The following is a 72,089-nucleotide window of genomic DNA, read 5'->3' as shown; positions in this document are numbered from 1 at the left end:
AACTATTACTTTTTTTTTTTATCAAAAAGTTGACTCACGAGCCTCCTAACGAATATTTTCAAGAGATAACTATTCTTATTAAACGAACTCAAATGGGCTTTTATCGAATCGAATTTCGAAGAGCTCACGAGCGACTTGATTCAATTACGTAGTGTTGGGATTTTGGTTGCGGAAATGCTTAAGGGAATGTTGTATAAGTTGGGAAACATGTATGTGAAATATAAATATGAGAAAGCTTATAAAAGAGACTTAATGAAGTTCTCCAGAACTAAATTCATTCATTCAATTACAAGAGTTATACAAGTGATCCCTCAGCTGTTTATCTTATTCCCTTACTCAACTCTCTATGAATCTTCTGTTACGTACAAACTACAAAACAAAATATTTTATAGAACAACAAGAGATAAACTACCTAAAAATTAAATAACTTCCTAGTCCAATTATCCACTAACCCATTACTTGAGAAACTAATTAACTCCCAAGTTGACTAATCCAAACTAGAAAGCTGGAATGATCTACAAATCTCCTCCTTCATTCTGAATTCAAGAGTCTTCAATCCCTGTGCTTTGCATAGAGTCCTTGAATTTTCTAGTGGGTATAAACTTGGTGATTGTTCATCTTTCAGATTGTCTTCAGTTCCAATCTTTGATATGCACAATTCTCCTCTTTCAATGTTCTCCTTGATGAAATGTAGCTTCACATCCACATGCTTAGTCCTATCGTGAATCACTTGCTTTCTGGCCAAATGAATTGCACTTTGACTATCATAGTAGATTACCCGTTTGTTTTGTTCTATCTCGAGCTCCCTTAAGAATACCTTGATCCATAAGGCTTCTTTTTTTGCTTCGGTTAATGATATGAACTCAGTTTAAGTTATGGAGAGTGCTACCACTGTTTGCAGGCTTGATCTCCAGCTTATTGCAATCCCAAACATGGTGAATACATAATCAGAAAGTGATTTCCTATTGTTTTTGCACCCAGCAAAATCTGAATCACTGTATCCTCTTACTATTCCAGCTCATCCTTCATCTCCGGAGTCCAATTCCCTGTCTTTGGAGTCTGATCCCCCAAATCTCAGGCCATAATTCATTGTTTTCTTCAAGTATCTCAATGTCCACTTGACAGCCTCCCAATGAATCTTCCCAGGTTTTTGCCATAAACCTGCCGATCACGCTCATTGCATATGCCAAGTCAGGTATTGTGCATACCATGGCGTACGTAATAGATCCGAAAACATTTGTATATGGCACTTTATCCATATGATCCTCCTCATCCCTTGTTTTTGGTGATTGATCCTTGGACAACTTGAAATGAGACTCCAATATTGGTAACTGGACTCCCTTAGTGTAGTAACCCAGATACCATTTTAAGATAATAATATGTTAAACATGATTAAGGGTTGGTATTTAACCAATTTCGGAGTGTTATTGGACTTCAGAAGTAAAATTTGGGCTTTTTTATTTTGGGCCGGATAGTAAGCTCCGATCCCGGATAGTAAGCTCCGATCGGAACGGAAGCTCCGATCCTGGAACGGAAGTTCCGATCCCCAGCTGTCAGAAATGATCGATGACTCAGTCGCGAGTTTTGACAAGTGTCGGTCATAGAGCAGATCGGAAGCTCCGATCGTAGATCGGAAGTTCCGATCCTGGCGTGGCAGACATGCACGCAATGAGCTGGATCGGAAGCTCCGATCCCGAAATCGGAAGTTCCGATCCTGGCCGAGAAATTTGGCTATAAATAGGGCCGTTCAGAGTTCATTTTCAATTACGAATTCCCGAGTTTCCTTCTTCAGTTATATAGTGTGAGTTATATACTTGAGGGCCCTATCGGTTATAATAGAGGTTCTGGAATAACCAAGGGGTGGTTATAGTCATCCGGGACTAGCGACTCCAAAGGGCTAACTACGAACGAAGGTATGGTCCGGGAATCTATTTAAGTTTTGGGAGTACTTATTAGCTTAGTTAAGACTTATAGAATTTATGTAGTGATACAGTGAACTTTTGAATATAGGCTTGGAACCTAGGATCTACTTTACTTGACTAGCCTAGAGGTACGTACACATTGACTGAGATTGCCAGCGAGTATACATGTTTATATGTTGCATTTATTTGGCATTATTATATGGCATGATGTATGATTTACCGTTTTCTATACTCATATGTCATGTGCATATACACGTTGAGCCTATTCCTTGTTATACTTGATTATAGAGCCGCTCAGCTCTATACTCGATAGTCTGTCACTGAGGGTACCGCGACGGCGGGGGCATTTATGTCTGTCTACTCTGGTGTACTAGACGAGTGTGGTTGCACCCAGAGGTTGATCCGTGCGGTGGCAGCACTCATATGGCGCCGGTTCTGAGCATGATTTTTCAGATGATCTTTTACCAGTCATCATGTAGCATGCATTATATACATATGTTTACTCATGTCTATGTACTGGGCGTAGCGCTCACGTCCTAGTTGTTATCTTGGACATCCTATTCCATGGGGCAGGTCGCAGGATGGACGGAGCTGGTAGTTCAAGGCAGGACTAGGGAGCAGGAGCTTTGAAAGTTTTTATACAACACGATTTATTAGCTGTATAATGTTTACTTTTAAGAATTTCGATATGGTTGTATCACTACAGATTTAAGCCTGGATTATATTACTAAGCTGATATGTAAATTATGGATTATGTTTCCGCACGTTTTTACTCTGTTAAGTATTTTGCTGTATTAAGTTTAATGCATGATATTAGTTTCCAGTTAGTAGGTGATTCCATGCAGGGTCACTACATTTTTGGTATCAGAGCATGCTTAGATTTTGGGATTAGTACTTGGGATTTAGAATTAGTTAGAGTAATTCTTGCGCATTTGGGATTTTAATGTGCAATTCTTTTCAGGATATGGCTGACGAGAGTCACGGTAGTGTTGGCCAGGGAAGTGGTCATCATCATCGTCGCCATCATCATCAGGATGATCAACATCGTCCTCATGAGGGTCGACGTCGCTATACTATTAATAAGTTCATGCAGGTAGGACCGAAACCCTTAGTGGGAGGCGAGAATCCTGAACAAGCTAGAAGCTAGATGTCTAAACTTGAGAGCACGTTCCGAGCTTTCGAGTGTACTGAGAAGCAAAAAATGGAAGTTCTAGAATTCGTTCAGAGGATAGAGCACGTTTTTGGTGGGATGCCAAGGTTGCTCAGGCACGTACTGAGAGAGGACAGGTGACTTGGGAGGATTTCTGTCGGGAGTTCCAGAAATTATATTTTCCTCCAGCTGTTCGTCAAGCACGATCTATGGAGTTGCTTACTTTGAGGCAAGGATCAATGACTATTGATCAATATCAGCAACGATTTCTTGATCTGCTACCTTTCAGTCCTCATATTAATGAGAGTGATGCATCGAAGTATGATATCTTTTTACAAGGTTTGAACCAAGATATCTACTCTCAGGTTGTCGTCTGTGATGACCCGGTATCTTTTGAGACTTTGGTGAACCGTTGCCGTCTTGTGGAGACTAGCAACAGGCGTGCACAGTTGATGATGCCAGCACAGCCTAGTGGATCTTTTGAGCCTCGAGCTCAATCTGTTGTGCAATCTGGACCTACGTCTTCTTCTACTCCTACTACTTTGTCTGGTTCTCGTGGTTCACGAGGTATATTCCGTTTTGGGAAGAAGAAGAAGAAGGAGGAGTTTTGTAGCCATTGTGGAGGGAAGCATCCTGCAGCTTCATATCGGAGAGCTACTGGTGCTTGTTATATTTGCGGTCAGCAAGGACATCTGCGGAGAGATTGTCCTCAGCGCATGGGTTCTGCTAGTGGATCGGGATCACAAGTTGGATCTCAGGCTTCTATTGTTCCACGTCAGCAGCCAACACCACAAAGTTCTTCTGGTTATCGTCCCCAGACTCAAGGGCAGGTGTTTGCTCTGTCTCAGGAGCAGGCTACTGAGGGAAGCGATCGCATGTTGGCAGGTAACTTCTTGTTATGTGGTATTCCTGCACTTGTATTAATTGATACTGGAGCATCGCATTCCTTTATTTCTAGTCGCTTCGTTAAGAGACATAGATTACCTTATGTATCATTAGATATGGATTTAGTTGTATCTACTCCGTTGGAGCAAGAGATAGTAACTAAGCGTCTAGTGATGGGTTGCCTTCTGGAATTTGAGGGTAATGGTAATGTGTTATCGGCTAATTTGATGATATTAGCGATGACGAATTTTGATTGTATTTTGAGAATAGATATGCTGACTTTGTATCACGCTACTGTGGATTGTTATCAGCGTCTGGTACAGTTTCATCCCGTTGAAGGTGATAGCTGGTACTTTTATGGTGAGGGTGCGCGACCTCCGATGCCACTTGTTTCGGCTCTGAAGGCATGTCATGTCTTGGAGTCAGGTGGGGAGGGCTACCTCATCTATGCAGTTGATATGTCCATGAGTAGTACGGGTATTGATCAGCTACCGGTTGTCAGCGAGTTTCCTGAAGTATTCCCGGATGAGATTCCTGGTTTTCCTCCGGTTCGAGAGGTTGAATTTGGTATTGATCTAGTACCAGGAACTACGCCTATATCCCGAGCACCTTATCGTCTGGCACCGTCAGAGATGAGGGAATTGAAACAGCAGTTGCAAGATCTTCTGGATAAGGGATATATTCGTCCGAGTGTTTCTCCATGGGGAGCACCTGTTTTGTTTGTCAAGAAGAAGGATGGATCGATGCGATTATGTATTGATTACAGGCAGTTGAATCGTGTCACCATCAAGAATAAGTATCCTTTGCCGCGGATTGATGATCTGTTCGATCAACTACAGGGTAATTCTGTTTATTCGAAGATAGATCTGAGATCTAGATACCATCAGATGCGGGTACGAGACTCAGATATATCTACGACTGCTTTCAGGACCAGATACGGGCATTATGAGTTTCTGGTGATGCCATTCGGTTTGACGAATGCACCGGCAGTCTTTATGAATCTGATGAATCAGGTATTTTGAGATTATCTGGATAGATTTGTCATCGTCTTCATAGATGATATTCTTGTCTATTCTCATGACAAGGATGAGCATGCACAGCATTTGAGGATTGTTCTACAGACGTTACGAGATAAGCAGCTATATGCGAAATTGAGCAAGTGTGAATTCTGGCTTGATCGGGTAGTATTTCTCGGTCATGTGATTTCTAATGAAGGGATATCTGTTGATCCTAGTAAGATAGAGGCAGTGCTGAACTGGTCTCGACCGACGACGGTTGCTGAGATTCGTAGTTTCTTGGGTCTAGCTGGATATTACCGTCGGTTCATCGAGAATTTTGCACAGTTGGCAAGGCCTTTGACTCAGCTTACACGGAAAGATGTTGCCTTCATTTGGTCCTCGGATTGTGAGGAGTCATTTCACGAGCTGCGTAGACGTCTTACTACTGCACCTGTGTTAGCTCTACCTTCTGGATCAGGAGGTTATGTTGTCTATACTGATGCCTCTGGTCAGGGGTTAGGATGTGTTTTGACACAACATGGACATGTTATTGCCTATGCTTCTCGACAGTTGAAGTCACATGAGAGTAATTATCCAGTGCATGATCTCGAGTTAGCCGCCATTGTATTTGCGCTCAAGATTTGGAGACATTATCTTTATGGCGAGAAATTTGAGATATTTACGGATCACAAGAGTTTGAAGTATTTATTCACTCAGGAAGAGTTGAATATGCGACAGAGACGCTGGATGGATCTCCTGAAGGATTATGATTGTGAAATCAAATATCATCCAGGTTCTGCTAATCTTACTGCTGATGCCTTGAGTCGGCAGGTGAGACTGTCTGCACTTCAGACTAATGAAATATCTCATATGATTCAAGAGTGCTGTTCATTGAGTCTTACGCTCAAGCACAAGAAAGGGAGGAATGGGATTCGTTTGTAAACTATTCTATCTGAGCCAGCATTGTATTCTCGGATCAGAGATGCTCAGATATCTGATGTTAAGACTCAGCGATTGGCACGTCTAGCCAATGGAATTAATACATCTGGATTCCATTTTCAGGCAGATGGTTTATTGTGCCTATCCAATAGAGTGGTTGTACCTAATGTTGCGGAGCTCAGGAATGATATTCTATCTCAAGCTCACAGGAGTCGATTATCAGTTCATCCTGGAAGTATGAAAATGTATAAGGACTTGCGAACTAGATTCTGGTGGAAGGGAATGAAGCGAAGTGTTTATCAGTTTGTTTTGAGATGTTTGGTTTGTCAACAGGTCAAGGCTGAACATCGACGACCAGGTGTATTACTGCAGAATCTCTAGATTCCCGAATGGAAGTGGGAGCACGTGACTATGGATTTTGTTACCCACTTGCCTATGACTTCACGTCAGTGTGATGCTATCTGGGTTGTCGTTGACCGTTTGACAAAATCAGCACATTTCATTCCTTATAACCGGGAGTATTCTTATGATCGCATGGCACGCTTATATATCCAGGAGATTGTGCGATTACATGGGATTCCAGTGAGTATTGTCAGTGATAGAGATCCGCGATTTACTTCACGTTTTTGGGGTAGTTTTCAGCAAGCGTTGGGTACCACTCTGAGTTTGAGCACGGCGTATCATCCGGAGACTGACGGTCAGTCAGAGCGCACTATTCGTACGCTGGAGGATATGCTACGTTCTTCTGTCATGGATTTTGGCTTATCTTGGCAGGATCAGTTACCTTTGATTGAATTTGCCTACAATAACAGTTATCATCGTAGTATTGATATGTCACCATTCGAGGCATTGTATGGTCGACGGTGTCGTACTCCGTTATTCTGGGATGAAGTCGGGGAACGGCAAGTCGAGGGTCCTGAATTGGTACAGCAGATTGTAGACAAGGTAGATTTGATCAAGCATAGGATCAAAGTTTCTCAAGATAGACAAGCCAGTTATGCGAATATTCGCCGCAGGCCACTTCAGTTTGAGCCTGGTGAATATGTTTTTCTGCGAGTATCACCTTTCAGGAAGGTGATGAGATTCGGTGTGAAAGACAAGTTGTCTCCTCGTTACATTGGGCCTTTCCAGATATTGGAGAAGATCGGAGATGTTGCTTATCGTTTGGCTTTACCGCCATCTCTTTCCAGTATACACAATATTTTTCATGTGTCGTTGCTTCGACAGTACATAGCTGATGAATCTCATGTGATTCAGTCTACTGATATTCAGCTAGAGCCAGATCTGTCTTTTGTTGAACGACCAATCTGTATCCTAGACAGGAAGGAGAAAGTTATTCGGAACAAGACTATACCACTTGTGATGGTACAGTGGCAGCGCCGAGGCGTTGAAGAAGCAACTTGGGAAACTGAGAGTCGTATGCGAGCAGAATATCCTGAGTTGTTTGCTTTGTATTTTTGATTACCATATAAGATGTAATTACCGTTGTTGTAATAAGACATGGTTTAATGTTTCATATTGTTATCTTGATTTATCTTTAGATGTTATTTCGCGGACGAAATATCTAAAGGTGGGGAGAATGTAGTAACCCAGATACCATTTTAAGATAATAATATGTTAAACATGATTAAGGGTTGGTATTTAACCAATTTCGGAGTGTTATTGAACTTCAGAAGTAAAATTTGGGCTTTTTTTTATTTTGGGCCGGATAGTAAGCTCCGATCCCGGATAGTAAGCTCCGATCGAAACGGAAGCTCCGATCCTGGAACGGAAGTTCCGATCCCCAGCTGTCAGAAATGATCGATGACTCAGTCGCGAGTTTTGACAAATGTCGGTCATAGAGCAGATCGGAAGCTCCGATCGTAGATCGGAAGTTCCGATCCTGGCGTGGCAGACATGCACGCAATGAGCTGGATCGGAAGCTCCGATCCTGAAATAGGAAGTTCCGATCCTGGCCGAGAAATTTGGCTATAAATAGGGCCGTTCAGAGTTCATTTTCAATTACGAATTCCCGAGTTTCCTTCTTCAGTTATATAGTGTGAGTTATACACTTGATGGCCCTATCGGTTATAATAGAGGTTCTGGAATAACCAAGGGGTGGTTATAGTCATCCGGAACTAGCGACTCCAAAGGGCTAACTACGGACGAAGGTATGGTCCGGGAATCTATTTAAGTTTTGGGAGTACTTATTAGCTTAGTTAAGGCTTATAGAATTTATGTAGTGATACAGTGAACTTTTGAATATAGGCTTGGAACCTAGGATCTACTTTACTTGAACTAGCCTAGAGGTACGTACACATTGACTGAGATTGCCAGCGAGTATACATTTTTATATGTTGCATTTATTTGGCATTATTATATGGCATGATGTATGATTTACCATTTTCTATACTCATATGTCATGTGCATATACACGTTGAGCCTATTCCTTGTTATACCTGATTATAGAGCCGCTCAGCTCTATACTCGATAGTCTGTCACTGAGGGTACCGCGACGGCGGGGGCATTTATGTCTGTCTACTCTAGTGTACTAGACGAGTGTGGTTGCACCCAGAGGTTGATCCGTGCGGTGTTAGCACTCATATGGCGCCGGTTCTGAGCATGATTTTTCAGATGATCTTTTACCAGTCATCATGTAGCATGCATTATATACATATGTTTACTCATGTCTATGTACTGGGCGTAGCGCTCACGTCCTAGTTGTTATCTTGGACACCCTATTCCATGGGGCAGGTCGCAGGATGGACGGAGCTGGTAGTTCAAGGCAGGACTAGGGAGCAGGAGCTTTGAAAGTTTTTATACAGCACAATTTATTAGCTGTATAATGTTTACTTTTAAGAATTTCGATATGGTTGTATCACTACAGATTTAAGTCTGGATTATATTACTAAGCTGATATGTAAATTATGGATTATGTTTCCGCACGTTTTTACTCTGTTAAGTATTTTGCTGTATTAATTTTAATGCATGCTATTAGTTGCCAGTTAGTAGGTGATTCCATGCAGGGTCACTACACTTAGCCTCAAAAATACTGAATCGTTTCAATACCTTCTCCAAATATCTTTTATGAGTGAGATATATAAGTCCATTTCTCATGTCACTCGCAATTTCCATGCCTAGGATTTTTACAGCTTCACCAATGTCCATCTCAAATTCTTGCTTCAATCCAGCCTTCAATCTCTGTATGTGTGCTTTGTACCGGCTTACAATCAAGATGTCATCTACGTATATTAAAAATTAGATGGGATCTTGATTGTGTTCCCTTTTAAAGTATACACAAAGATCTGAATTGCATCTCTTGAACTTTTGACTTTCCATAAATGCGTTGAACTTCTTATTCCATTGCTTCGGGCATTGCCTCAACCCATACAATGATTTCTTCAGCAAACATACTTTGTCTTCCGACCCCTTACTCACAAATCCTTCAGGCTGAGCCTCCATGAACTCCATAGAGGAATGTCGTTTTTACGTCAAGTTGATGAAATTCCAAGTTCTGTTGTGCCACCAATGCCAATAGGATTCTAATTGACCTGTGTTGTACAATTGGTGAGTAAATTTCACCAAAATTCTCTCTTTCTTGTTGAAGGAATCCTCTTGCAACCATTCTTGCCTTATACCTAGGAGGATTACCGTGATTTATACGATCTTTCTTCTTGTAAATCCATCTACAAGATATCAGCTTGTATCCTTTAGGTCTATCCACCAACTCCCATGTTTTATTGACCTTTAAGGACGTCATCTCTTCCTCCAAAGCTTGTATCCATCTCAAGACATTCCCTTGTATAGCCTCCACGTAAGTTGTTGGCTCCCATTGCTCCTGTATGTTATCCGTTTACAGCTAAAGCATAAGAGATTATGCCAGCTTAGCCATACCTTTCAGGGGGCATAATTTGTCTCCTGGTCCTCTCCCTAACCAGATTATATTGTGTTGGCTCTTTCAAGTTTCTAGTAAGGGGAGAGGATTCCACTTGCTCCTCAATATTTTGAGACAAGTTTTGTTCAGGCATCTCAGTGGCTTCTGATATTTCCCACTAAGCAGTCTCCTCTTTCTCTGAAGTACATGAAGTTTTTTCCAGCTACTTCCCTTTCTCCTTCCTCATTGCCATTTCATCTTCCTTGAACACCATAACATCCAATCAAATTTTAAATTTGGAACCAAAAATTGGTATTGTTAGGATCGATGAGGTGTTTAGAGGGGGAAAAAGGTGGGGTGGGGTGGGGGGGGTTTGAATGAACACTCTAAACTTTTCTTCGAGCTATGCAAGGAGCTGGAGTTAGCAGCAAACCAAGTGTATCCTGTCTATCAAAATAGAAGCAGTAGCTTACTAAATTAGTGCGGAAACATACTACTGACCATATACTGAAGCTTAAATATGGCAAGAAGTATGACACCAAATTTGTTTATAGAAGTTCGAAGGATAAAACCTTCTATGTCTCCTCTTCTTCTATTTCTAGAAGATATCCACTAGAGCTAGCTTTGAGTGATATACTCTTTAGTACAAACCCATTTCAGCAGGACTTATCTACTACTCATTGAAACTCTTAGTATCTCACATATTCTATCTTTTGAATCGACTTCGTTCAAAAGTTTACAATTCTCAGAACTTGATACTCATAAGTGTTTACAAAGATTGACGCACACTATTCATCCTAAAGATCTGATATATCGATGAGTGTGTGTAAGAGTATCTTTTCGAATGGAAGACTTATGTAGTTTTCTGTTGAAAGCAGTAGGATGCTTCTTGTAAGATTTTTCTTTTTGTGTCTCTGATTGTTCCTTCTTGAAGTGTCCAATATACTTTATATAGTTGTTGGTTCCAACGTCCATAAACGGTTTTATTTGTTTTTTTAATGATTTTCCCTGCAACACGAAATATATGTATCAGATTTATGTGTTCTAAAAGGGATGTTCAATAAATTCTCATTTAATGCTTAGAACGATGCATTAAATGAGCTCTCTCATCATATCAGAACGACTAATTTAATATGTCGTATTGTACTGAACATTGCTTACCGATTCTATATTATCGTAAGTCTACTGGTTCTATTCTCGTGGTTCTAATATGTTCACATTCTACTAATTTTTTTTCTATGGATTCTATTCTAGTCTATTGTTTTTAGACTGAGCGTATTTTCTAAAGTTCTGTTATTGTCTCTACTGCTAAGTTTTTACTGGTTTGTTTTGATCTACTGCTACTGGTGCAGCATACATCACCAAAACTAAAATCCTTACAGGTATATTATCAAATGTATAATTTATGAAATTTTCACACATATATATAATCATAAAAATTAATTAAAATTAAAGAGTAATGATAACACCCGACCAAATTTATAATTTTTGAATCGAAAATCGATACATTATCATATATATCATTTATGAAAATTTTTACATATTTGTGGATACAAAAAATTGAAAATAAAAAGTAATGATAACATCCTATCAATTTTCAAATTTTAAACCAAAAATTGCTACATTATCATATATCATTCACATATATGGACAACAAAAAATTAACTGAAATAAAATATTAGTGATAACATCTCACAAAATTTCAAAATAATTTGAACCAAAAATTAGTATATTATCATATGTATCATTTATAAAATTTTCACATATATGCATAAAATTTAATTGATAATAAAAATTAGTGATAATATACAAAAAAAAAATTAAAATTTGAACTGAAAATTGATACATTATCATATATAACATTTATGGAATGCTCACACATATATGGACACAAAAATATTAGCTGTAAGTAAAAATTAGTGATAACATCCGATCAAATTTCAAAATTTGGACAAAAAATTAGTTCATTGTCATATATATCATTTATGTAAATTTTTAATAGAAAAAATAACCGATCAAATTTCAAATTTTGAACAAAAAATTAGTATATTATCATATATAGCATATTTGTGGACATGTTCGCACATATATGGACACAAAAATATTAACTGATTAAAACAAAAATTAATGATAACATCCGATCAAATTTTGAATTTTGAACCAAAAATTAATTCATAATCTTTTATGAACATTTTCATATACATGCAAATCAAAAAAATATTGACAACATATGATCAAATTTCAATTTTTGAACTGAAAATGGATATATTATTATATATAGAATGTTTTTTTTCATATTCATGAAAATTTTCACACGTGTGTACACAAAAAATAATTCAAATGAAAAATTAATGATACATCCAATCAAATTTCAAATTTTGAACCGAATTTTGTGACATTATTATACGTATCATTTATGAATATTTTCACATATATATGATAAAAATAATTGAAATTAAAAATAGTGATAACACCCAATTAAATTTTAAATTTTGAACTAAAAATAAGTACGTTATAATATAAATAATTTATTTATAATGTCTATGAAAATTTTCACATATGTATGAACAAAAAATATTTGAAATTAAAAATTAGTGATGTATACAATATTATATATAGAGTATTATGAATATTTTTCACGTATATATGAAAATACAAAAATTAACTGAAATTAAAAATTAATGATAAAATCTGATCAAATTTCAAATTTTTAACCAAAATTTTGTATGATTATCATATATAGCATATATGGATATTTTTTTATACACAAAATTATTTGAAGTATAAAAATAGTGATAGTACCAATCAAATTTCAAATTTTGAATAAAAAAAATCATCATCATCATTTTATATAACATTAATCATCATTATATTTTTTTTTAAATTACGTTTTGACGGAAAACTATTGTTTTTAGTAAAACTCTGTTTTTATATTTACTATTTATTTATTTATTTATTATTATAAATATGTAGGTTTCATTGTGAATTCTCTTTTTTGTCCCTCATTATTTCATATTATTTTCTCCATTTTCCTGTCCTCTTATGTATCCCTTCATGTTTGGGTGCACGGACCCTCTACATACACTGTTTAAATGACATTAAATTTTTATGTATTGACCCTCCGTATACCTCAAGAAATGGCTTTGCATGGTTCTGCTTCCAAGCATCACATTAATGATAGGCTGTGAGGAGTCGATTCTTCAATACCACATTTATTTTCCTCTTCATCATGTTTAACTGCGAGTATAATAATTGATACATTATTTATTAGTTGTCATTGCTAATTAGTGGTTGGTCCGTTGGATTTTCTTGTATGCATATCTCCTTTTGTTGCATCCTATCTTAGTGTCCATTTTGCTAATGTGTCAATATTAAAAAATAAAAATTATTATTATTAATCTAATATAATCTAATATCTAATCTAATCTAATATATGTTCTAATATATATTAAAAAGGGGGAGTTGAATTGTATATTGTTCATTTTGCTCTTGTGTCAATATTAAATAATTATTATTAATCTAATATAATATAATATAATATCTAATCAAATATATATTCTAATATATATTAAAAAAGGGAGCTGAATTGTATAGTGTACATTTTTCTCTTGTGTTAATATTAAATATTATTAATTATTAAAGGGAGTAAGTTAAATTGTCTTCCTCTTAATTTATTGTTGTGTACTTGTGTTAGATAATTTTGTGTTGAATTGTGTAGTGCTCATTTTACTCTTGTGTCAATATTAAATATTATTAATTATTAAAAATTGAAGAGAGTGAGTAAAATTGTCTTCTTTTTAATTTATTGTTGTATTAGATAATTTTTTTACATAAATTTTAGTGGTTACATAATTTTTTTGTTCATCCAATTTTTTATGGCTTGTCATTGTTCAATTAAAATTAAAATTAAAAATCTGATATATTTGTCCTCATCTTAATTTATTGTTGTGTTAGATAATTTTGTTACATAAATTTTTGTGGTTACATAATTTTTTTGTTCATCCGATTTTTTATGGCTTGTCACTGTTCAATTAAAATTAAAACTAAATTAAAATTATAATATCTGTTAAAAAAGAGAGTTGAATTGTGTAGCGTCCATTTTGCCTTTGTATCAATATTGAAGATTATTAATTATTATTATTAATTATTAAAGATTAAAGAGAGTGAGCTGAATTGTGTTCCTTTTATTTTATTGTTGTGTTCAGGGACGGATCTAGGAATTAGAATAGGGTGAGCTTGAACTTAATTTAATAAATTATATATTATTATAAGAAAACATAATATATTTTATATATAATATATTTTGAAGCTCATTTGAAAATTTCATGAATTTAGAGTAATGCAACAATAAATAAGACTCAAAAATTTCAGTTTTTTCAACCACTACAATTTATTTTAATGCAACAACAAATAATTTTATTATTCAAGTAATATATTTTTCTCTCAAATCATAAAAAAAATCACTTTTTAATACATTCATATCACACAACTATTATAATTTTAAAAATTAATCTGAAACAAAAAAAGATATTTCATTTGTATCTGTATTTAATACTTGAGAAGCCGAAGTCATAAGCTAAATTTTATAAAAAAAAATTTAAACAATAAGCATACAGGATTTAAAATTTACTATACTATTAATTATTTTTGAAATTATATTGTTCAATTTTAAATTATTAAAATTTAAATTAAATAAAGCTATGCGAGTCTTAATTCATTGATGTGTTGGATAATTTGTATTCTTGCATAACCTTTTGTGGTTACATAATTTTATTATTTCATGTGAACAAGGATGATGATTTTTTTGTTTTTTCAAATAAATCTATATAAATATAAAATTTTCACGGAACTAAAAAAAAAAAAAAAAAAACTAAATGTCACCAAACAGTATACCACATGCAACACACGTTTCATTTACTGGTATATATATACATAGATTTATGTAGTTTTTATGAACAACAATTTAAGTGATAATTCCTGATCCATGTCCTCAGGCTGATCATCCGGCTTTTTCGAGTTGTCATCTTGTTCGACCAGCCTCGACATGTGGTGCCTCTGTCACAATTAACGATGGTTGTGTTCTTCAGCCAATGTTCAAGCCTGGTAAGTAGAGATGAACGCCTGATTCGAATTGTTAAACAACAAAGCGATTATTGAATCAGGGACGTTGGAGAATGGTACCTTCAAGGTTTCCATTTCGGCGAATGTAGAAACGAGAGCATGGTAGGTACACCTTCAAGCTTGGAGCCTCAGTCATGGTCGACTCCGCCACATTAGCGGGCTCCTCTCAACAGCTATATTGTTCTGGAAATTCTGGAGAAAAAATAATAATAGATGCAAAGTTCTGATAAAATGGATTGGCTTGAAATAATCCAACAATTTTGTGCGTACAACTAGCCGGGGGAAATAGAGAGAGCCCGAAAAGAGACCAGAAGAAAGAATATATATATACGTGATGGTCTCCATCATGTGATGTGAAATCTTATAAACATTCTCAAACTATATTATATTTTCACAACTCATAAGTCAATTAATGTGGAACTTGAATATTTGAACTGGAAACTGCCAATGAATGTGCTTAAGCTATATTCAAAATGCATCTGATTTTTATTAAAAGCAGTAACGTTTTGATATAGCGCAAAATTTCACATAAATTAAAATAGAAATAAATGAAATATACCTTATCTTTTGCCTCCTATTCAACAAATTTCTGTCTCGCTCTGCCAGGCGAAGACTCGCTAGCTGTATGGATGTAATGATGATTGCTGGATGAAGTATATATCGATATATAAATAGGAAGTGGATTAGAAAAGAATTAGACAAGATAAAAGTATACCCGTTCACAAACGGCATGAACATGCATGATCAGATTTGAGATCTTTCTTAACTTTCATCTTTATCGGCGCGTCATCTTCATCCTTGTATATACAATTCATTTTATATGAACATCACATCTCGTCGTGAATACAACATAAATAAGATCGATCAGGTATTCTTCTTGAAAGTTATTTTGGTAGGGGAGTAATGAAATACAAGATACCGACTAAAAAAAATACAGATTATGCTAATATGTGAGTAAGTTCTACAAGAAGTCAAGTGTTTCGGAAATGATGCTTATAACTAGACAGTTTCAAAAACCCATCTCTGGAAGGTTAGGTGTCTGGTGGCCTTTCCCTGGACTGTACGCTCGGTGCATGTTGAAGTTTTGAGAGATTATCTTGCATCCAACAAATCCTGAGTACTTTTGTTTTCCATGTTACTAGGAGAAACATATATATATATATATATATATATATATATATATATATATATATATATACTAGAAAACGTGCACGTGCGTTACACGTGTGAAACATACAATAGATTAATTAAAATTAAAAAAAAACTAAAACAAAACTCGAGCATGACAATTTTAGTTCAAGACCACAGTTAGTGTGTGTAACACTCATTGGATTTTCGAAGCAACATGCTCATATTGGAGATGCCTTTACTCTAAACACAGGTTCCAATGTTTAATCCTTGCTTACCAGAGTAGTCATACTTCATGTATTGCATGTAAACATATGTATTAATAGATTATATATGTACGTACGTGACAATTTCACTCACGTCCCTGTTTCTATTACGAATATCACATTCGATGAGATAAATTGCAGGTTATCTATCTAGGGTAAAACAATAAAAGAAATTAATATAAAAAAATTGACCAATACCGATAAATTAAAAAATTTAAACAACAAAAAGTATATCACATTAATTTTTTGACCATATTTTATTTAAGTAGTTTTTTTAATACAAACCAAAAAAATTTAGATAGGAATACAAAATTTAGATATAAAAAATCAAACCACATGATGTAGTTGATATTTTTATTTAGATATATAATTTAAACATATAATTTCTGGTTAATAACCATAAGTAGAATAAGACTAATAGGAAATTAGAAGCTCTGAAAAAAATGAATATAACTTTTATGAATCATATAATTTGTGGTTAATTTTCGAAAGTAGAATAAAGAAATTTTTTAATTATAAGATCTAAATTGCATATTTAGAGGTTCCTGGGTCATATTTAAGTGTTTTTATTCATATTATCGAGAACCCGCAAGGACCAAGGTGTTATTGGGGTCATCGAAAAACTGTTCTCAGGTTACGACATTTTTTACTTGTGCAGACTAACGACGGATAAAGTTATAATCCCGAATCCTTTTTTTTAATTGAGACTTTGGGAGTAGATGTTGGATAAGCATACATTTATCTTTAGGCTAGGACTTTAGGCCGTGTTCCTAAACCAGTTGTTTAAATGTGCATAAGTAATGACTGAGATATCAAGTTGAGTGTGCATATTATTTTTTTTGCATTGTTATTTTTTGCATTAATATTAATAGTCATATGATGTATATTTTTTCTGTCATGTTATATATGAACATTTGAGTTTCATGGTGTACCTGAACCCTTGAGATATTCAGTTGATGAGTAAGGTCGCTCAACTCATAATTCTTGTAACCATGTGACACCCACTGAGTACATAAAGCAGCGTATGCAAACTTACCATGACAGTTTTAATCCAAGATCATAGTTAGTATGTGTATTGGATTTTCGAAGCAGCAAGCTCATACTGGAGATGCCTATAATTTAAGCATGAGTTTCAATGTTTGATCCCTGCTTACCAGAGTAGTCATGCTTCATCTATTGCATGTAAATTAAACATGTATAGTAATAGATTACGTGCATGAAGATTTCACTCACATCCCCTGTTTCTATCACAAACATCACATTAGACGATACAATTTGCAAATTGTTCAAAAAATGGATCAATGTTCATTCGATTGCCAAGGCCTAGGAGCAGATGTTATTCATAATTCTAGTTTAAATCTAATTCTGTTATTTTGTTGTAATTCGATTGAGTTATATAATTCATTCTTAAGTTTTCAGTTATCTTTCGTTATTTATATGTTAATATTTTAATTAAGTTAGTTAAATGCTTATCAAGTGATTGGTTGTTGATCCAGGTAGGGTGACAAGTAAATTGAGAAATTTAAAAATTAAAAAATTATATACAACAAAAAGTATATTACATTAATTTTTTTGACCATATGTTTTAAATGATGTAATAGATATTTTAATTTAGATACATAATTTAAACATATAATTTTTGGTTAATGATCATAAGTAGAATAATGCTAATAGAAAATTAGAGGCTCTGGAAAAAGAAATATAAATTTTTTAAAAATATAATTTTTGCTTAATTTTCAAAATTAGAATAAAGAAATTAGCAAATTATAAGATCTAAAACACACATTCAGAGGTTCCCGAGTCATTCATTCTATATTTAAATGTTTTTATTCATATTATCAAGAGCCAGGAAGGACCAAGGTCCTACCGAGGTCATAGAGAACTTGTAGTGACCCTTACCCGGATCACCTACTAACAGAACTTAGGCATGCAATTAACTTAATAAAATAGATATCAGAATAAACTGCGGAAACCATAAACATTATACAATCTCAAGTAAAGGAATCTGTAATTATCCGAATAATATACAACCAAATCGAATAGCTGTATCAACCTCAAAACAACAGAAATAAAACCTAGACGAAACTCCAGCTGGTCAATCACTGACTAGCCCCTCTTGGATCCACCCGCCTCGTCCAATCGCAAACCTGCCCCATGGAATAGGGTGTCCAGAAACACAGAGTACGAGACGTGAGCATAAAACGCTCAGTACGAGAGTATGAGTATACATGCATGCAAAGTGACTCTCTATAAACTCGAGGTCAAGGATCAGATAACAGAGACAGACCGGGCCCTGGTATGTAGCACGCTGTGCCGTCGCTTCAGGAGGTGGCTCCCATATCGTAATACAAGTGTATATGCTGGACCCAAATCGATGGAAGTCCAACCACTAACAGGATAGAGAAAAACCTTACTAACAGACATCTCGAAGGAGATAGCTCAGTATGCAAATGAATGCAGCATAAATCAATGACATATAAACCATGCAGTCACATAATACATGCATACTCAGTCAGCATATCTCGAACAGTACTTTCGTACCTCAAAACAGTGCAATCTCTACCAACTCTAGGTCCACGCCTATAGTCTGCTCTACACTGCCAAATGATACTACTATCATTAAAGTGCTCTAAAAGCCTTAACTAAGCTATTACATACTCCTAAATATTTATAGGAAGCAAAAGATATACCTTCGTCCGTCGTTAGCCCTTTGATGTCGATGCCTCCAGAACTTGGGCACAACTCTGCTACGACTTTCGAATGCCTCGTCGACCACCGGGTCAAGCCTAGGAAGGCTAGAACAACTCGAATAGACTAGAAAATAAAGGGAAACACTCGGAATTGGAAATTGGAAATGAAGCCTCGGCCCTCTATTTATAGACAACGATCGGAACTTCTGATCCTCGATCGGAACGTCCGATCCTGCCATCGGAGCTTCCGAAGATCCTGATCTGCCATGTGTCAAAATATCACTTGTTGACTCCGGATAGGGGTGATCGGAGCTTCCGATCCAACCACACGTCATGCCTGACGTAATAATATCGGTGCCTCCGATCGCTCATCGGAGCTTCCGATCCTGTTCGGAGCTTCCGATCGTGCCTTCGGAGCTTCCGATCCGTCCGATATCCAATTTATTTAATTAGCATTAATTATTTAATTACTCAATTAGGGTACGAGCTACTATATTCTCCCCCACTTAAGATATTTCGTCCTCGAAATCAGATTTTAAGTACCGAATGCAATACAGAAATCAAAAACATTCTTTATTCAAATCAAACGTTTACAGAGTTTGCAACTGAATACAACTTAAGAATGAAATCAAAACAACTCAGGATGGTCTTCACGCATCCTGTCCTCAAGCTCCCAAGTAGCTTCCTCAGTGCCTCGGCGCTGGCACTGAACTAAAATCAAAGGAATGACTTTGTTCCGTAAAACCTTATCCTTATAATCCAGGATACGAATAAGTTTCTCAACATAAATCAAATCCTTGTCTACCTGAACCTCAGACCGCTGCAGAATATGAGATTCATCCGCCACATACCGTCGCAACAGAGATACGTGGAACACGTCATGAATACTGGATAGATGCGGTGGCAAAGCTAGTCGATAAGCCAAATCGCCAATGCTCTCCAAGATCTCGAACGGACCGATAAACCTGGGAGACAACTTGCCCTTAAGGCCAAATCTGAGAATCTTGCGGAAATGTGACACTCTCAGAAACACTTTCTCCCCGACATTGAACTGCAAAGGCCTACGCTTTATATTAGCATAGCTGGCCTGACGATCCTGTGCAGTCTTAATCCGTTTCTTGATCTGATCAACAATGTCTATCGCCTGCTGGATAAACTCCGGTCCCTCAGCCTGTCTCTCCCCCACTTCTTCCCAGAAGAGTGGAGTACGACAACGTCGCCCATACAACGCCTCAAAAGGTGCCATCCCAATATTAGTATGATAGCTGTTGTTGTACGCGAACTCGATCAACGGCAAATGATCCTGCCAGGCTGAACCAAAATCCAAAACGCACGCTCTAAGCATATCCTCCAAAGTACGGATAGTGCGCTCTGACTGACCATCGGTCTCCGGATGATAGGCAGTACTCAAACTGAGAGTAGTACCCATCGCACGTTGAACACTCCCCCAGAATCTAGAAGTGAACCTGGGGTCCCGATCGCTGACAATGCTCACAGGCACTCCATGAAGTCGAACGATCTCCTGAATGCACATCCGTGCCATGCGATCCACAGAGTACTCTCGGCTATAGTCAATGAAATGCGCTGACTTGGTGAGTCGGTCCACCACAACCCAGATAGCATCACAGTTCCTCGGGGATACCGGCAAATGGGTCACAAAGTCCATTGTGATAAACTCCTATTTCCATTCAGGAATAGGTAGACTGTGAAGCAATCCTCCAGGTCGTCGGTGCTCTGCCTTGACCTGTTGACACACCAAACATCTCGAAACAAACTGATAAACACTGCGTTTCATACCCTTCCACCAGAAATGAGTACGTAGATCCTTGTACATCTTGTTGCTCCCAGGATGAATACTCAACTTAGTGCGATGTGCCTGAGACAAAATCTCCTCTCGCAACTCTTCATCCTGCGGAATCACAAGCCTACCAGACAAACACAGAAAGCCATCTGACTGATAATGAAATCCAGACGAGCTACCCTCGTTACCTAGACGAGCTAAACGCTGGGTCTTTGAATCAGACATCTGAGCATCTCGAATCCGTGAATACAAAGCTGGCTCAGATAATATTGCAAACATCTGGATATTCTGCATACCTTTCTTATGCTTGAAGGTATATCCCGACGTACAGCAGTCACTGATCGCACTAGACATCGAACAAGTCTGAAGTGCGGATAGTCGCACCTTGCGACTCAAAGCATCAACAGTGAGATTAGCAGCTCCCGGATGATAATTAATTTCGCAATCATAGTCCTTAAGCAAATCCATCCAACGTCTCTGCCTCATGTTCAACTCCGCCTGAGTGAACAAATACTTGAGACTCTTATGGTCGGTGAAGATCTCAAATTTCTCGCCATACAGATAATGACGCCAGATCTTCAAAGCGAACACAATGGCTGCTAACTCCAAATCATGGACTGGATAGTTGTCCTCGTGAAGCTTCAGCTGTCTAGAGGCGTATGCGATCACATGCCCATTCTGAGTCAGAACACAACCTAACCCCTGAAGAGAAGCATCAGTGTATACCACATACCCTCCAGATCCTGACGATAATGCCAACACCGGCGCAGAAGTCAACCGCCGTCGAAGCTCACAGAAATTCTCCTCACACTCGGAGGACCACTCGAAATCCACACCCTTGCGGGTAAGCTGCGTCAACGGTCGAGCTAACTGAGAGAAGTTCAGAATGAAGCGACGATAATACCCTGCTAGACCCAGAAAACTACGGATCTCAGCAACTGTCGTCGGACGCGACCAATTAAGTACCGCTTTAATCTTGCTTGGGTCAACAGAAATCCCTTCCCTGGATATGATATGGCCAAAAAAGACCACTCTATCCATCCAGAACTCACACTTGCTCAGCTTGGCGTACAACTGCTCATCTCGAAGAGTCTGCAGTACCAACCGCAAGTGAGAAACATGCTCTTCCGTATTACGCGAATACACCAAGATGTCGTCAATGAATACCACGACAAACTTGTCCAAATACTCCCTGAAGACACGGTTCATCAGATCCATGAATATAGCCGGCGCATTAGTCAAACCAAATGGCATCACTAGGAACTCGTAATGCCTATAGCGAGTACGGAATGCAGTCTTGGCTACGTCCTGATCACGGACTCTCAACTGATGATACCCAGATCTCAAGTCAATCTTGGAGTAAACTGATGTGCCCTGCAGCTGGTCAAACAAGTCATCAATACGAGGCAACGGATACTTGTTCTTCACAATGACTCGATTCAGCTGCCAATAGTCAATGCACAGCCACATCGACCCATCCTTCTTCTTCACAAAGAGAACAGGAGCTCCCCAAGGAGATACACTAGGACGAATGTACCCCTTTTCCAAAAACTCCTGTAGCTGATTCTTCAACTCACGCATCTCTGACGGAGCCAGACGATACGGTGCTCTAGAAATAGGCGAAGTACCCGGCATCAACTCTATGCCAAACTCGACTTCCCTAACAGGAGGAAAACCCGGAATCTCATCAGGAAATACATCTGAAAATTCATCCACAACGGGAATGCTCTCTATCCCAATGCTCTTAGCGGACAAATCAACTGCATAGATAAGGTATCCTTCCCCGCCAGACTCTAGAGCTCGACAGGCTCTCAAAGCTGATACCAAAGGCATCGGGGGTCGCACTCCCTCTCCATAGAAAAACCAGCTCTCACTCCCCTCCGGATGAAAGCGTACTAATCTCTGATAGCAGTCCACTAAAGCTCGATAGGTAGTCAACATATCTATTCCCATAATGCAATCAAAGTCGTCCATCGCCAGGACCATGAGATTTGCTAACAGAATGTTCCCTTCGAACTCTAAAGGGCAACCCATCACTAGACTCTTAGCCAAAGCAGATTGGCCCGTCGGAGTAGAAACAGACATCACTACGTCTAGTGCAATGCATGGTAACTTATGCCTCTTAACAAAACGTGCAGAAATGAAGGAATGAGATGCACCAGTGTCAATAAGTACAAGAGCAGGTATACCATAAAGCAGAAATGTACCTGCGATGACTTTCTCATTCTCCTCCACTGCCTGATCATGTCTCAGGGCAAACACCTGGCCAGAAGCTTGTGGCCTCAAATGAGAACTCCCAGCAGACAGTCCCTGCGACCTCTGCTGTACGGTGGCCTGAGAATCAGATCCTGAACCAGAACCAAAACCGCCTCCCCCAGATAGTGGACAATCTCTCCGGATATGACCAGTCTCTCCACAACAGAAACAGGCTCCAGAAGCTCTACAGCACTTGTCGGATGGATGGTTCTTCCCACAGTGATCACACTTGTCCTTCTTACCGAAACGGACAACACCTCCAGAACCAGAGGAAGAAGTAGATCCAGACTTCTTGAAAGTTTGGGCTCGGGGACCCAAAGAACTAGCAGGCCTCGACTGAGGAAAAGACCTGTTCCGCCGAATGCTGTCCTCCGCCTGGTGACAACGGCTCACCAAACCCTCATAGGACATGTCGTCGCCAACCACCACACGGTCATGGATCTCGGGGTTAAGGCCTTGAAGGAACAGATTATACTTCATCTCTGAGCTATCAGCAATCTCGGGGCAGTAGGATAGCAGATCAAAGAACCTCTGCTGATACTCATCGATAGACATGGCTCCCTGTCGCAGACTCAGTAGCTCGCCTGCCTTCGACTGACGGAGTGCAGGAGGAAAATACCGCTTTTGGAAAGCTGTGCGGAATTCGGCCCAGGTGGCCACTCCTCTCGTCGCAACAAAAGGTGCAGAAGTAAACCTCCACCACCTGCGCGCACGTCCATCCAGAAGATAACCCAGGGTCTCCATCTTCTGCTCCTCGGTGCATTGGAAAGTCTGAAAAGTCGTCTCCATGCGGTCTAAACAGTTCTCCGCATCCTCCGGAGACTCACCTCCAACTAAGGGCTTAGGACCCATAGCTAAGAATCGACGCACAGTGAAACGCTCGCCGTCATGATGACGATGACGCCATTCTCGACGAGGCTCCTGGTCGGCATCACCCCAACGCCCACCAATACTGCCATGAGTACTCCGGTCGTCACGATCTGCCACCTACAAAAATACCTCACGGTTACCTTATGCAGAGTCTAAATCCCAAGAATACAATGCATGCTCTGATACCATAAATGTAGTGACCCTTAACCGGATCACCTACTAACAGAACTTAGGCATGCAATTAACTTAATAAAATAGATATCAGAATAAACTGCGGAAACCATAAACATTATACAATCCCAAGTAAAGGAATCTGTAATTATCCAAATAATATACAACAAAATCGAATAGCTGTATCAACCTCAAAACAACAGAAATAAAACCTAGACGAAGCTCCAGCTGGTCAATCACTGACTAGCCCCTCTTGGATCCACCCGCCTCGTCCAATCGCAAACCTGCCCCATGGAATAGGGTGTCCAGAAACACAGAGTACGAGACGTGAGCATAAAACGCTCAGTACGAGAGTATGAGTATACATGCATGCAAAATGAACTCCCTATAAACTCGAGGTCAAGGATCAGATAACAGAGACAGACCGGGCCCTGGTATGTAGCACGCTGTGCCGTCGCTTCAGGAGGTGGCTCCCATACCGTAATACAAGTGGATATGCCGGACTCAAATCGATGGAAGTCCAACCACTAACAGGATAGGGAAAAACCTTACTAACAGACATCTCGAAGGAGATAGCTCAGTATGCAAATGAATGCAGCATAAATCAATGACATATAAACCATGCAGTCACATAATACATGCATACTCAGTCAGGATATCTCGAACAGTACTTTCGTACCTCAAAACAGTGCAAGCTCTACCAACTCTAGGTCCACGCCTATAGTCTGCTCTACACTGCCAAATGATACTACTATCATTAAAGTGCTCTAAAAGCCTTAACTAAGCTATTGCATACTCCTAAATATTTATAGGAAGCAAAAGCTATACCTTCGTCCGTCGTTAGCCCTTTGATGTCGATGCCTCCAGAACTTGGGCACAACTCTGCTACGACTTCCGAACGCCTCGTCGACTACCGGGTCAAGCCTAGGAAGGCTAGAACAACTCGAATAGACTAGAAAGGAGAGGGAAACACTCGGAATTGGCAATTGGAAATGAAGCCTCGGCCCTCTATTTATAGACAACGATCGGAACTTCCGATCCTCGATCGGAACGTCCGAACCTCGATCGGAACGTCCGATCCTGCCATCGGAGCTTCCAAAGATCCTGATCTGCCACGTGTCAAAATATCACTTATTGACTCCGGATAGGGGTGATCGGAGCTTCCGATCCAACCACACGTCATGCCTGACGTAATAATATCGGTGCCTCCGATCGCTCATCGGAGCTTCCGATCCTGTTCAGAGCTTCCGATCGTGCCTTCGGAGCTTCCGATCCGTCCGATACCCAATTTATTTAATTAGCATTAATCCTTTAATTACTCAATTAGGGTACGGGCTACTACAGAACTTGTTCTTAAGTTGCGACGTTTTCGAGTTATGCGAACTAACGACATATGAAGTTATAGTCCCGAATCCCTTTCTTAATTGGGACTTTGATAGTGGCTATTGGATAAGCACACACTTATCTTTAGGCTAGATCTTTAGACCCTATGTTCATAAATCAGTTGTAGATGTACATAAGTACTGAATGAGATATCAAGCTTAGTATGCATATTTTTTTTGTTGCATTATTAATAGTCATATGATGCATGTTTATTATGTCGTGTTATATATAAATGTGTGTATCATACATGTTGAGCCCCTGATAACATTTAAGATATTCAGTTGAGTAGGGTCGCTCAACCCTTGTTTTTGATAACCATACGACAACCATTGGGTACATAGAGCAGCATGTGTAATCTTACCCATGACAGTTTTAGTCCAAAATCATAGTTAGTATGTGTAGTACCAATTGGATTTTGGGAGCAGCGTGCTCATATTGGGGATGCATATAATCTAAACATGAGCTCCAATGTTTAATTCTTGCTTACCAGAGTAGTAATGCTTCATGCATTGCATGTAAACATGTGTACTAATAGATTACGTACATGAGAATTTCACTCACGACCATGTTTCTATCACGAACATCACATTCGACGAGACAACTTGCAAGTTGTACATGAGGTGGATCAATGTTCATTCGATTATCAAGGCGTAGGAGCAGAGGTTAACCGATAGTTTTAGTTTAAATCTATTTTTGTAATTTTTTTTTTGTAATTTGATTGAGTTATATAACTGATTCTTACATTTCAGTTATTTTCCGCTATTTATATATTAATATTTTAATTAAATTAATTACATGCTTATGAAGTAATTAGTTGTGGATCCGGGTCAGTAACAAGTAAATTAAGAAATTTAAAAATTTTAAACAACAAAAAGTATATCACATTATTTTTTTGACCATATTTTATTTCATTTACTTAGTTTTATATACAAACCGTAAAAATTTTGATAGAAATAAAAAATTAGATATAGAAAACCAACTCACATGATGTAGTTGATATTTTTATTTAAATATATAACTTAAACATATAATTTCTTTTTATTTTTTTGAAATTAAAACATATAATTTTTATCAATGACAATAAGTATAGGGATGACAACGGGACGAGTTTTGGGGGGTTTGGCTAAATTCGGGACCCGCCCCACCACTCTTTGGACCCACCCCCGCTCCGCGAACCCGATGGGTTCAAGCCGGGTTAGAAATAGCAAGTGATGCAGATATATATATTAGAAATTTTATATATGATCGAGAAGTCCCCCTCATCAAGTACTGTAATATTAATAACAGAAACTGAGTGGGTGTACCTCATGAGTTTTGTGGAGTTGTAAAATTGCTAGAACAATATCATTCACTTAGCATAATCCAGAAGTAAGCGAAGCAAAAGGAATGCAAAGGAAACTCTCAGACGTTTCAAATGAATTAAAAACATGACGTAAAGTAAGCGAAGCAAAAGGAACGAGTCAATCTTGGCGTCTCAATACCATATATAAGTTGCAAAAATCTGTCAAAAAATGCGATCGATATCAACAATAATTTGTCTAGAAATGGAACTGGTTTTTGCATAAGATTCTATCATTAATGAACATTCTGTTTCAAGCTATAAATTTTAACTAAAGCTTTCAAGATTCATTACTGTATTTATTAATTGCATGTGCTTCCTCAGATGAAATATGACAGACACTGTCAATCGAATACATTAATTTACAAATCCAACAAGGGAAAATATATTTATGATTCCAATCAAGCTTGTGTTTTCCAAAAAATTCCTCCACATGTTGACTGATCGTTAGAGTGTTCTATTTTTGCCTCATTTGGAAAAGAGCTTCCGAAAGACAAATAATCTATATTTCTTTTCCACAAAGTATTTTTCCAACATTATACCATTTGCTGAAAATAAATAAATGGTCTTCCGTCTAATCTATCATCTTGCTAATTTTAATTTCAAGGAAAAACATAAGGCATAATTTCACTGAACCCATAAATATGTGTTGTTTTGCTCGGATTTAGCAAGTGAAAACACACAAAAACCGATAAAAGAAACAATTGACCGAAAATTACAACAAAAAAAAAAGTGATCCAATATCTCAATCACCAAAACAAAAAGAACTCTGAAACAAACTCAGAGAGAGGATTCAATCACAAAAGTACACAAAATAATTAATCGAAAAAGTTCAAAGCAAGATTAAAAAAAAAACCTCCTCATGACAGAGTATATATAAAGCAAAGAGCGATTATCAAAAGTACTCATGATCGATAGATAGATACCGCCAACTAAAACACGAAATCAAAGCACTCATGCCACTTGCATGCGAATGCACTCGAATCCTCCGATCGAATTCAGCAAAAAGCTTCAAAATTTTCCTACTTTCCTTTGATGGGCTGATCAATTTTTTCACCAATGCAGCATTGGTCATCTCTAACCCAAATTCACAATAATAAGATTCTTCCTTTCCAATGAAGGAAACCAAAGAAAAGGGGTATGATTATGAAGTGTGAACCCATTTCTGCAGCACTCGGAGGAAGTGAAATCAAACAAAAAAAATCTGTAATTCACGCGATCATGAAATCGAAAGAGAAGATGAAACAGAGTGTATCTGATGAAGAAAGGTCAAAGGTGCAGCCACCTCAGATTTCTGTGCAAATGGTTTTTTTTTTACATCACATCAATGAATACCACCCATAAAAAAATAAGTATAATAAATTAATTTATTGGCATTCGTACCAACAAACTTTTTTGTTCTTTTTGTTTTCCATTCATTATTAACTATTCTTAAATGCACCGAGTGTACAATGGTTTGGAAATTCAAATTCATTTTTCATGTAGACTTCCCTTTTAATGGGGAAAAGAAAGAAAATTTTTTTATTCTCTTTGGTTGAAATTATATATATATATATATATATATATATATATATATATAATTTTAGTGGTGAAAAAAAAAATCATTATACTCCACTGGTGGGTTTTAGTGTTGGCTCACAAATTTTCTGTAGTCTAGGGTGTACGTGATTTAAGCAATTCAAAAATACTAAATCAAACTCTTAAATTTCTACCTTGGCAAACTTTATATTAACTTGGGAACACAAATTAGTTCATATTAGTAATATTTGGTTGGCCGGGTTTATTGTTTGTTGAAAATTAAAAGTGTGCATGGTGAAAACATGTATGTGGCCGTGTTAAAAAAAGGGGGAATTTGTGATAAATTCCTAATAGCAAACTTGAATTTCTGCTCAGTTCTCGTTTCAGACATTATTTGTTCCCAATCCCTGACAAAAGTCTGCTCTTTGTTTGAACTCCCTATTGTGGCCAATTTACCAAAATGTTCCTAAATAAAATGATTTACAAAAAAAAAAAAATGATAATTCCATTGTAATCGTTATTTTCCCTCTGTTCTTCTTCTTGATTCTCTTCTCCCGAACCTTTCTCTCTCAATCTTAAACGTTTACTCGGTTAATGTTGAAAATCTATGTTTACTCGGTTAATGTTAAAGATCTACATTGACGTGGGTTGAGGGATTTTCCCAGCTTTGTGCTCAAATGAAAATTTTCACATATTTGCAGGTTAGTTTTTAGATTAGAAATCTTTTAAATTTTGAGCGAATAAATTATTGTCACAGCTTGATGTATGTCTTACAAATTTAAAATGTTGAATTGATGGAATTGTTTGAGCTTTTTTATGATTATAGAGGTGGTGTTGAATTTTCGGGCATCGCGTTAGTTTTACAGATTAGCTTACTAATATCAATTTTCACGTCTGTTGCTGGGAATGCAGTTCATTTCATGAGCATTTGTGATAGATTAGCTTATATTTCGTATTGTTCTCGATTATAATATTTTAATTCTTAATTTTGGGGGTTTAGTTCTATAATCTTACATTTATACTGTGATTTAAATTATTAGAATTAAAATCTAGTATTCTGAATTGAATGCGTTATTTTGTACTGTTTATGTGTAATATATGATGAAAGAATATATTATTGCTTTGATTTACTTTATTGAAGAGCATTCCCCTTTTGTAGTTTGAGAATGGAGTTTTACAGATTAGCTTACCAATATCAATTTTTACGTCTGTTGCTGGGAATGAAGTTCATTTCATGAGCATTTGTGATATACTAGCTTATATTTTGTATTAATCTCGATTATAATGTTTTAATTCTTAATTTTGGGGTTTTAGTTTCGTGCTATTACATTTATACTGTGATTTAAATTATTTGAATTAAAATCTAGTATTCTGAATTTGTTATTTTGTACTGTTTGTGTGTAATATATGATGAAAAAATATATTATTGCTTCGATTTATTGTTTTGAAGAGCATCCCCCTTTTGTAGTTTGAGGATGAAATCTGGAAGTGGTCCTTGCAATCTTTCGTTTTTGGGTTGCTGTAAATTCAAGAAGCAGCTGTTTGTCATCTCAATCTTCAGTGGTTGTAGCTTGATGGATGTTTTTGCTAGTCTGAGCAAAAAATGTGCAGAAATATCTCCGGAATCCACTATGCTTCAATACGTAGCTCCACTGCATAAGATGCTTGTGTCTTTGAATGATGATGATGATGTCCTTAATATGATTCATCTTCATATGTGTGTAATGCTTATGACGATTGAATTGAGGGCAGAGAAAAAAAATGAACACTTTAACAATTTGAATGATGGGAGGTAAAATACATTTACTTATTATTAGACGTATTTTCATTCCCCTATTTTGATATGTTTAGTAACATGTTTAATAAAAAAATTTTAAGGTTAAATATTGTAGATTGCTTTGTATAAATTATCAATTAGCTATTTGAAACCAAGATTAATTTTTTAAAATTTAAAATTTGTTTTTGTGGTTATTGTTCTTTTTTATATTATTAATTGTATATTAAACTGGTAAGGGTTGATGAGGAAGACACGCAGTCGAAGAGTGACAACGAGGTTGAACAGCCCCCTTGCGCCAATACTATAGATGCCTGGATTAATTGTATTCATGGTGTAGGAAAAACATTCAAGGGTGCTGGTGAATTTAGGAATTATTTGAAAAACTTTTCTGTTGCCACAAGACGTTCATTTATGTATGTAAAAAATGACAGCAAGAAGGTTATTGTGATTTGTAGTGAAAAGAGCTGCAGTTGGAGAATTTATGCTTCGAAACATAAAAAGAGACAATCTTTTTGCCATCAGAAAATGTAAACTGCAACATAATTGTGGTGAGAATAATCTACGTAGCAGAGGGCATCCTAGAGCCGATGCCTATTGGATAGCGAATGTTGTGAAAGAAAAATTGAGATGAGAGCCCTCTTATCGTCCGTGTACAATGCAGATGGACTTGCAAAGAGATTTTGGGGTAGAGTTAGAATACCGCAAAGTGTGGAAGGGTAAAGAGTTGGCGATGCATGATATTCATGGTATAGATGAAGGATGCTATGATAGATTAAGATGGTATTGTGATGCTGTTAAAAAGACTAATCCTGGTAGTGTTGTAGAGTGTGAGATTGAACTTTTGACTAAAAAATTCAGACGGTTGTTCATTTGTTTTCATGCATGTGTCGTCGGTTTTGTTAGTGGTTGTAGGCCATTGATATTTTTGGATGGTACTCATATAAAGAATAAGTATAAAGGATGCATCTTAGTTGCTGTGTCGAAAGATGCGAACGATGATCTTTTCACAATTGCTTATGTCGTAGTAGATGCGGAGAATGATGCGAACACTGGGATTGGTTTTGTTATCATTTGAGTCGTGTGCTCCTTTACTATCAATGCATTCCATTCGACGAGTTCACATTTTTCTCGGACAGACATCCCAGTATCATCAAGGCAGTGAATCAAGTATTTGTTGGGAGTCATCATGTTTATTGTTTGAGACATTCAGTGGATAATTTCGTTAAGCAGGTAAATTCCAAATTACGAATCCCTGAGCAATTTTACTTTAATTTTTTCATATTATCTGATCATTTTAAGCTCGATCTAAATTTTTATTTTCATACCTCCCTTTTTCGGCACAACCTGTACTGGTGACACCCAAGAACTGTCAGAAATAGCATAAATAATACCCGCATTCAATAATTTCAACACCTCAGCTTTTACCACTTCTTTCATCGCAGGATTTAACCTCCTTTTATGATCAACATAGGGATTATATGACTCCTCCATTAAAATCTTATGCATGCAAATATTGGGACTAATTCCCTTGATATCAGAAATTGACCAACCCAACGCAGATTTAAATTTTCTCAAAACTCTTAATAATTTATCTTTTTCATCATGAGTAAGAGAAGATGAAATAATTACCGGGTTAGTCGAATTTTCTCCCAAAAATGCATAACATAAATGACCAGGCAGTTCTTTCAATTCAGGAGTAGAAACTGATACCTCTTTTTCGACTTCCGAAGACAATGATTCAATTTTTTCTTGGCCATCTTTTTCCTTTGGCAAACTTTCAAGAGCGAGAAATTGCTCTCTAAGTTCCCAATCATCCCCATCAAATTGGGTTATGGAATTAATTAAGCACCTCGCCAAAACGTCCTCCAATTCCAATCCTGCACAAAAATTATTCTCATAAGAATTAGATAAATCAATGCGATTACAAGAATGTACCTCCTCTTGGTATTTCATGGTTTTATAGATATTGAAAGTGACAGCATCACCACCAACTCGTAGAGTTAGTTCACCCTCCTGCACATCAATTAACGCTCTGCCAGTCGCCAAGAATGGTCTCCCCAAAATTAGAGGGACATCTTGATCTTCTTCCATATCAAGCACTACAAAGTCAGCAGGAAAAATAAACTTATCTACTTTTACCAGTACATCTTCCACAACTCCTCTAGGATAAGTAAGAGAACGATCAGCCAATTGCAGAGTAATCGTGGTTGGTTTCACCTCGCCAAGCTCCAAAGACCTGAAAAGACAAAGACATTAAATTAATACTTGCACCTAAATCACATAATGCCCTATTAACAGTCGCACCACCAATAATACAAGGAATAGTGAAACTCCCTGGGTCTTTCAGTTTCTGTGGCAATTTCTTTTGTAGGATGGCGCTGCACTCCTCTGTCAACTTCACTATTTCAAACTCTTCAAGCTTTCTCTTCCTCGCCATCACATCTTTCATGAATTTAGCATAGTGTGGCATCTGCTCCAAAGCATCAGCGAATGGAATATTAATATGAATTTTCTTGAAAATGTCAAGAAACTTAGAAAACCTCTCGTCTAACGCTTTCTTCTTGAACCGCTGAGGATATGGTAGAACAGCTTTTGACACAAGCGGTTTCTCAGGAACAACTGCAGACTTGCTGGAAGTTTTGCTATCAGAATTTTCGGACTCCACCACAATCTCATCAACTTCCTCATCATCCACTGCCTTTGGATTATCAGTCCCAATTTCTTTACCACTTCTAAGAGTAACAACCTTACATTGCTCCCTAGGATTAACCTCAGTATTGCTAGGAAACACACCTCTCTGCTGATTATTCAATGCATTAGCCAGGTGACCAATTTGTGTTTCAAGATTTTTCATAGAAGCGCTCACATTGGTCAAGTGTGTCTCCATACTGTCAAGCCTATTTTCATTCCTCTTAAATCTTGTGGATGATTCTGCAATAAAACTACCCACCAAATCTTCCAACGATGCCTTACCCTCACCATTCTGAGTATTGAACCCCGGTGGAGGATTCAACACATTCTTATTGTTTGCATAAGAAAAATTCTCGTGATTACGCAAACTAGGATGATACTGATTGGGTACAGGATTACCTCGATAATTGTTGTAATTCCTGTTGTTCACATATTGAGCTTGCTCCACACTCTCAAATCCATCAGCAGAATTTACGACAGTCGCCAGTGATGCTGTCTCATTAGAACTTTGATTCCCTTTGGTCAGTGCAGCCAACTGTGTAGAAATAGTAGCCATCTGAGCGGTCAAAGCAGTGAATGCCTCCACTTCATGAATTCCAACAGCAGGCTTCTTTATTGCAGATCTCTCACTCGGCCACTGATAACTGTTAACAGTCATTTGCTCAAGCATCTCATAAGCCTGTTCAGGAAATTTAGAAAATATCGAACCTCCAGCTGCAGCATCCACAGAAATACGAGTTGGCCCATTCAAACCATTGTAGAATAATTCAATCTGTTCCCAGTCCGGAAAATTATGGTTTGGACACTTTCTAAGCAACTCCTTGTACCGCTCCCAGGCTTCATACAACTGCTCAAAATCTTGCTGTTTGAATGTAGTAATCTCTATTTTCAACTGAGCCGACTTAGCAGGTGGAAAATACTTAACCAGAAATTTGGAAGTCATATCATCCCATGTAGTGATACTCCCAAGAGGTAGTGATTGCAACCAACTACGAGCATTGTCCCTAAGAGAGAACGGAAACAATCGTAGTTTGATGGTGTCCTCAGTAACACCATGAATCTTTACTGTGTCAGCAATCTCCAAAAAAGTACGCAGGTGCAAATTTGGATCTTCAGTAGCTGCACCCCTGAACTGATTCTGCTGCACCATATTAATCAGAGCTGGCTTCAATTCAAAGTTATTCGCCGTGATGTTCTGCCGAGAAATCCCAGAATAATGTGTATTGATCACCGGTCGAAAGTGATCTCTGATCGGCACCTGAGCATTATTGACAGCTCTTTCCCTTTCTCTTTCTTCAGCCATTTGTTGCAACTCTTCTCTTCTAGCTTTTCGCAAATCTTTAGCAGTTTTCTCGATTTCCGGATCAAAGAGCAGTGAGTCGTAACTTTGGCTTTTTCGCATAAACTGCATAGACAAAAATAAAAAAAAATTTAAAATTAGAACCAACAAATAAAATAAAATGCTCTAAATCAAAATTAAGACTAATTAGCACAATTTAATATAAATCAAATAAAATTCACTCCCCGGCAACGGCGCCAAAAACTTGTTGCGTGTTTTTCGCTCGCAAGCGCACGATGTTAAGTTATAATACAGGAATTTAAGTCCAGATCGTTCCCACGGAGAATGAATAAATGATATTATATTAAATATTTGCAACTAATATAATCCTAATCCTATGTAGAGCTACGAAGTTGATTTGATTTTTATAAAACTAAATTTTGCAAGAAACAAAACTAAATAACTACGAGTTCACGAGAAAAAATTCAATAAGTGATGAATGCTAGAGGTTCGACTTCACTTGACTGTACACCACAATTTATTTCTAATGATTGTTCAATTATAAAATCTTCTAGTTTATTAGCCAAGAATCCCTATTATTTTCTACTACCTCTCTCGAGTGTCAAGCAGAAATTCGTATTCAATAACAAACTCAATATCTCTATCAAAATTCAATTATTAAATCCGTTAAATAGCACAAGAATTCTTATAACGACTTCTATGGAGTTATATGCCTCTCGAACAGTATAAACACCAAAGATGTATTTTCCTATGTCGTATTCAAAATCTCATCTCTCGAGTGATAGATTCTAAATAAAATATCACTCAATCTATGGCCAGTAAATTGAAAGCATTAAGATCAGGAAAACACAAATAAACTGTGTGAAGAAATTTAAATATATAAATCAAAATATGTCAATCATGGTTTCCAGTCAAGATCCGTCTATCTCTAGACTAAGAAATTAGTTCATAACGCAATTCAAAATCAAATAACTCATGTTTTTCCAACAATCCATAAACTAAGAAAAACAAAGTTCAAAGAGAAACTAGAACGAATTAGAATGAAGCTTCTCCGTCGCCGGATGCCGCCGTCTTCCGTCTTCGTACCGAATTCTCAAGCTCTTGTGCACTTCCAATCGCTCAATAGCCGTCTTATGCTCTCAAAAATTCTCTCTAACCCTCGTATCCTTCAGAATAAGCCTTAAAATCCTTTCTTAAACTCGATCAAAAACTTTCCAAATTTTAGGATTGCGCAGCGCTGGAGCGCTAGTCATTGGCGCTGGAGCGCCCGTCCAATTTCCTCAACAGCGCTGGAGCGCTGGTTTGATAGCGCTGGAGCGCTATTTCTTCGACTTTTCACCCTTCGGAAAGCTCCGTGTAGCGCTGGAGCGCTTGTCTTGTAGCGCTGGGGCGCTTCCCACATCTCAGCCGAGTGACGGGCTAGACACTCTACCCACATACATGCAAAAACACCACAATCAAGTGATTCACCTTGATGACGCGTACATTCTCTCAACACATTAGAGTCTAGTATGACGAAATTTGAATTATGGCGAACCCAACCAACCAGAAAATGTGCCTTCAAAGATAAAGATTATTAAAAAAAACATTCGTACAAATCACATGACATGACACAATAAAGACTCACCAAAGTTCTACACGCCCCTAAGCTGAAAGAATCGGGAAGTAAATTCCACATTTTGAATATCCCCTCTTTTGCATGAAATACTAGCAAAAACCAATGCGCTCTGCTATTAATTGGAAAAATGAGGTATTTGCATCTCTTGAACGTATCTCCGTTAATTTTCTGCAAACAAAACTTAGAGGCAGCTGAGTGTTCCGCAAAAAAGGAGTCGTAGTCATTGTTCTGGACCTTCATTTTTTTTCCCACTCTTCCGAGGAGATTAAACACTTCTCTCTATGTTAGATAAAACAAAATAACATTAAAAACCATAAACGAACTCAAATGTATACTAACTCACCGATGCCGCTTTTATATTTCTACTAACCTGCACCAAAGTGTCCATGCAAAATATTTCATTTCCTTATCCACACTGTATTTTTCCATCATGCGCATTTGAACATTGATAATTTCATTGCTAACAAGCTTACCAAACAAGAAACCACAGAACACGAACCCTGACATATGGACAATTTCATCTTGCCATACATCGACACTACAAAAATAAATGAATTCTATTGTATTAAAAATGATTCTAAAAAAAGTGATAAACAAATAGAGAGAGCTTTCAGTGAGAAAATTCATACGTGATGTCATCCCTAGAAAGATAATCCGTCAACAACTTTTTCTCTTCGGCAGTGGCTTCTTCATGTCCACAAAAATCTGTTCTACCTTGATACTGACTAGTCCACTGGTTACTCAAATCATTATTTTGTTCAAGCTCAACATCAATTATTTTTCCTCCCTACGGCAGAATACACAAACATGGTCAACATCAGTAACACGAAGTAAAATATAAGACCTCAAAATCAATTAACCAAGATTAAAGTTGGTTTCAAGCAAAGTCAAACCTTTTTCCTGCCCTTCCTCTTCGGTGTGGTACTGGGTGGAGTCACAAAGAATGATGGCTTTCTTTTCTTCACCCGATCACCCCTCGTTCGGACATTATCAACGATGGAAGATGGGAAATTAGTGTTTTTCGCAACCTTCTTCGAATTATCATCACTCTCGTCGATCCCACCACTTTTTTCAGAGGTATAGTCACCAGTATCCCTTTCCAACACATTGGTTAACGCAGTTTTTGAAATATCAATCTCAGAAACATTATTTTCCTTAACGACTTTTGATACAAGATTATCCAACATTTGATCAATCTCAATCAGATCCTCAGTACAAGAATTTTGTCCATCGGATTCGGTACTTTTCGTCCCCAATGGACCACTTTCTGCATTTTTTTCACCCTCAGGCTCAGCACCAACAATACTTTTTCCATTTCCAATACCCAATCCATCGTCACATGCATCTTCACCTATCTTCAATTCACCAATATCTTCACCTATCTTCAATTCACCAATATCTGGAACATTGGTCTTATCCAATTCACCAACAACACTTTTTCCCTTCACCGAGTAATCAACACAATTCTTGACAGGCACATCAAAAAAATCATATAAATTACCCCCTAGGTCATGACTCACACTCAACTCCTCTTCCTCATCGGTTTCATTCATTTCATCAGCAGCGTCATCAACACTCAGATCATTATCAACTACAATGTCCTTGCCTTTGCGATTTCGAGCAAATTCTTTCTCCAAAACCATATTTTCTTTCAAATCAACCAGCTTCCTCTTAGCGCCAACTCTCTCACGTTTCAACTGCGCACAAATTCTTTTCAACATTTTAATTTCAGCAATTTGTTTATTCACAGTTTTTTCTAGTTCACAGTTATTTCTCCTGCCTTCTTGTTCCTTTGAAACCGGCAGCAACAACTACAACAACAAATAAAATAATGAAGAATATTTCTTTTTTCTAAAACATGAAATAAAGGATGCTACTCATATTACCTTGTTCTCCAACAACATTTCCTCCTCAAGAAAGGGATGAATCGACAAAACCTGATCCAAAAACAAATATATATAATGCAAAGCTCCAGCATTCGAAATATGATTAGTAAAATAGAAGATACCTTGGTTGACGATATGGCATCAAAAGCCACTTCAGATTTCACAACATCCAACTGGATCTTGCTTTTTCCAAAACGAAACAGGCGGGGGCAGATATGAACACCACGCGGCACAGCTAATGACGACACTCTTTCATAGAACTAAGCCTAAGCAAAAAATCATATAAGTAAACAAATTCAACAAATTAATAGCACTCAGATAATAATATACTCACCATCAATCCAGCCGTGCAACCATCCAAATACAGTTTACTCGCTTGATTGTCTAATTCTCGATATAAAAACCGATACGCAGCATCTCCCCATCCAAACTCAAAAAAAGTGCTCAGTTCATCAATATAGGGAAAGATAAAAGCAGGAGTAATGTAATTACCAGTCGAGAATATTACAGAATTAAATATGAACAAAATGAACATTCTAACAAAGTTATCAATGTCAGCTTCGACATTACTACTCGCAAGTGAAACAAGCTCCTTTTTTATAACGATCCTGTGAGTGTTGCTTATTTTCCCTCCGAAGTGCCGAGACAGGAAGCTTGATTCAAGCTTGAGGTCCAGATCAACTTGTTGACCTCTCTGATGCAAACCAAGCACAATTGAGAAGTCTCTTGATGTGAAAGGAATGGAAATATCACCACAAACAACGAACGAGCATGAAGGACTATCAAATCTTTTAAACAGATAGTCTACTCTGTCACTACTCACAGGTAGAACAGGCATGTCTATCCATTTATCGAATGGAGTTTTTTTTATTCTGCTCATTTGTTCATTCCCTATGACCACCTTCAACTCCTCCATTATTTTTTTACAATAGGCGGGGGAACATCGAGTAAATATAACCTTGCCACTTTTGATCGATTCAAAATCATCACATATTTCTTCTTCATCAGCCATTTCTAATATTTAAAAATCATTAAAAAAAAATTCATTATAAAATAACAGAATGGAATATTGCATGGAAAAGAACAAAAACTTCAAATTTGAGAACAATTGGGTACTTCTATACAGAAATGTATCAATTGTCTTCAACAATATAACATTATTGAATATATATTCAATAAATCAAAAACATCACAACAACATAACAATATAACATTCATTTACCAAGATATACTTCAAAAATAATTTCAAGAACAAAACCCTAAAAATTGGGGATAAATAATTTAAACTGAGGAAATGTCAAAATTAAATATGAAATTATGAATAATGATGTGAATGTTTCGACAAATATATGCAAACAAGAATGGTAGCAAGACATTTGAGCCACAAAACCCTCAAAATAATGGAAACACAGAAATATTAAAGATTCATAAAATGAGGACCAAAATTATTCCTCTAAACGAACAATTTTCTCAGTTACTCGAGACGAATCATATATAGCGGCCGATTTAAAAAATTTAAAACAGGGTTAACCTATTTTTGATTTCTTCGACTTCTTCACAGTGCTAGATTTATTTTCCTTCCGGACTGTACAAGCTCCTTCAACTGACTTATCTTTTGAATGTCTGCTTCGTCTAGTCAACGGTGCCATTTTCTGAGCTCCAAACCTTGTCGCAAAATATCACTGCTTTCCTGCGAGAAGAATCGGTTGGATGAGGGAGGGAAACTACCGATCGTCCCTGTTCTGGTTTTTTTTTATTTGAAAATTAAAGTGAGGGATAGTGTTGGGTGTTTAAATCATTTTAGGGGCATTTTTGTAAACTGACCCAAATAGGGAGTTGTAACAAACAACAGGCTTATGTCAGGGATTTAGAACAAAAAATTACTGACTTGGGGACTGAGGAAAAATTCATGTTTACTATTAGGGATTTATCACAAATTTCCCGTTAAAAAAGCCCACACCAGGCTACCAATTTTAATCTGTTATAAATATTATTTTAAAAATATATCCGTAAGAAATTATATAAAATATTAAGTTTATACTATATATTTAGGGAAAATTGTCATAAAATCCCCAAAAGTAAACATAAATTTCTTCTCAGTCCCCTTGTCAGTAAACATGCATTTGAGCTCCCTGACACACATTGTTTCTTTGTTTGAGCTCCCTATATGTGTATATTTACATATTTACCCTCCACAATTATGTTTGTTTTCTTCTCAAAATGATTTTTAGTTTTCTCTCTCCTATATTATATTGCATGATTGTTCATTTCATCGTAAGATTTTTTTAAGTTTTTTTTTTACCATTTTAAATATTTTCTTTATTACTCCCAAAAATATATATATACATATAATTTCTACTTGTTCTATTTCAATTTTATTAGAAAATCTGTCTTTTATGGATGCAATATATAAATAATGGGATTACAATAGATTCTTAGTTTTTAAATATTACAATATATTTAAAAAACGATATTTATTTGTTCAAAAAATGTGATCATTTCTAGTTTATTTTATTATTTAGTTAATATTGGAAAGTGGAACTCTGAAGAATTATAAATAATTAAAAGTGATAGGCAAATATTTATATTTGGAATTTCTTTTATTTTTGTTGTTTTGGTGGCGTACCCTAGAGAATATGGATGTTTGAACTGATTTCGCACTTCTAAGTTGTTCAAATATCTTCAGAAATTGAGAAAATCGGTTGAGTAGATTAACATCCATTCGGTCCTTTGTTTATTTTCAAGAACATTTTAAAAGTGTGTATTCCCCTTCCCCTCCTCCTCCTCCTCCTCCTCCTCCTCCTCCTCTACACACACAACAGATCTCCAACAAGTGAACGTGAACAACTCATCATAATCATCATATTACATTTTGATGTGTGTGCAAAAAAATGAGACTCTTGATCCCAATTTCCTATCAGCTTGTGTCGTAAATGTCGGACATTGTTCCACATATGTTTGGTATTATTCCAAATATGAGATAATTCGAACCAAAATTATTTTCACTAGGCAATGGTTATCTTTAGATCCCAACTTCTTTTTTTTTTTTTTTTTTTTTATCTTGGTAAGTAAACTAACACATGCTCAATTAAGCCTCATGTGTACTATTGTTGTGGTTGTGTTGTGCCAAACCCAAGTATCACATATGATTTTTTTAATAATGTAGTTCAGATATATAAATCGTCTCTAAAATTAGTATAATCGATTACTAAATATCATGTTCAAAAATTGTTGCAGTTGTGAGTTAACATTATTTTAGACATTGAGCAATTAATTATGTCAATACATGTGATCTTATTGGATAATGGGTAATGTGTTCTCTTCTACATTAATCGAAGTAGTGCATATGGTATTACATGACAAACACTAATGTAATTGGTCGACAACTCTTACGACAATGAAAACTGGTCATAATAATCATAATGTGTGTTAAATACCTAAAAATAACATCTCGGTACATGCCCAAAGAATGAGTCTCTCGGTCTCAATTGTTGTCAGATTGTGTTGTAGATGTCCAATAATGTTCTAAATAAGTTATGAATTATTCCAAATCAGAGACAATTCGAACCAAATTTATTTTTACTACGAAAATTTGATCTTCAAGGCTAAAATTTTTATCCCGAAAATTAGAACAATGCATGCTCAATTAGACCACATGTATACTATTATTGCACATGTGTTGTGCCAGATACCAGTATCACATATGCTCTTTTAATAGTGAAGTTCAAATACATTTGTCGTCTTACAAATTGGTATAATCGATGACTAAATATCATAATCAGCAATTATTACCGTTGAGAGTTAACATTAGTTACTCAATTGTAGACATTGAGAAATGAATGATATTAACACATGTGATCTCATTGAATAATGAGTAATGTATTTCTCTTCTACATTTGTCAAAATAGTGTAAATGACATTACATGACAATCATTAATGTAATTGGTTGAAAATTATTACGACAATGAAAAATCATCATAATAATCGTAATGTGTGTTAAACACATGAGGATAACATCTCGGTGCATGCATAACGAATGAGTTTCCTATTCTCAATTTTTGTCAAATCGTAAAGAAAATATCCAAGATTGTTCTAAATAAGTTATCGATTATTCCAAATCAAAGAAAATTCGAATCGAAATTACTTTCACTAGGAAAATTTGATCTTCAGTGCTAAAATTTGTATCCTGAAAAATAGAACAACGCATGCTCAATTAGACCGCATGTGTACTGTTATTATGCATGTGTTGTGCCAGATACCGATATAACATATGCTCTTTTAATAGTAGAATTCAAATATATACGTCGTCTTACAAATTTGTATAATCAATGAATAAATATCATATTCAACAATTATTACAGTTGAGAGTTAACATTTACTCTATTGTAAACATTAGGAAATGAATCATATGAACACATGTGATCTCAATTAATAATGAATAATGTATTCTTCTTCTACAATTGTCAAAGTAGTGTATATGACATTACATGACAAACATTAATGTAATTGATTGAAAATTATTACTACAATGAAAACTCACCATAATCATCATAATGTGTGTTAAACACCTGAGGATAGCATCTCAGTGCATGCGTAAAGAATGAGTTTCTCGTTCTCAATTTTTGTTAAATCGTGCAGAAAATATCCCAGATTGTTCTAAATAAGTTATGTATTATTCCAAATCAGAGACAATTCGAACCGAAAATTACTTTCACTAGAAAAATTTGATCTTCGGTGCTAAAATTTGTATCTTGGAAAATAGAACAACACATGCCCAATTAGACCACATGTGTACTGTTATTATGCATGTGTTGTGCCAGATACCAGTATCGCATTTGCATTTTTAATAGTGGAGTTCAAATACATTTGTCGTCTTAAAAATTGGTATAATCGATGGCTAAATATCTCATTCAACAATTGTTATAGTTGAGAGTTAACATTAGTTACTCAATTGTAGACATTGAGAAATATATGATATCAACACATGTTATCTCATTGAATAATGCTTAATGTATTCTTCTTCTACATTTTTCACATACATTACAAACACTAATGTAATTGGTAGACAAATCTTATGATAATTAAAACTCATCATAGTTATCACAATGTTTGTTAAACACATAAGGATAATATCTCGGTGCATATGCAAAGAATGAGTTTCTCGTTCCCAGTTCATGTCAAATTGTGGAAAAAATGTCCAAAATTGTTCTAGATAGGTTATGTATTATTCCAAAGGTTTGATACCTAATTTTTTTTTTTAAAAAAAATTATTCCATAAAAGCCTCAATTGATACTATAATCAAAATGAATTATACCACAAATATTAATCACTCACTTCGGTAATTAGACCAATAATGAAATTATGTAGTAATAATTATTAAATTATATATATTAAATTTTTATCCTAATTATCCATGGAGCAAATGCGATACGATACGTATACAATGTATTTTTATTTTATTTTAACAAATAAAAGTAAATATAATTTTGGATGTTAATTTAAATTTGGGTTATAAATGTAAATTTTAATTTGTAGTAATTATTTCGGAACAAAATAAGTTTTTTATAAAAAAAACTGAGTCACTGAAGTTTTTTGCAAATCACAAGTATTAATATTGATACCAGTGTTATTAAAACCGGACCGGACCGGTTCGACCGGGAACCGGTCGCCGGTCCGGTCCGGTTCTCTCCTAAGAACCGAAAAACCGGTCCAACCGGTCAGAACCAGTCAAAATCGGTCAAAACCGGTTGGACCGGTCAATAACCGGAAAACCGGTTCAACCGGTTGGACCGGTTGAACCGGTTTTTCGAATTTTTTTTATTTTTTTTTTTTGAAAATTTAAATTTTTATTTTTAAAACTTTAAATTTAATTTTTTTTTATGTATATACATTATTATTTAAAATTTTTACTTCATTAAAAAAATTTATTTTAATAGTTATTGGTTTTTTTAAAATTAAATATTTTATTATTTAAATAATTTATAACTATAATTGATATTTTTAATATATTTACATCTTTATTTAGCTTTCAAATTATGACAAATATATATTTTTTTGTCTATTTAAATATATTTTTGAGTTTTTAAAATTCAAAATATATTATTTATTATATTATATTATATAAACGATTTTTCGGTTGGACCGTCCGGTTAAAACGGTCCGACCGGTTGGACCGTTTTTTTTAGGTAGACCGGTTCGATTACCGGTCCGGTTATGAAAACACTGATTGATACGTGAAAATGTATTATATATAGAGTTTGTATTCTTTTTCTTAGTATATTTTTCGTTAACCAAATTAATCATTAAAAAATATTATTCCAAATTTAAAACTTGGAAATATCTTAAATTTTTAAAAATGGTTGGTTATCATTTAAAAAATAACAAATAATAGTTTTAATAATTATTTTAAATATTAACAATCAAATTTAGATACTCGATTTTTTTAAAACAAAATTCATAACCAATATATTAATTATTATGTATACTAATGAGCAAAGAAAAAAAAATTAATTCTAAAGCAAGTCTAGAGAAGAAAGAGAAACAATATCATTTAAAACAAAAACAAATGACATTATTGGGTTTGTATAGGTGACAAGGGGTATTATGGTACTTTGGTTAGGTATAGGGAGTTACAACAAATAAAGATTTGGCAGTAGGGAATTGTAACACATATAATCTGACATAAGGACTGACAAACAACTTAAATTTGCTATTAGGGATTTATTGATAATTTTCCGATATATTTAAGTGAATTGGTTTTTCAAATTTTTCATATTACGTTTGTCTGTCGTACTATTTTCTCATTGATGCCATATAACTAATTTATTTATATGTTTTTATTTAAATATATTTATTAATTTCATAATTATATATCTCTAATATCTATATTATATTATCTATATTTGACATTAATACTAACTAATTTATTCTAATACTCTTCCCTACAAAGAAGCTTGCACATTGGGCTATAAAGCACATTTAAAATTACAAAATTATCTTAAATCCAATTTTTAAAGATTTTTTTCAAATGAAGTGTAGGCATAATTTTATAATTCCAAATACAATTTTAACTCAATTTGTAACTCTCATTATACATATAACATTTTTTTTATTATATATACTAGTACAACCGCACACACGCAATGCCTCTGTATAAAATATTATAATATATTTATCATTATATGTTATATAGAAATTATATCTATTTATTTTCAATTATTGGTTTAATTATATTTTTTGCAATCATGTTTTTTTATTTCTAAAGTAATGTATAAATAAATTTAAAGCTATTTATTTTATTTAATTGTTAGTTAAGAAAATTATGAAAAATATGTACAAATATAATCAAATTTACATATTTATTTAGTATAAAGACAATTTTGGAAAAAAATGTTTATCTCTCTAAGAAACTCAACTATTATTACGACATTGTTTGGTTTGGTGTATTATTAATTTATGTATAACTTATCTCATTTAATCTCGCATTATTCTCGTCATATTATTTATGTATTTATTAATTATTAATTTTATATCAATTAAATCAAATAAGTTATAATCTATCCATCAAATCAAATAATATATTAATTATTTTTTCTTTTTTATTTTTAATTACATTATATTAGTTATCTATATATTAGTTATCATATCAGTCAAATCAAACGGTGTTACTGTATACACAGTACACACATTGAAATTTAAAATTAATTTTAAATAAAAATTACTTTAACGTCACTAGTTTTTTTTTCAAAAAAACAAAACAAAATTTATTTTAGCAAAAAGAAGTTGCTATGAAAGAAATTGCCTCAATGGCTTCTTGTTCAACTCTGCCGAACTATAAAACGTAAGCCACTATCTGCTTTAAAAAGTTTTGACATTTCTTAATTTCACATACAGATTAGCAGAAAAAGACCCATAAAACTTGCAAGTCAATATCTCAAATCTTGGAGGTGATTGTGTCTCTCCCTTTTCCTATGTGTTAATTCATACTTGTATGTCTGATTTCCTGTCCAAATGATGGTGCTTTTACGTGATGGGGTCATGTTTTCTGGATATGCAGCTTGAGAGGTTCAATTTTTTGTGCTGTTGACTTTGTCGTTGTTGCTGTTTTTTTTAAAAAAAATGGTATTTGATGTATGGGGGGATATCAAAGTTTCTTGAAATATAAAAAGGGATTCTTTAATTCTGGTTTCCATTTACGAGGGTAGAAAAGATTTGTCTTTTCAGGTAATTGAAACAGGAGTTTGTGCAGAATGAAATTAATCGAACTTTCTTGCTTTTTTAGAATGCTACTATTTGGAATTATATACTATAAAGTTCTTGAATTTGGTGGAAGGGAAAGGAGATGGAGCAAAAGTAACTTTTTAAGTTGAGACTGAATGTGCCTAGTTCTTGTTATCTCTTTGATGATTGATTTGTTTGTGGAGGTTAGATAAAAATAAGTCAATTTTCTTCTTTTATTTATTTATCATTTTTTCGGCGTACTTTTGAACCGGATATAGAAAAATAGTTGTGGGATTTTGTTGCATAGTTTTGGGTGATCTCAAAAATGGTTGGAACTTGTTGATCCTCATGTGGCTACAGAGTAGAAGAGATTCATCAAAATCTTTTTGATGATGTTCTTAATTCTTTTTCGATCCAATGCACGGCACAACAAATCGTTGCTTTCAATTCCCTTTTTGTAGAATCTCTATGAACTTTCTTGGTGGAACCTTAGACCTCTTTCTTTGGAGACGAATGGACCGCCTATAGTCGGTTTAGGTTGTAGTACATTCTGCAGTATCTGCAGATACAGCTGAGAGACATAACAATTGGGAAGATACAGCAGCTGCATCCATATAGACTTTATGTAAACAATTTAAATTTTAAATTTAATGAAATGTAGGATGTAAGGTTCTCATGGTTTTCTATTTGGTCTGCTTTGTTCCTTCTTTTCAATCAAGAACATATTGTTGCTTGCAATAATTGAACATAGAAAGAGATGAATTGGACTTGGGTACAATATTTTTTTGTTTGACATATTGAATCTTTGTTATTCCCATTCGAGACAAATCAAGCTGCTCATCGCATGTAAATCATGGCGCTTTCTAATTTCATTTATGCAGAGGTATCAGGGAGGTAGAGATAATACACCCACAATATGGGTAACAGTGAATCATCACCTGATGAACCGTATGAAACTTTTACACGTCAATCGAATATGCCTGAAAATTACCTTGTCGATACCGGCCATCAACCTCGATCTTCTGAACACGCTCAAAGTTCAACACACACAACTTATTCACATCATCACCCGACACATTCTGGAGCTTCAGTTAATGCTAACAACACAAAGAAACAGCATCCTTCATCCATATCTGATAATTTCAACTCTTTGAAAGAGGTGGATATTTTTTCCACGTTGCTAGTCTTGAAATTGAACACAATTATTTTCCACCAAGCCTTGAGATCCTGAGAGTTCGTTTGAAAGACTCAAATGACATTTGCTTGTCATGTTTCCAGGTTATAGATGCGTTGAGGGAGGCTGGCCTGGAATCATCCAATTTAATTCTTGGCATTGATTTTACAAAGAGCAATGAATGGACAGGTTGACAGATATTCAGATAAAATATGCTTCTTTCTTCAGTGCTTTGTTAGTGAAGAAAATAATCTTTTACTTTAACAATGATTTTAGGGAAGTATTCATTCAACAGGAGAAGCCTCCATGCGATTCATACCTCACAGAACCCATATGAGCAAGCCATTTCTATCATTGGACGAACTCTGTCTTCCTTCGATGAGGATAATTTGATACCTTGTTTTGGATTTGGCGATGGTTAGTTTTTCCTTTCATTTATTTTTTCTTCATTGTTGGTAATAGAGATACTGTTTATGTAACTATATTGATAAGCAGAAGCATTTTCTTTGTCTCCAGCTACGACACACGATCGATATGTATTTAGCTTTTACCCTGACCATCGACCTTGTAACGGTTTTGAGGAAGTTCTTACACGATATAAAGAAATTCTTCCATATTTGAAGTTATCAGGTACTTATTCGCTATGCTGTGATGTTTGTATAGAGACTCCGGTCGAACTTTTTATCTGATGTGTTCGACGAATTTGCTTTTGTGAAAGTTCCAAATCTTAGCAACTCATGGTGATTTAGATGTAAACTCGTGGTGATGTTCTAATTTGTATTTGAAATTTCAGAATTAGATAAACTTGGTTATCCCATCTTACTAGTATCTATATTGAAAATATTTCAAGATGCAAATGTTTTTCATACATTATTGGATATCCGAATATTCTCTAGGCCATGAAAAATTTATGCATAACTTTTGAAAATTTCTGCCCTGAAGATTGATCAATCCAATTGAATTATTTATGTGCCTTTCTAAACAATTAGTGTACATCTCGTAAGATTATGGCAATTAACAATAACCACTAGCTAATTTTGGAACATAATATTCATACTTTGCCATTAAGCTAGAAAAGTATGCCCTGCCATTCCATGTGAAAATAGATAATATTTGTTCTCCTTTTTACTACCTGACTAATAGGTCCGACCTCATTTGCACCCGTAATCGATGCTGCAATTGATATCGTGGAGAAAAGTAATTTTCAGTACCATGTCCTTGTTATCATTGCAGATGGACAGGTTAATTTCCTTATTCTTTCGTGCTAATGGAATTAGATATACACATTGCTCCCCACTGTTTGTTAAATTATCTTCATCGGGAATTAGGTCACTAGAAGTCCTGGTACTCCATACGGAAGATTTAGTCCTCAAGAACAAGAAACTATCAACTCTATAGTTGCAGCAAGGTAAACATGGTTTGGTAATAAGTTATTGAATACACTAACACATCTTCTTGAGTGTAGCTTATATCATGTTTTTCTATAGTGAATATCCTCTTTCTATTATTCTAATTGGTGTGGGGGACGGGCCCTGGGATGCAATGCAAGGATTTGATGACAACATTCCTCAACGAGCATTCGATAATTTCCAGGTATTTATCAATTTAAGAACTAACTATAGTTTATCTATTATCAACTGTGAAGCCATCGAGCTTCTGTTTGTACTTGTGTCAAAACAGAAATAGAGTTGCATAAATGTTATTAAATGGTGTCGCAGTTTGTCAATTTCACGAAATTAATGTCAGAGGAGACAGACGCGGCTAAAAAGGAATCAGCCTTTGCTCTCGCTGCTCTCATGGAAATACCATTTCAGTATAGAGCAACATTGACTCTTCAATACAAAGAGTAAGCCTGCAAAATTTTATGAGTTTGTATCTTCAAAAAAAATAATTATCTGATTCCATATTTTGTTATTTTATTTTTCCGGATCCATTTTAATTGTGCTACCCTTAAATAATTTTAAACAGTGACACGTTCTGTATTAAAAACAATGCAATATTAAATGAAGGACTTTAGAGTTTCATGACCCCATCATTCTGTATATTGTATGTCTTAAAGAAGTTACGTTCGTTCTTGTGTTTTTCCCTTGTGAAGCAAACATAATGCAGGTCGTAGGAGACAACCTCTTCCTCCTCCCCGTGAGGTAGTAGACCATGACAATGCTATAAAGTCACGTCAAGAATCAAAAAAATTGGAACCCAACGAATCAGGACCATCAACTGAGCAAGTGAACTTCTGTCTCAGTTTAGCATCTTATCATGTTATTAACATTCTCGATAATGTTTCCATTCAACACTTTGTATTTCACATTAGGTTTGCCCCATCTGCTTGACAAATCCGAAAGACATGGCTTTTGGATGTGGTCATTTGGTAAGAGAACATTTCACCTACCTTCACTTATATTAATTTGTGTGCGACGTGCGTGTGTGGATTTATGTATATGTTTACCACGATTTGAATAAAGGCCATCTCTCAATCTGTCATTTTCTGGAAAATTTCAGACATGCAGGGATTGTGGTGTCTCATTATCTTCGTGCCCTATGTGCCGGGAACCTATAACCACACGACTTAGGCTTTTTGGTTAAAGGGACGACTTGTTGTCTGAAGGGCCAATTAAGACCGGATTCTTGACATTAAAAGTGAGTGAAGGCAGCATTCTTGTAACACTCGGAGCTGTATAAGTTTATACCCGTGAAGTACTTGCAGATTGTTCAGTAAGTCAACCGTGATTGTGGACAACTGGACATCCAAAGATTGCGAGTGAAGATGCGTTTCTGCTTGGAAATTTGATACATTCTCTGCTTTTAGTTTTTGTTGTAATATATTTTGAATAATGCTTGGTAAAAGTTTCAAAAGTAGTCAAATTAGTTGCTTGCTGAAGTTGAGATTTGTAAAAAGTTATATGATAAAGGTTTCTGTACATTACTAGTGTGAAATTAAGCTCTTGTACAAAGATACGAGTGATTCATTCGTTTATTGCGTATCACAGAGTCTTGTTGTTCTTTATTTCACTCGCAGCCGTCGGATATTGTGAAGCCACGTTTTTGTCATAGTTGCATGTACTATAAGCAAGAATTGTAACAGCCAAGGATTGTAACAGTCACAATGAATATGCAGATCAATGCTGCATGTAACAGCCAAGGATTGTAACAGCTAGAAACCAAGAGTTGTAACAGCTGAAATAATGAGGAATGATGGCTGTTAGTGGCCATGAATGGGAGGCCCTTCAACTGCTGCTTACACCTATAAATAGTGGCAGATTATGAAGGGAAACCACATCATTTTCGAGCACCAAGTTCCAAGTAAAACACTGCACATTTCGAGCTCCAGCTTTCTGCCATTTCTAAGCAGCAGAATTCTTGTCCATTTTCGAGCAGACTTCTGTCCAAGTTATTGAGCAGAATTTCTGTCAAAGTTGGAGCAGAAACTCTGTCCAAATTCGAGCATACTTCCTGTTCCAGTTTCAAGCACTCACCTACAACAAGCTAAGCCAAGAAGCTGACCGAAGTTGATCCAAGAAGCAGTGCCAAAGTTGATCAGGAACTGCATTTTCTGTCCAGAACCGAGCAACTCATATTTCTGCACGATTTTCTTACAATTCACTTAAGGTAAGAGGGCTTATACCTATATATGTTTTAAAAACGTTCATGATCTTGTTTGTGAAAGTTCAATCGTACATCTCCTGGTTCATATTTCTTTGAATTATGTATAAGTTTATTCCATGAAACTCCTTGTTATGCACTGTTAGAATTCGACTTAAGAATTGGTAAGGAATTCTGAAAACATGATAAGATATTATATGGCCCTGATGCGGTGGGTTATAATAACCGTTTAAGGCCTCGCCCCCTTAGAGGAGTAAAAATTAGGGACTGATCAGTAGCCATGCTTAACGAGATGAATAACAGTGCTATGTCTAAGTTTATGTTTCATTCATGATATGTGTTGATGCTCAGTTTCAAGTTTTGCCTTGTCTTGATTTATGTTGCGACATGTGTTGGAACATGCTCCCTTCGAACTCCTATATATATGTATATTCGACATTTGCATGTACGATTGGCCCCCTCTTACTGAGTGTCTCCCAAAACACTCATCCCCCTTACTTTCCTTCCCAGATACCGAAGAGCAGTTGGATGACGATGAGCAACACGCATTCTGGGGTTGGTGATCAAGTCTAAAATTATGGAAATGCTAGCAGTCTTATTAGTTTTATTATCTTTTACGTTTCACTTCCGCTATTGTCATGTTTTGATATTGTAAAGATATTTCTGGATTTGTAAAAGACTGGATGAAGGCTATTTATACACTACATGGCTTGTTGTTTTACGATTTAAAATTGTTAACAACGCCGATGCTGCGTTCCGATCTCGGGGCGTGACATTTTTGTGGTATCAGAGCCGCCAGGTTCATAATTCGGGTGGGAATTCCTTAGAAAATTTTTGGCAGTTTCTCATAGTAGGCCTCCGAAATCGCGTTTTTGCCGTTTTAGAAAAGATTTAGAATGCTTATAACTTTTTATAAAAAACTAGAAATCCAATTCCGTCGATTGTGTCACGATTCTCACAATCGATACTGTCAGCTCAACTAAAAATCTCAAAATTTTCCATTTTTGGAAAATTTTTCCGAAGAGCCCCGTTTCGTTTGTAATTATTGCAAACTGTTAATGTTTTGTGTAATTGCTGATTTCTGATATTTTGTTCTAAGCCTTGCCTTTCCATTTGTTTTCTTTCAGGAAATGGCGCCCAGTTTTCCTCGTACCCGTGCCCATTCCATCTTTCGCATGAAGCAACTGGTTATTGATAACCAGAAGCATAAGATTACTCGACTTTGCGCTAAGGTTGTTCCTGCTATGCGTGAGCAGCGAGAATGGGAGAAGAGGGCCAACAAGCACTTCTATGAGTTAGAGCAAGTGAGGGGGGATAACATATATCTCCGTGATGACATGGACCTTAATCAATTCCGTGAGAAAGCTCTGTGCAACCAAGTGATTAAGTCTGAAGAAGAGCATAACAAAACGAAAGGAAAAATGGAGGCAGCTGAGATAGATCATAAGCAGACGAAAGACAGATTGGGGACATCACAGGACACCATAGCAGAGCTGTCTGGTGTTGTTAGCCACTTGACTAAACAAGTGGAGCATGAGAAACAGTTGGGGCAGCAGTCCTGCCCAGAACATGGGCAGCGTCGTCAACAGATGCGAGATCGTATCCAGCAGCTGGAAGCTCAAGTCCAGCAATTGCAGGGTACAGTGACAAACTTGAATAATCATAATGCTATTCTACTTCAGGCTATAAATCAGCTGCAAGAAGAGGATTCTGAGGAAGAACCCGAGGAAGATCCGGAGGAGGATCCGAAAGAGATAGAGGTTGAGGAAGACCCCGTCGAGGCCATGGGGGATGGAAAAGTTATAGACTTAGATTAGTATGGATGCTTTAGTCACTATTCAGCTGTGTTTCTTTGTCACTTATTTCCAATTTTGTTGTTGTTTTAAATTCCAACAAAAACTATCAGTTGTTATTTTGATTCAGTGTTATTTTGAGATTCAATGAATGATCTTTTGATTATCTATGTATACAACTTGTCCAGTTATGCTTCTAATACATAAATTTATCAAAATCTTAGAAACTTTACGCGATTGTAGGACATGGACGAGAGGCCGGTACACAACAATCGTAACCCACGCTATCGAAACCGCAACAACAACAATGAAGGGAATCCACCACCACCACCACCACCAGGGTTAGGCTTGAATCAAGCAGATTTGATGGCCATAGCAACCATTGTGGCTACCACCATTCAAGGGTTGGGAAACTCGCCTGCCAATGGAAATCCACCACCACAGGCAGTACAACAGGTGCAAGGGGTGAAGTATCATTATGAGTCAATAAGAAAGAATCGAGCCCAAACCTTTAAAGGAGATCCAGATCCTGAGGTTGGCCAAAATTGGCTCAAGAATATGGATACTCAACTTCGCCTACTCGAGATTCCTGAAGAGTTTAAAGTAGATGTCGTGACACCATTTTTTGAAGAAAAAGCAGCCAAGTGGTGGGAGGCAGTTTCACCACCTATGATTGTAGCCGGTCCAATCACGTGGCGACAATTTAAGGATGTGTTCCTGAAGCAGTATTATCCTGCGGAAGTCAGATTGCAAAAATTAAGTGAGTTCGAAAATTTCACTCAGACTCAGGATATGTCAATGGTTGAATACACTTCAAAATTCAATTCACTCGGAACGTATGCTCCTACTATCATGGCTGATGATGTCTTGAAGATGCACCATTTCAAAAGAGGTTTGAGCAGTCGTATTCAGACAGCTTTAGCAGTATACCATGCCACAAGTTTTGCTGATTTAATGGGAGCTGCAATTCGAGCTGAGACCGATATCAAGCGAAGGGAAGACGAGTACACGAACAAGAGACCTCTTGTGGGGCAATCTTCAACAGGAAAACAACCATTCAAGAAACCATATCAATTTACTGGAACAAACAAGAGCGCTCCTTCAAAACCAAGCAATCAAGAATTCAAACCATGTAGTACCTGTGGATTTAAACACTTCGGAGAATACCGCAGAGCAAGTGGTGCCTGTTTTGGATGTGGGAAGACTGGGCACCGCATTGCAGATTGTCCAAAAAACAAGGGCAAAGAAACTGAGGCAAAAGGCAGCTCTACTCCGAATAAACCAAAGGAGAACAAGCCGAATGCCCGAGTTTTTGTCATAACCCAAGAGGAGGTCGAGAATGCAAATGACGTTGTAGCAGGTACCATTCTAATCAACAAAGCTTCTGCTTATGTGTTGTTTGATTGTGGTTCTACGCATTCATTTATATCTAAGAGGTTTGATAAGAAGTTAGGACTTACTCCTGAGATACTTGTGGAACCTTTTAGAGTAGCAACTCCCAATAGCAACCCAATTGAAACACATAGGGTTCATAGAGATTGCGTAATTAACATCAATGAACACGTATTTCACGCTGAACTCATTCAACTAAACATGGTAGAATTTGATGTCATCTTAGGAATGGATTGGCTAGCAAATAACCATGCTTTAGTAGATTGCCGCATGAAGAATGTCAAATTGAGAGCTGAAAATCTCGACGAAGTCATTTATCATGGCAAAGTCAAGGAGCAGAAGTCTCTTTTATCTGCTTCTCAAACTTGGAAAGCTATGAAAAGTGGCGAAAAAGTATACCTAGTAGTGGTAAGCGAGGCAAAGGAAGAAGTTACACTTTCATTAGAAGATATTCCAGTAGTTCAAGAATTTCTGGATGTGTTCCCTAAAGAACTTCCTGGGGTAATTCCCGACCGCGAAGTGGAATTTGAAATTAATCTGGTGCCTGGTGCTACACCTATCTCGAAAGCACCATACGGAATGGCTCCAGCAGAATTGAAAGAATTAAAAGACCAACTCCAAGAATTGTTGGATAAAAAGTAAATACGACCAAGTGCATCCCCTTGGGGAGCCCCGGTCCTGTTTGTAAAGAAGAAGGATGAGAGTATGAGATTGTGTATTGACTACCGAGAACTCAATAAAATCACAATCAAGAACAAGTATCCTCTTTCAAGAATTGATGATCTGTTTGACCAACTCAAAGGAGCAACAGTCTTTTCCAAACTCGATCTAAGGTCAGGCTATCACCAATTGAAAGTCAAGATAGAACATGTTCCAAAAACAGCTTTCCGAACAAGGTATGGACATTACGAGTTCATGGTGATGCCTTTTGGATTAACCAATGCACCGGCAGCATTCATGGACCTCATGAACAGAGTATTCAAGTCGTTCCTCGACAAGTTTGTAGTGGTGTTTATTGATGACATTCTCGTATATTCACCAAGTGACGAGGACCATAAAGACCATCTCCGGCTCACACTTCAGACATTGAGAGAAAATGAACTCTACGTTAAATTTAAGAAGTGTGAATTCTGGCTAAAGAGCGTAACTTTTCTGGGTCATATAATTTCCAAAGACGGAGTGTTAGTGGATTCCAAGAAAGTGGAAGCCGTCATGGATTGACCTAGAACAAAAACGGTAACTGAAGTTCGGAGTTTTCTAGGCCTGGCTGGCTATTATCGGAAGTTTGTGGAAGGATTTTCCTCAATAGCTATACCTCTCAAAAAACTCACACAAAAGAACTCTAAATTCAACTGGGATGAATTGTGTGAGAAGAGCTTTCAAACCTTGAAAGAAAAGTTGGCATCCACTCCAGTGTTGATTCTACCAACGGAAGGTAAAGATTTTACCATATACAGTGATGCGTCAAAAGGAGGGTTGGGATGCGTACTCATGCAACGAAAATTGGTCATATCTCGTTCAACTACTGTTGTTGTATTATGAATGCCATCAATAGCTCCAATGCATTCCTAAAACAACACAGATATTAGCAATAACAATAAAAATAACACCTATACGGATTCTGTTAGACTCGTGCATCATTTACAAGCTTATTACAATATATATTGGCATCATTTACAAGCTTATTACAACATATATTGGCATTTGCAATGATCTATACATTGTAAAAGATTGGTTTGAATAAGCTAGTTATTGGTCCACAAGTCAATCAAAATCCGTATAGGTGTTTTAGTGTAATATTATCAAGTAGGGACTCCAATGGACTCTAATTGATTAGATTAAGACAATATGGTGTCTGCATCAAGACAACTGAAGCCGTATGAGCAAAACTACCCCACACATGATCTTGAATTAGCATCAGTAGTCTTTGCACTAAAAATTTGGAGGCACTACCTCTACGGGGCAAAATGTGAAATATTTACTGATCACCAAAGTCTCAAGTACTTGTTTACTCAAAAAAAGTTGAATATGAGACAGAGAAGGTGGATTGAGCTACTGAAAGATTATGACTTGACGATAAGCTACCACCCTGGAAAAGCAAACAAGGTCGCTGATGCGTTAAGTCGGAAGAATATGGGTAAAGTAATTCTAGCTTCACTCTCAGCACAACCATGTCTTCGAGAAATAGTCAAGTTGAAACAGAATCAAGATCCTTCTTTAATCAAACTTAATGACCAATTCAAGGAAGGAAAGACGCCTAATCTCCAAATATATCAAAATGGAGTTTTGTGGATGAAAGGATGATTGTGTGTACCCGACATCGATAATCTTCGTCATGAAGTAATGTCTGAAGCACACAAATCAAAATTTTCAGATCATCCCGGCAGCACCAAGATGTATCGAGATTTAAAAGGAAATTTTTGGTGGAAAGGAATGAAAAAGGATGTCGCTAAGTTTGTGTCTCGATGTCAGGTCTGTCAGAAAGTCAAAGCTGAACATCAACGACCTGGAGGATTACTTCAACCTTTGGAAATTCCAGAATGGAAGTGGGAACACATTTCTATGGATTTTGTTGTCGGCTTACCCAAGTCAATGCAGAGTCATGACGGAATATGGGTAATTGTAGATAGACTTACAAAGACAGCGCATTTCCTATCGGTCCGCATGAACTACAACCTGGATAAACTAGCTACCCTGTACATGGACAATATCGTAAGATTACATGGAATACCAGCTAGTATTTTGTCAGATAGGGACCCGAGGTTTGCGTCCAAATTTTGGAAAAGCTTTCAAAATGTCATGGGAACCAAGGTCACTCTCAGTACGGCCTATCACCCTCAAACTGATGGCCAAACAGAGAGAACGATCCAAACATTGGAGGATATGCTGAGGGCTTGTGCTCTAGACTTTAGTGGTAACTGGAGTGAACACTTGCCTTTAATCGAATTTTCTTACAACAATAGTTACCACAGCAGTATTGGAATGGCACCATACGAAGCCTTATATGGGAGAAAGTGTCGCTCACCTTTATACTGGGATGAAGTACGAGAGAAAGCCATCACTGGTCCTGAAATGGTTAAAGAAACGGTAGAAAAAGTAACCATCATCAAAGAAAGACTCAAAGCTGCTCAAGATCGACAAAAGAGTTGGGCTGATATGAAGAGACGACCGTTGGAATTTGAAGTAGGTGAAAAGGCGTATGTAAAAATCTCACCCATGAAAGGAGTTGTTCGATTTGGTAAAACTGGAAAATTAAAGATTCTTGGGAATTAGAGGAGAAGATGCGAAAGCTATGTCCATTCCTCTTTGAAGAACAAGCCAATCCAAGTTTCGAGGACGAAACTTCTTCCAAGGTGGGAGGAATGTGAAGCCACGTTTTTGTCATAGTTGCATGACTATAAGCAAGAATTGTAACAGCCAAGGATTGTAACAGCCACAATGAGTATGCAGATTAATGCTGCATGTAACAGCCAAGGATTGTAACAGCTAGAAACCAAGAGTTGTAACAGCTGAAATAATGAGGAATGATGGCTGTTAGTGGCCATGAATGGGAGGCCCTTCAACTACTGCTTACACCTATAAATAGTGGCAGATTATGAAGGGAAACCACATCATTTTCGAGCACCAAGTTCCAAGTAAAACACTGCACATTTCGAGCTCCAGCTTTCTGCCATTTCTAAGCAGCAAAATTCTTGTCCATTTTCGAGCAAACTTCTGTCCAAGTATTGAGCAGAATTTCTGTCAAAGTTGGAGCAGAAACTCTGTCCAAATTCGAGCATACTTCATGTTCCAGTTTCAAGCAATCACCTACAACAAGCTAAGCAAACAAGCTGACCGAAGTTGATCCAAGAAGCAGTGCCAAAGTTGATCAGGGAACTGCATTTTCTGTCCAGGCTACCTGTTTTTTTCCAAAACAGTAGGCTAATCTCCAGGCTGCGCGCGAGCCGTCAAAAATTACCGCGGGGGCGCCTCCTGGAGCAGAAAATTGCCCTGTTCTTTGTCCGCAAATTTGATCCCTTCAACTCCTTCCAATTCATCAAACTCAAGTCTAAAACATGATATAAAAGATCCAAATCATGCATATTAGTATAAAAAAGGTCTCAAGCATCTATACATGTATTTATTACATCGTACAAGTCACTAAAGAAACGATAAACGACAACGACACAAACTATCTCAAGTTTGATACATGTATTCCAAAACCAATTAAACCAAAGTTTCATGCTTCTAAAGTTCAAGACCTCATCTACAACCCGAGCCCTCACGTGCTAGACTCTCTCCCAGCTGTCAATGACGTCGATGATCAGCTCATGCCCTCTCTGTTGTCATGCACACATACAAAACAAGACAACAGCCGGATAAAATCCGGTGAGATATAATCCTCAGTATAACCAACATATCGAAAGAGTTAAATAAATCATATTAACTCTATTTAAAACTCGACTCAACAAATAGAGTACTCAAACGCTTTAAATACGAATTGATTCACATAACTTCGAAGCCATCAAGATTCATAACTGATCTTGACATGGATATCCATCTAACGAATTCGTAAACGACTCGCAAATAAGGTTAACCGCAACCTTGGCTTAGATTCGATTCGATATAACATCATATCAACTCAAATTTAAAGATCCACTACCTGAGATGGATCGACAACACCACAATCAAATCAAAACATAAACAAGTATGTGATTTTTGCGGGCCAACTCAAAGATAATCGTTCTTGAGTTTCAAAGTCTCTACTTCGCGATGTCGTCATTATACCTTCGTTTATCGAGGTTCTGAACTCTTCAAATCTGCGAGATATAATCAAAATACATATATCAAACTTCATATCAACCTATCATGTCAGAAACGAGTCAAAACCATCAAGAATTCATCAATCAATCGCATTTCAAACCTCAACTCTTTCTTCGTTCGTTCAAGTCGGGGTCTTGTGTCGTTTATCGTTCAAACTCAACTGAAACTGAATAAGAAAAATACTATAACATTCATAACATCTCAATAACAACTTCAACTCAAAATTCGGCTATCAAAACAGTTCCAAAACTCGATTAAACGACGTAGCGATTCAAAATCGGTAACCGACGTAATCCCGACTTCAAAACTTGTAACTCCAATTCATATATCAGCATATATCTTATAAAAATCAGCCATAAAACAACATATCAGCAGCTATACTTGTCAAGATACATGCTACAAATCATAATCAATCCCTTCAAGCATTCAACTTTGATCCGGTGTCGAAAATAGAAGCGATACAATAGCAAGAACACAATCAACAACTAAAAATCTGATATCTGCTCCATAATGATTTTGAAATCCATAAAACACAGCATAAAACTTACACGAGATTGAAACTCTCGTCTTAAGGATTCCAGAACACTTTTCGGAATCGAAATCGGACAACCGGAACAAAAGTTATGGCAATTCGAAAATCAAACTTTCTAAAGAAAAGAGGAAGAAAGACGGGCTCTGCTTCAAAAACTTCTGAATTCTCAATATCATGCACGTGTACATGCTGAATCAACAAAACAAATCTGATAACTTTCAATATAAATTGCAATTTAGTCCCTAGATTCTTCAATAATTGCAATTTGGTCCTCGGCCCTTATTTTAATTCAATTTCAATCCTAAATAATTTAAGAATATTAGAATTTAAATCAAAACTCTAAATATTTCCAAATTAAATATACTCGGATTAAAATTAAATAAATTCGGATTAATATTAATTAATCCCGGGCCTTACATTTCTCCCCCACTAAGACATGAGTTCGTCCTCGAATTCATAAACAGTATAGATATGTAGTCCGCATGCTCATAAGAATAAAGAATAACTGAAAACTGAATAAGAACTCACATCAGTGGAATAGATAAGGAAATCGTTGCTTCATATCTTCTTCGACTTCCCAAGTCGCTTCTTCAACTCCGTGTCTACTCCATTGAATCTTCACTAATGGAATGGTCTTCGTTCGGAGTTGCTTCGTCTTTCTATCAAGAATCTGAATAGGTTGCTCGAAATAACTAAGAGTGTCATCCAATTCAGCTTCATCGGAGCGAATCACATGAGATGCATCAGATATGTACTTCCTCAACATCGATACATGAAAGACATCATGTATTCCAGATAAAGACATAGGAAGAGCGAGTCGATAAGCTAGATTGTCTATCTTCTCGAGAATCTCATACGGCCCAATATATCTTGGAGATAACTTCCCTCGTTTTCCAAATCGAACGGTGCCTCTGAACGGTGAAATCTTCAGAAACACTCTATCTCCCTGATCAAAGGATAACGGCCGTCTTCGTACATTCGCATATCTGGTCTGTCTGTGCTGTGCTGTTCTCATTCTCTGCTATATCAGTTTCACCTTTTCAGTCATCTGTCTGATCATATCTGGCCCTAACTCAGGTACCTCAGAAACATCATCCCAATACAAAGGCGATCGACACTTCTTCCCATATAACGCTTCGAATGGTGCCATCTCTATACTCGTCTGATAACTGTTGTTATAAGAAAATTCCACGAGTGGTATAGAATTTTGCCATGTAACACCAAAATTAAGTACTACAGCTCTAAGCATATCCTCAAGCATCTGAATTGTTCGTTCAGATTGACCGTCGGTTTGAGGATGGTAAGCAGTACTCAAATGTAAACGCGTACCTAGAGCTTCCTGTAGGCTATGCCAAAAGTGCGAAGTAAACCTCAGATCTCGATCAGATACAATCGACTTTTGCACACCATGAAGTCTTACCACTTCTCGAATATAAAGATCCGCCATTTGATCATGACGATAAGTCATTCGATAAGGAATAAAGCACGCAGATTTCGTCAACCTGTCGATGATCACCCAAACAGCATCGCATCCTCGAGATGATCGTGGCAACTTCGTTACAAAGTCCATGGAAATGTGATCCCATTTCCATTCAGGAATTGATAAACTCTGTAATAAGCCACCCGGTTTATTTCTTTCAGCCTTCACCTGTTGGCAATTCAAACATTTGGATACAAATTCAGTCACATCAGACTTCATTTGTTTCCACCAGTACTGACTCTTCAAGTCGTTGTACATCTTTCTGCCTCCAGGGTGAACACTAAAGCGACTACAATGGGCTTCTTTCAGAATATTCTGTCTCAAGTCTGCAATATTGGGAACAACTATTCGGTTATTCACATACAAGATATCATCGTCACTAAGCTTGTACTCAGACTGATGTCCTGATCTGATCATTTCAATCGATTTCTGTACATTCTGATCAGCTTTCTCTGCTTCTGTGATACGAATCAACAACTCTGGCTCAGCACTGATTGCATACACTCTCATCGGCCTTCTATCTGTCTCAAATACATACCCAAAAACACAACAATTCTCAATCAAACTAGATACACCTATAGTAGATAAAGATAGAGCACATATTTTCTACTCAGGGCATCTGCTGCTGCGTTAGATTTTCCCAGATAGTATTTGATTTCACAATCAAAATCCTTCAATAAATCAAGCCATCGTCGTTGTCTCATGTTCAATTCAGATTGTGAGAATATATACTTCAGACTTTTATGATCAGAAAAGATTTCAAACTTCTCGCCGTATAAATAATGTCTCCAGATCTTCAATGCAAAAACGATAGAAGCCAATTCAAGATCATGAATCGGATACATAACCTCATGTGGTTTCAGTTGTCGAGAAGCATAAGCAAAAACATGTCCTTTCTGCATTAAAATACATCCCAAACCCTGGTGAGAAGCATCACAATAAACAACAAAATCACCAGTACCTTTAGGGATTGTCAACACTGGCGCAGTAGTCAATCTCTTCTTCAGTTCAACAAAACTCCTTTCACATGACTCAGACCAAACAAATGGTGCATTCTTCTGTGTAAGCTGTGTAATAGGCTTCGCTATAGATGAAAAATCTCGAATGAATCGACGATAATAACCAGCTAAGCCCATAAAACTTTGAATTTCTGGCACAGACGTCGGTCTTTGCCAACTGATCACAGCTTCTACTTTGCTTGGATCCACTGATATACCATCTCCTGAAATTATATGGCCAAGAAACACGACTCGCTGCAACCAAAACTCACATTTGGATAACTTGGCATATAATTTTTCTTCCCGTAACGTTCTCAATACAATTCGGAGATGATCAGCATGTTCACACATATTCTTAGAATAAATCAAGATATCATCGATAAATATGATCACGAAATCATCTAGATATCTTTGAAATACCCTATTCATCAATCCTATAAAAACTGCTGGTGCATTCGTTAGACCAAAAGGCATGACTATGAATTCATAATGGCCATACCTGGTTCTAAATGCAGTCTTAGGAATGTCCTCGTCTCTTACCCTCAATTGATGATAACCGGATCGTAAATCAATCTTCGAATATACTGACGATCCCTGCAATTGATCAAATAAATCATCGATACGAGGTAAAGGATAGCGATTCTTTACCGTTGCTTTGTTCAATTGCCGGTAGTCAATACATAGTCTCATCGATCCGTCCTTCTTTCTAGCAAACAATACCGGAGCACCCCAAGGAGAGACGCTCGGTCTGATATAACCCTTGGCCAACAAATCTTCGAGTTGGTCTTTCAGTTCTTTCAATTCAATCGGTGCCATTCGGTACGATGTTTTTGATATCGGTTGTGTACCTGGCATCAATTCAATACTGAAATCTACCTCTCTGTATGGTGGCAATCCTGGAATCTCATCAGGGAATACATCTGCAAACTCGCTCACCACCGGTATATCAGTCAATTTCGGACTAGTCTTCAGTATATCGACTGCATAAATAAGGAATCCTTCTGCCCCTTTCTGTAACAAGTCAGTCATAGAAAGAACAGATATCAAAGGAATTCTAGCTCGTGATCCCTTACCATAAAATTTCCATTCATCAGTCATATTAGGTCTGAACTTCACAATCTTCTGAAAACAGTCTACTGTAGCTCTGTACTTGGTTAGCATATCAATGCCGATTATGCAATCAAAATCAGACAAACCGAGTACAATACAATCAAGCTCAATCTCATGCCCCTCACACTGTAATATACAATTTCGTACAGACTTCACTGATACAATACCTCGACCCAGAGGTGATGAAATAGATACAACAGTAGCTAAGGGCTCAACAGGTAATGAATGCAATGCAACAAACTGCTCAGATATAAAAGTATGCGATGCACCAGTATCAAATAAGACATAAGCAGGATAACCATAAAGAGAACAGTTACCTGCAATCACATCATCTGGTGCCGCTTGTGCTTGCTCCTCAGTCAATGCAAACACCCTTGCTTGTTGACTTGGAGGTTGATTCACCGTCTGACCTCCTCCTATACTCGGTGCGGCAGGCTGTGGTTGAAAAGAGTGAACTGAAGATGTAGATTGACCCACCGGTCTCGATGCTCCTGCACCCTGTGCACCTTCAGATCCTCGTTGTGGACACACTCTTGCAAAGTGTCTCATCTTGTTGCAAATATGGCAGCTTCCAAACACACCTCGGCATTGTTCATCAGTATGGCGACCTCCACATTTGGTGCAATATACATCAGACTTCTGTCCAGCTCTAGACTGTCGGGATCCACTAGAACTAGAAGAGCTACCACCACCCGATCTCTTGAACTGTTTGCTCTTACCCTTGAAGAAATTTTTCTTTCCACTGCTGCTACCTCCAGCTTCAAATCGAGGTGGCTGTGGAATCTGTGGCTGTTCTTGTGGTTGTCTCACTGGCTGTGGCACAAACTGTGCTCCTCGTTGTTTTAGTATCCCTGATTCTGCACCCTTTGCTCGATTCAGAGCATCAGCAAAGGTATTCGGTCTTCCCGAATTCACCAGTGTAAACACATCAGGATTCAAGCCATTGATAAATTGATCGGCTTGAGCTTCGTCACTAACAGCGATATGTGGTGCAAACTTCAACAAGCTAGTGAATTTGGCAACATATTCTTCAATATTCAACTGTCCCTGTTGCAAACTTGCAAACTCTGCTCCTTTGTCCTTGCGATAAGACACAGGAAAGAAACGCTGATAGAAAGCAGTTCGAAATACAGACCAGGTAATAATAGTACCTTGGTTTTCCAATGCTCTCTTCGTCGCTATCCACCAACTCTTGGCAAGGCCATGCAGTTGATGAATTATCAGTCTCACACGACGACCATCTGTATAATCAATGGACTCAAATAACTGCTCAATATCTTCCAGCCAGTTCTCACACTCTATAGCATTCTCTGTTCCTTGAAACTTCGATGGTTTGAATGACTGGAATCGTTTCAAAAGTTTCTCCATCGGATTCGCATCACTAAACTCATCAGTAGACGTACTACCCTGTCCATGTTCAGACACTGTCACTGGGACCTGTGCAGCATTTGTCTGTTCAGGCTGATTCGTAGCCAATGTCTGTCTTACTCTCGGTGCTGGTCGGGGAGGCATATCTGATAATCAAACACATTAGTGTACAGTTCATCATATCATAACACATTTCTGTTTCAGTTCCTCAATGCCTTCTCAAAAGATCGAATCTGATTCAGTCGTATTATTACATGCGTCCAATAATATCAGATAACAGATAGCATGCAATTCTTAAAGCTGTAAATCAAGTCAGATAATAAACATGCTTCAAGAATACTTAAATCAGAGTAAAAGTCTCGATCTACCCCACTCATCTATTCTTAGTCCGAGAACTTAACGCTCTGATACCACCTGTTGTGGGGCCTCGGGTTGCTAATCTCAAATCTTAAGGGCATTTAATGAATGAGCATCATTAAACTAATAAGGAAAGAAAAAATCTAAAAAAAAAAAAAAAAAATTTTTTTTCAAAAAAGGGTGCGCCCCCGCCGCCAAAAACTACCGCGGGGGCGCCCCTGTTTTTTTCCAAAACAGTAGGCTAATCTCCAGGCTGCGCGCGAGCCATCAAAAATTACCGCGGGGGCGCCTCCTGGAGCAGAAAATTGCCCTGTTCTTTGTCCGCAAATTTGATCCCTTCAACTCCTTCCAATTCATCAAACTCAAGTCTAAAACATGATATAAAAGATCCAAATCATGAATATTAATATAAACAAGGTCTCAAGCATCTATACATGTATTTATTACATCGTACAAGTCACTAAAGAAACGATAAACGACAACGACACAAAATATCTCAAGTTTGATACATGTATTCAAAAACCAACTAAACCAAAGTTTCATGCTTCTAAAGTTCAAGACCTCATCTACAACCCGAGCCCTCACGTGCTAGACTCTCTCCCAGCTGTCAATGATGTCAATGATCAGCTCCTGCCCTCTCTGTTGTCATGCACACATACAAAACAAGACAGCAGCCGGATAAACTCCGGTGAGATATAATTCTCAGTATAACCAACATATCGAAAGCGTTAAATAAATCATATTAACTCTATTTAAAACTCGACTCAACAAATAGAGTACTCAAATGCTTTAAATACGAATTGATTCACATAACTTCGAAGCCATCAAGATTCATAACTGATCTTGACATGGATATCCATCTAACGAATTCGTAAACGACTCGCAAATAAGGTTAACCGCAACCTTGGCTTAGATTCAATTCGATATAACATCATATCAACTCAAATTTAAAGATCCACTACCTGAGATGGATCGACAACACCACAATCAAATCAAAACATAAACAAGTATGTGATTTTTGCGGGCCAACTCAAAGATAATCGTTCTTGAGTTTCAAAGTCTCTACTTCGCGATGTCGTCATTATACCTTCGTTTATCGAGGTTCTGAACTCTTCAAATCTGCGAGATATAATCAAAATACATATATCAAACTTCATATCAACCTATCATGTCAGAAACGAGTCAAAACCATCAAGAATTCATCAATCAATTGCATTTCAAACCTCAACTCTTTCTTCGTTCGTTCAAGTCGGCGTCTTGTGTCGTTTATCGTTCAAACTCAACTGAAACTGAATAAGAAAAATACTATAACATTCATAACATCTCAATAACAACTTCAACTCAAAATTCGGCTATCAAAACAGTTCCAAAACTCGATTAAACGACGCAGCGATTCAAAATCGGTAACCGACGTAATCCTGACTTCAAAACTTGTAACTCCAATTCATATATATCTTATAAAACTCAGCCATACAACAACATATCAGCAGCTATAATTGTCAAGATACATGCTACAAATCATAATCAATCCCTTCAAGCATTCAACTTTGATCCGGTGTCGAAAATAGAAGCGATACAATAGCAAGAACGCAATCAACAACTAAAAATCTGATATCTGCTCCATAATGATTTCGAAATCCATAAAACAGAGCATAAAACTTACACGAGATTGAAGCTCTCGTCGTAAGGATTCCAGAACACTTTTCGGAATCGAAATCGGACAACCGAAACAAAAGTTATGGCAATTTGAAAATCAAACTTTCTAAAGAAAAGAGGAAGAAAGACGGGCTCTGCTTCAAAAACTTCTTAATTCTCAATATCATGCACGTGTACATGCTGAATCAACAAAACAAATCTGATAACTTTCAATATAAATTGCAATTTAGTCCCTAGATTCTTCAATAATTGCAATTTGGTCCTCGGCCCTTATTTTAATTCAATTTCAATCCTAAATAATTTAAGAATATTAGAATTTAAATCAAAACTCTAAATATTCCCAAATTAAATACACTCGGATTAAAATTAAATAAATTCGGATTAATATTAATTAATCCCGGGCCTTACATTTCTCCCCCACTAAGACATGAGTTCGTCCTCGAATTCATAAACAGTATAGATATGTAGTCCGCATGCTCATAAGAATAAAGAATAACTTAAAACTGAATAAGAACTCACATCAGTGGAATAGATAAGGAAATCGTTGCTTCATATCTTCTTCGACTTCCCAAGTTGCTTCTTCATCTCCGTGTCTACTCCATTGAATCTTCACCAATTGAATGGTCTTCGTTCGGAGTTGCTTCGTCTTTCTATCAAGAATCTGAATAGGTTGCTCAAAATAACTAAGAGTGTCATCCAATTCAGCTTCATCGGAGCGAATCACATGAGATGCATCATATATGTACTTCCTCAACATCGATACATGAAAGACATCGTGTATTCCAGATAAAGACATAGGAAGAGCGAGTCGATAAGCTAGATTGCCTATCTTCTCGTACGGCCCAATATATCGCGGAGATAACTTCCCTCGTTTTCCAAATCGAACGGTGCCTCTGAACGGTGAAATCTTCAGAAACACTCTATCTCCCTGATCAAAAGATAACGGCCGTCGTCGTACATTCGCATATCTGGTCTGTCTGTGCTGTGCTGTTCTCATTCTCTGCTATATCAGTTTCACCTTTTCAGTCATCTGTCTGATCATATCTGGCCCTAACTCAGGTACCTCAGAAACATCATCCCAATACAAAGGCGATCGACACTTCTTCCCATATAACGCTTCGAATGGTGCCATCTCTATACTCGTCTGATAACTGTTGTTATAAGAAAATTCCACGAGTGGTATAGAATTTTGCCATGTAACACCAAAATCAAGTACTACAGCTCTAAGCATATCCTCAAGCGTCTGAATTGTTCGTTCAGATTGACCGTCGGTTTGAGGATGGTAAGCAGTACTCAAATGTAAACGTGTACCTAGAGCTTCCTGTAGGCTATGCCAAAAGTGTGAAGTAAACCTCGGATCTCGATCAGATACAATCGACTTTTGCACACCATGAAGTCTTACCACTTCTCGAATATAAAGATCCGCCATTTGATCATGACGATAAGTCATTCGATAAGGAATAAAGCACGCAGATTTCGTCAACCTGTCGATGATCACCCAAACAGCATCGCATCCTCGAGATGATCGTGGCAACTTCGTTACAAAGTCCATGGAAATGTGATCCCATTTCCATTCAGGAATTGATAAACTCTGTAATAAGCCACCCGGTTTCTTTCTTTCAGCCTTCACCTGTTGGCAATTCAAACATTTGGATACAAATTCAGTCACATCAGACTTCATTTGTTTCCACCAGTACTGACTCTTCGAGTCGTTGTACATCTTTCTGCCTCCAGGGTGAACACTAAAGCGACTACAATGGGCTTCTTTCAGAATATTCTGTCTCAAGTCTGCAATATTGGGAACAACTATTCGGTTATTCACATACAAGATATCATCGTCACTAAGCTTGTACTCAGACTGATGTCCTGATCTGATCATTTCAATCGATTTCTGTACATTCTGATCAGCTTTCTCTGCTTCTGTGATACGAATCAACAACTCTGGCTCAGCACTGATTGCATACACTCTCATCGGCCTTCTATCTGTCTCAAATACATACCCAAAAACACAACAATTCTCAATCAAACTAGATACACCTATAGTAGATAAAGATAGAGCACATACTTTTCTACTCAGGGCATCTGCTGCTGCGTTAGATTTTCCCAGATAGTATTTGATTTCACAATCAAAATCCTTCAATAAATCAAGCCATCGTCGTTGTCTCATGTTCAATTCAGATTGTGAGAATATATACTTCAGACTTTTATGATCAGAAAAGATTTCAAACTTCTCGCCGTATAAATAATGTCTCCAGATCTTCAATGCAAAAACGATAGAAGCCAATTCAAGATCATGAATCGGATACATAACCTCATGTGGTTTCAGTTGTCGAGAAGCATAAGCAAAAACATGTCCTTTCTGCATTAAAATACATCCCAAACCCTGGTGAGAAGCATCACAATAAACAACAAAATCACCAGTACCTTTAGGGATTGTCAACACTGGCGCAGTAGTCAATCTCTTCTTCAGTTCAACAAAACTCCTTTCACATGCCTCAGACCAAACAAATGGTGCATTATTCTGTATAAGCTGTGTAATAGGCTTCGCTATAGATGAAAAATCTCGAATGAATCGACGATAATAACCAGCTAAGCCCATAAAACTTTGAATTTCTGGCACAGACGTCGGTCTTTGCCAACTGATCACAGCTTCTACTTTGCTTGGATCCACTGATATACCATCTCCTGAAATTATATGGCCAAGAAACACGACTCGCTGCAACCAAAACTCACATTTGGATAACTTGGCATATAATTTTTCTTCCCGTAACGTTCTCAATACAATTCGGAGATGATCAGCATGTTCACACATATTCTTAGAATAAATCAAGATATCATCGATAAATATGATCACGAAATCATCTAGATATCTTTGAAATACCCTATTCATCAATCCCATAAAAACTGCTGGTGCATTCGTTAGACCAAAAGGCATGACTATGAATTCATAATGGCCATACCTGGTTCTAAATGCAGTCTTAGGAATGTCCTCGTCTCTTACCCTCAATTGATGATAACCGGATCGTAAATCAATCTTCGAATATACTGACGATCCCTGCAATTGATCAAATAAATCATCGATACGAGGTAAAGGATAGCGATTCTTTACCGTTGCTTTGTTCAATTGCCGGTAGTCAATACATAGTCTCATCGATCCGTCCTTCTTTCTAGCAAACAATACCGGAGCACCCAAGGAGAGACGCTCGGTCTGATATAACCCTTGGCCAACAAATCTTCGAGTTGGTCTTTCAGTTCTTTCAATTCAATCGGTGCCATTCGGTACGATGTTTTTGATATCGGTTGTGTACCTGGCATCAATTCAATACTGAAATCTACCTCTCTGTATGGTGGCAATCCTGGAATCTCATCAGGGAATACATCTGCAAACTCGCTCACCACCGGTATATCAGTCAATTTCGGACTAGTCTTCAGTATATCGACTGCATAAATAAGGAATCCTTCTGCCCCTTTCTGTAACAAGTCAGTCATAGAAAGAACAGATATCAAAGGAATTCTAGCTCGTGATCCCTTACCATAAAATTTCCATTCATCAGTCATATTAGGTCTGAACTTCACAATCTTCTGAAAACAGTCTACTGTAGCTCTGTACTTGGTTAGCATATCAATACCGATTATGCAATCAAAATCAGACAAACCGAGTACAATACAATCAAGCTCAATCTCATGCCCCTCACACTGTAATATACAATTTCTTACAGACTTCACTGATACAATACCTCGACCCAGAGGTGATGAAATAGATACAACAGTAGCTAAGAGCTCAACAGGTAATGAATGCAATGCAACAAACTGCTCAGATATAAAAGTATGCGATGCACCAGTATCAAATAAGACATAAGCAGGATAACCATAAAGAGAATAGTTACCTGCAATCACATCATCTGGTGCCGCTTGTGCTTGCTCCTTAGTCAATGCAAACACCCTTGCTTGTTGCCTTGGAGGTTGATTCACCGTCTGACCTCCTCCTATACTCGGTGCGGCAGGCTGTGGTTGAAAAGAGTGAACTGAAGATGTAGATTGACCCACCGGTCTCGATGCTCCTGCACCCTGTGCACCTTCAGATCCTCTTTGTGGACACACTCTTGCAAAGTGTCCCATCTTGTTGCAAATGTGGCAGCTTCCAAACACACCTCGGCATTGTTCATCAGTATGGCGACCTCCACATTTGGTGCAATATACATCAGACTTCTGTCCAGCTCTAGACTGTCGGGATCCACTAGAACTAGAAGAGCTACCACCACCTGATCTCTTGAACTGTTTGCTCTTACCCTTGAAGAAATTTTTCTTTCCACTGCTGCTACCTCCAGCTTCAAATCGAGGTGGCTGTGGAATCTGTGGCTGTTCTTGTGGTTGTCTCACTGGCTGTGGCACAAACTGTGCTCCTCGTTATTTTAGTATCCCTGCTTCTGCACCCTTTGCTCGATTCAGAGAATCAGCAAAGGTATTCGGTCTTCCCGAATTCACCAGTGTAAACACATCAGGATTCAAGCCATTGATAAATTGATCGGCTTGAGCTTCGTCACTAACAGCGATATGTGGTGCAAACTTCAACAAGCTAGTGAATTTGGCAACATATTCTTCAATATTCAACTGTCCCTGTTGCAAACTTGCAAACTCTGCTCCTTTGTCCTTGCGATAAGACACAGGAAAGAAATGCTGATAGAAAGCAGTTCGAAATACAGACCAGGTAATAACAGTACCTTGGTTTTCCAATGCTCTCTTCGTCGCTATCTGTAGTAACCTAGAAACCATTTTAAGAAAATAATATGTTAAACATGATTAAAGGTTGGTATTTAACCAATTTCGGAGTGTTATTGGACTTCAGAAGTAAAATTTGGGCTTTTTAATTTTGGGCCGGATAGTAAGCTCCAATCCCAGATAGTAAGATCCGATCCCAGATAGTAAGCTCCGATCCTAGATAGTAAGCTCCGATCGGAACGAAAGCTCCGATCCTGGAACGGAAGTTCCGATCCCCAGCTGCCAGAAATGATCGATGACTCAGTCGCGAGTTTTGACAAGTGTTGATCATAGAGCAGATCGGAAGCTCCGATCGTAGATCGGAAGTTCCGATCCTGGCGTGGCAGACATGCACGCAATGAGCTGGATCGGAAGCTCCGATCCCGAAATCGAAAGTTCCAATCCTGGCCGAGAAATTTGGCTATAAATAGGGCCGTTCAGAGTTCATTTTCAATTACGAATTCCCGAGTTCCCTTCTTCAGTTATATAGTGTGAGATATACACTTGAGGGCCCTATCAGTTATAATCGAAGTTCTGGAATAACCAAGTTGTGGTTATAGTCATCCGGGACTAGCGTCTCCAAAGGGCTTACTTCGGACGAAGGTATGGTCCGGGAATCGATTTAAGTTTTGGGAGTACTTATTAGCTTAGTTAAGGCTTATAGAACTTGTGTAGTGATACGGTGAACTTTTGAATATAGGCTTGGAACCTAGGATCTACTTTACTTGAACTAGCCTAGAGGTACGTACACATTGACTGAGATTGCCAGCGAGTATACATGTTTATATGTTGCATTTATTTGGCATTATTATATGGCATGATGTATGATTTACCGTTTTCTATACTCATATGTCATGTGCATATACACGTTGAGCCTATTCCCTGTTATACCTGATTATAGAGCCGCTCAGCTCTATACTCGATAGTCTGTCACTGAGAGTACCGCGACGGCGGGGGCATTTATGTCTGTCTACTCTGGTGTACTAGACGAGTGTGGTTGCACCCAGAGGTTGATCCGTGCGGTGGCAGCACTCATATGGTGCCGGTTCTGAGCATGATTTTTTGGATGACCCTGTACCAGTCATCATGTTGCATGCATCATATATTTACGTGTACTCATGTCTATGTACTGGGCGTTAGCGCTCACGTCCTAGTTGTTATCTTGGACACCCTATTCCATGGGGCAGGTCGCAGGATGGATGGAGCTGGTAGTTCAAGGCAGGACTAGGGAGCAGGAGTCTTGAGGAGTTTATTATACAACATGATTTGTTAGCTGTATGAT

The 72,089-nt window shown here is 37.2% G+C and overlaps 2 protein-coding genes and 1 non-coding gene across 5 annotated transcripts; all 3 read left to right on the top strand.

Annotated features, from left to right (window-relative positions):
* The first annotated feature begins 33,546 nt into the window (after positions 1–33,546).
* LOC140869908 (small nucleolar RNA R71) lies at positions 33,547–33,652 on the top strand. The gene has a single exon (XR_012146898.1). It is a non-coding gene; the product is annotated as a small nucleolar RNA R71 (small nucleolar RNA).
* Positions 33,653–45,374: 11,722 nt separating this feature from the next.
* Positions 45,375–49,964, top strand: LOC140894327 (E3 ubiquitin-protein ligase RGLG3). Of its 3 annotated transcripts, none has more exons than XM_073302825.1 (12): positions 45,375–45,509; positions 46,665–46,942; positions 47,062–47,146; positions 47,234–47,374; positions 47,474–47,587; positions 48,101–48,198; positions 48,286–48,365; positions 48,445–48,550; positions 48,676–48,803; positions 49,053–49,185; positions 49,272–49,328; positions 49,460–49,964. In XM_073302825.1, exons 2-12 carry the CDS (start codon positions 46,700–46,702, stop codon positions 49,541–49,543), a joined length of 1,269 nt encoding a protein of 422 aa, XP_073158926.1. In that variant the 5' UTR covers positions 45,375–45,509; positions 46,665–46,699; the 3' UTR covers positions 49,544–49,964. The 3 variants fall into 3 exon arrangements, with proteins under 3 accessions (XP_073158926.1, XP_073158928.1, XP_073158927.1); XM_073302826.1 differs by having other exon boundaries at positions 45,509–45,627; XM_073302827.1 differs by lacking the exons at positions 49,272–49,328; positions 49,460–49,964 and having other exon boundaries at positions 49,067–49,201.
* A 2,635-nt stretch (positions 49,965–52,599) lies between these two features.
* Positions 52,600–54,387, top strand: LOC140860820 (uncharacterized). Its single transcript, XM_073263825.1, has one exon. The coding sequence runs from the start codon at positions 52,600–52,602 to the stop codon at positions 54,385–54,387; it is 1,788 nt and encodes a 595-aa protein (XP_073119926.1).
* The last annotated feature ends 17,702 nt before the right edge of the window (positions 54,388–72,089 follow it).

The sequence above is a fragment of the Henckelia pumila genome, chromosome 4 (assembly GCF_033568475.1).
Source record: "Henckelia pumila isolate YLH828 chromosome 4, ASM3356847v2, whole genome shotgun sequence".
Classification (NCBI taxonomy): domain Eukaryota; kingdom Viridiplantae; phylum Streptophyta; class Magnoliopsida; order Lamiales; family Gesneriaceae; genus Henckelia; species Henckelia pumila.
This window is presented reverse-complemented; position numbering and strand designations above follow the sequence as displayed.

Excerpts from the sequence above, each read along its gene's own strand:
- LOC140894327 (XM_073302825.1), top strand. The coding sequence starts at position 46,700 with ATGGGTAACAGTGAATCATCACCTGATGAACCGTATGAAACTTTTACA. Across the intron at positions 48,551-48,675 it reads GAGCATTCGATAATTTCCAG|TTTGTCAATTTCACGAAATT; the intron begins GTATTTATCAAT and ends ATGGTGTCGCAG. Across the intron at positions 48,804-49,052 it reads TTGACTCTTCAATACAAAGA|CAAACATAATGCAGGTCGTA; the intron begins GTAAGCCTGCAA and ends TCCCTTGTGAAG.
- LOC140860820 (XM_073263825.1), top strand. The coding sequence starts at position 52,600 with ATGGACGAGAGGCCGGTACACAACAATCGTAACCCACGCTATCGAAAC.